Below are 72089 nucleotides of genomic sequence, written 5' to 3' on the forward strand. Positions count from 1 at the left end.
GAAAACGTAAAAAAGATTTGTGTTTGAGTGGCTTGCGACTGATTGTGTCCTCTTTAAGTGTGAAAATTCTTTGATATTGTCATCTTACATTTTGTTAAATAACTATTGCTTTTGAAAAACCTTTAGTGTGTGGTTTAGGAGTTAGTTAATAGTGTCTACATTTTTTTGAGTTTTATATTAAGTATTTATATATTATAAGAAATTGCAGTAGGGTCATTTTCGCTTAGTCACTGTTTTCAGGCCTTGAAATAAATCTTGACCAAGTGATGTTTCTTCTTAAAAAAGAAGGCAAGAGTGGAACATGAATAGGAGACAAGGTGGAACCCAAGGCTGGCACAGTCAATATGATGAATAGTGTTAATTTATTCCACTAAAAGAAAAAAATCCTCAATGAAGATATAACAGGTTGTACTCTTCTATGCTGAATGTAAAAACATTAAATGTAGTAAACAAAAGTTTCTAGCAATACAACAAGAGGAAGAGAAGTGCTGTTGTAGTAGGTGATGTTGACACACTCTGTTGGGACAAATCTAGTGGACAAAAATGAGTAAGTGTGTAGAGGGTTCAAACAATGTAACTTATTTGTGTCCCTAAAATGGAGAAGGTACAACTTTTCAAAATATACTTAGGACATTTCTACAATTTCATCACAAAGAATATCTTAGTAGATTCTGGCAATTAAAATTCCACCAGTGGACCACCAGTCCACGAGTTTTTGGTTGTGTTGTAGACCACTCAGTGCTTTTGACAGATCCCCATGATGATGGTTATTGTCATCATAAAATATTCACTGAGAGCCTGTGATGAGCACGTCCCCCTGCATCTGCCATAGACAGGAGGTCAGGAGATTCCATAGCCATGCATTAAAAAGGAAAAGAAGAGGGCTTCCCTGGTGACGCAGTGGTTGAGAGTCCGCCTGCCGATGTAGGGGACACGGGTTCGTGCCCCGGTCCGGGAGGATCCCACATGCCGCGGAGCGGCTGGGCCCATGAGCCATGGCCACTGAGCCTGCGCGTCTGGAGCCTGTGTTCCGCAATGGGAGAGGCCACAACAGTGAGAGGCCCACGTACCGCAAAAAAAAAAAAAAAAAAAAAAGAAGAGAAACTAGGCTTTGATCCATTGTGAATGACTCCCAAGCTCTGATTCTTCATCTAGATGGCAACTGTTGACCCCTCGGTCAATGATGGAATTAAAATCTAGTTAGTGTCCATGGAGCAAATAGATTCCATTTCCAACATGAGGACAGCGACCTTTTACTCATTCTCTCCCCTGCCTTGGATTTCAGACTTACAGACTTAAAAGGACTGCTGTCGTGGAATGAGAATAACTCACTCTAGAAGGGCTGTGTTTTGGTAAAAGCGATTTTTATTATGGAGCCTAAGGTGCTCTGGAAATATAAACTGTGTAACTCGGGAAGGCATGTCTCATTTTGAGAAGCATTGCAGGAGCACATGTTATCCTTTATAGAGTGATTATAAAATGATTTATAAAGTGATTCTTCACTGCACAAACTAACTCAAGGGACCTTAAATACTGAACACTCTTAGTGTGTTGCAAGCTAGATTAGGGTTCCACATGACTTTTCTGGAATGCATTTATTGCAGAAGGTACAGCCAATGTGCCCCTAGGAAGGAAAATCATTGAAGCTCTCCATGGCCATCTGGAGTGTAAAATGAAGAGACCATGTGTGGTCTGGACAGGAGTGATCTGTGCCTAAAACTAAGTCACCTGGTGCAAGGTGAGTAGATTGTTTTTAGTAAGTAGATAATTAAGAAAAAGCATGGGCATGTGCTCCAACATGCTGTGTGGGCTCCATTCTAACCACCGACTCAGCAGTGACTGTGTTTTTAAGGAGATGAACTCCCTGGTATCCTCATCCAGGTGAGTTGAAAGTGATCAAGAAGAAAAGCTCCCCAGGGTCCCTGAGGTTGCCAGAGCCCTGCTTGCTCTGTCCTGGGTCACCCTGCGTGTGAGGGAACGGAGTTGAGATCATATACTCTCTGTCTGAGAAGTGCACGCCTATTTACATACATACACAATCTCCTTGAGAGCTCCTTTGAATTCAGACACATCAGTTATTTGCAACTGCATGATTTCATTCCACACGGTGGTGATATTTTTTTCTCCAAATATGGACTCCTGAGGTGGTAATAAATAATGCAGTCTGGGCGTAGGAAATGGAGTATCCTTCCCCCAGGGTTATTCCAGGGAAGCAGGGACGGAAGCCGGCCTTGCTATTTCAGGAAAGCTGGTGGAGGTTGGATTGGAGGGCTGGTAGCTGGGCGGCAGCTGTCCTCAATCTTGTGGCTTTAACAGAGGGGAGCTGCCAGATTTACATTGTTCAAACACTTAACTAAATTAGCTATGAAAAGAAGGATGGGAGGAGCCCCGCTTAGTGGGGGAATTCAGGCCTTCTGGCTTCACACACTTTACGCACACACACTTTACACACCACACACACACACACGTGCGTGCGCGCGCGCGCACACACACACACACACACACACACTGATTTTCCCCAAGAGTCTTCCAGGGGGTACTGGAGAGAAATTGTGTGCCCCTTATAGCAAGATTAACATGACAAAAACAGTGAAAATGCCTGCTTTAGAAAGTTGTGCCTGGAGCATCTGGTCAGGGTTGCCGGGCTCTGGGCCTACACGCTGGGCTGAGAGTCTAAGTTAGACCCTGGATCAGCAGACTGAGGACTAGTCTAGGGCAGTGGATCCAAAAAATAAGGATGAGAACCCAGAGGCTTCAGTTCTGAGGACAGGAAACACTGGATGAAGGCAAGTGGTGTAGGTCTGGCTCTCTGAGTCCCTTTGAAATCATCTCTGCTCTACTGGATTTTCAGTTTAGCGATTGTTGGTTAGGGGACAGTTGCATCTAAGAATGTTAAATATTGGCTCTTTGTCAAGTTGGTGTTTTCGCTAGTGGATGGCCACAGTGCTCTGTCATTGAGTTTATCCTCTTTAACATTCGATCAGTGAGTTGAGTAACACCATGGAAGACATTTATCTAACATTCTAATAACTTAAAACATGAAAGCATATACAATGGAAAACAGAATCATGATTTGAAATAAATTTGAAAAATGGCAAATTGAGCCAAGACCAACAAGGTGAAGCTTCTTAGGAGTACACGGAAGATTCTAAAATTCGATTCCAGAAATCCATTTCATAAGCATAATATAGAAGAACTGTAGCTGGGCAGATGCAGCATCTAAGGAGACACTCTGTGACCTCACTTTAGCACATAGTGAGTCATGGGGAGCCAGGACTGTCCTGTGGCAAAGAAAGAAACAGCCCAGGCAGCGCTGGCAGACCCTGATCTGGCTCAGCTCCAAGAACCCTGAAGACCCATGGACAAGCCAGGAACTGACACCTTCTCACAGGAGGAATTTGTAAAGGAGCCTGGGTTATTCATCCTGGAAAAGACCTCTCTAAGACATGGTCTCCATCTCTGAAGACTCTCATGGAGGACTGGAAGCAACTGCTCAGACAGACCTGGGGGGCAGAAGTCACAGGAAGGAACACTTGGGCTTAAGATACAAAGATATTCTAATGACTCAAGGTCCAAAAAGCGGGTGCCTGCTTTGTAAAGCGAGTACTGAATATCTGAGCAGAGGAAAGAAGGCCTATGCCATCACTAAGACACCTCTGGCACCATGATTCTCTGGAGTCTATGTGGATATAGGCTAGTCCTCTTTAAGAAGCAAAATCCACTCCTTCCCCTGGATAATGACACGAAACACCTTTAATCAATGGGACTTCTCAAAGTGACCTTTGGGAGGCTTAACTGCATCTTCCCTAAGTGGAGATAAGGAGTTCACTCTATCAGCCCAGAGGAATCCTCCAGGCTGAGGAGGCCCAGCTGAGACTATGGCATGTTCTGGGCCTGGCCTGACCTTCCTGGGCCTCCAGGCCGAGGTTCCGCTCCTTGGGGAACCCACCGACTGAGCTGCTGTGCAGCGACTAAGGCTCATACACCAGAAGATTAGCCTCACTGTGTGTTCCTATCACTGGACTATGGCCAGACTGATGCTCTTCCTGTTCCCATTCTGGGGGATGGCAAGGGAGCTGGGGTTGGGGGAGCCTTTGATAAAGCTGCACAGGTCCCAGGAACCATCACAGAACCCTGGTCTGGAATTTTATTCCTAAATTGGTAGCAGAAGAGTTTCCAGATGGCCTCTGCTCTACTCAATCCAGGTCCCACTTCTGTCTGTGCTTGCTGGGTTGACCCTGGACAAGTTATTTGTCCTGTCAGATCTCAGTGTCCTCATCTGTAAAAAACAGTGGTTAACTTGGTGATTGTCGTGAGGTTTAAAAATATAAGCGTGTACGCCGTACACCATAGAACAGTCTACAGCCCACGTACCATGGGCACATTTTGAGGCCCCAGGTTATTAATTGTTGCTGTTCTCATTATTTTAGGTAATTGCATGCGCCTATTTTATTTTCTATGTTACCAGTTCTCTGAAGGTAGGACTTTAGGTCTTATAAATTTTTCTATAACTCGGAACTAGTTCCGAATTTGGCATATAACAGTTGCCAAGGAATATTTATTCCACAAATAAGTAGCTCATATTTTAATATAATGTAATGTTAATTAGAGAAAGACCATCAACAGAATGAAATAGGTAATTTGAGGTAATAATAAAAATAATGAGCAATTATTAATTGCTTCCTTTGGGCCGGACACTTTACATGCAGTCAAGTGCAGCACTGAATTCTCACAATAATTCTCAGAGGAAGAAACTACTAACTCCACTTTAAAGATGGAAATACTGAGGTTCAGAGTTTAGATGACTTGCCTAGAAGCCCATAGTCTGGACCTGATCCCCCAGGGGTGTCTCACACCACAGCCTGTGCTCTCCATCACCAGGTGACCAGACATTGGAGCTGATCCCATTTCATACACAGTAACTGTATGCAGTGGGACTGGCCCCACACCCCCCAAGCTGCTTCCAGATCTGATGGCAGCACCACATTTAGCCCTTACATGGAGCCCTGGAGAAGCCGTGCTCCTTAGCCCAGATTCTAATCAGTAACCTCACACTTTCTGTACACATCCTTGCTGAGTGTGACTGCATGGGGAGCATCTGTTCTGGAGATGGGCCACCCCCGACGGGCTCCTCTGCTTCCTGTCCTCTTAGGGGCACACAAACAGGGACAGACCTAGCTGCATGAGTCTTGACAATCATCATCATCATCGTTATCCCTTTGCTGTCAAGAATATTCTGAAAGTAAATGTGAAGGTCCTCCTCCCAAGTGAAACTCCTTGTACAGTTCTGGGGTGTCACTTCAATGCATGTACTATGCCTCATTTATTGTAACCTCTCCCAGAAATACATAAACTGAAAATTAGATTAACTGGGAAGACCTCTTAAATACCAGTTAATTTGGATGTGTTTGCTGGACTTGAGTTAACCTGACTAATTAAATATAGAGTTACATTTAAGTTACCCACTGAAGATGGGTGTTGTCCTCATAAATATCAACAGGTTCATTTACTTCTACTTGCTGTGAAGCCACAGAATTCAAAACCAGAACTGCTTGTGTGATTTGTTGCATATACTGCACTGCCATGATCTTATTGAATGTATTTTTTAATATCCTTTTTATATGTGTTCCATTTCAGTTAAGTGGTCTGGAAGGAACCAGGACCAAAAAAAAAAAAAAAGATGAAAACTTCTCCCCCAGAAAATGTGTTTACAAAATATTCTTCTTTGATGTTTCAGTAACGGAATAATTTTGCACGTAGAGCTCCCAATTTACATTTTCTTCTTTCTATTTTTACACAAAGCCTTTTTTTATCCCTTCAGAGCAACAGATAAACTGAGACATATTTGTTAAGGTGGTAGACAGATGAAAGGGATGAGCACGAAGTCTAGAGCAGGGGGTGGCAAACTTATTTATAAGAGGCTGTAACATTTTCAGTTTTGCAGACCATATGGAACTACTCAAGTCTGCCATTGCAGTGTGAGAGCAGCCATAGATGATACATCTAAATAAGTGTGTTGGGTCCCAACACAACTTTATTTACAAAAACAAGCAGCAAGCAGATCGGATCTTCCAGCATAGTTTGCCGACCCCTACTCTAGACAGTCAAACACCTCAGTTCAAGCCTTGTCTCCATCACCTATCGGTTCTGACTGTAGGCTGTGAACCTCAGTTTCCGCATCCGTAAATTGGGTATGCAGCACATATTTCAGAGAGTTAGAGGTTAGGTGAAATGTAGCACTTCTGAAGCACTAATTAAATGTGTGCCTCTAAAATAAAAAATGAGAGGATCATCCACACTGTCAATGAGGTCAGTGCAAGAATTTTTTTGTTGGATGTGAGGCTGAATTAGAAATAATTCCTGCCCTGTGGCTGTTCTTTGGTCTTTTGACTTCAGCTTACTTGAAAGAATTAAAGAAGAAATAATTGCATGGGATTTATTTATTGACTGCAAAAATAATGTTAAAAATATTTTCTTCTGTGTTGCTCAGTAAGGCCACAATGATGATCTGGCCAAAGCAAGTTCTCCGACAATCTTGCTTTACCCTGAAGGGTTTTTATGTTTTTACTTCATGGGTAATATCAATCACCTTATTTTCCCATTTTTCCATGGCCATCAGGAATCTCGAAATGAAACCTGTTGTTCAATTTTCAAAATCTAATAGTTCGAACTTTATAATAGTAATAAAACTAAAAATAAGAAAATTTTATTGAGCACATAATATATGGCAGTGTTCTAGGCACCGGGTTATGGTGAGCCTCGAGACTCACACGTTTCCAATCTCTTGGAGCTTTCCTCTTATTGGGGAGCTAAATAATAAACATGGTAGCACAAATATTAAATAATTTTCAGGGTGACAGAGTGGTGTGATGAAAATAAAGCATCCTGACATGGTAGAGAGTGATGGATGGAGGGGTGCATTTTAGAAGTGATTGAGGAAGTCTTCCAAGGAGCCGGGTGAAAGGCTGGCAGGGAGGAGCACGAGATCCTGTGTGGGGAACACAAGTAGCGGGTTGGGACCCAGCAAGAAGGGCAGAGGGGTTTGAGCAGAGCAGGCAGGAGACTGGAGCCGAGCAGAGGGTGCGCCAAGGCTTTCCCTGGTGGGTCGTTTCAGTGTTATAAGAAGCCACGGGGAAGCTTCCAGCCGGGGAGCCCAGAAGCCTGGATGTTCACCACACCCCACACCTGCCTCACCATTAAAATGGCATTTCTCCCCCTCCCTGCCATTCCTCTGAAGCTGCTGCACCTCTTGGAGTTACCAGTGCTCTTCTAGTAGCAAATTTAGTAGATGCCCCCATCAGTTTACTTAAAATATTACATACAATAGCATTCACTCTTTTTGGTGTCGAGTGCTAGGTGTGTTGAGTTCATGGGGTCCTGTAACCAGCCCCGCAGGCAAGCAGAGCTCCTGTTAATCCCTTATCTTACAATCCCAGAAGCATTGACACAATTGCCCATTTTCTCTCCTGATCTCTTCCTGCTGTGAACTCTTGGTGTCCTTTAGCCTTTTTCTTAAACACTGGGTTTCTCAGGGTTTCATCCTCAGTCCCTTTCTCCTCTCACTCTGTATTTTTTCCCTAGGGATGCCCACCCATCCCTGGCTCCAGCTGCCGGCCCTCCCCTTCTGGATGCCTGCAGGGACCATGGGAGCCCTCACTCCCTGGAGTCTGCTCAGATGACAATTCTTGGTACTTCTCCTGACTCCTACTTAAAATTGCCTCTGCTATCCCAGCTTCCCCAGCATTTCCTATCTCAGTTTCTCCTGTATGCCATTTCATAACCTTTATCACACCCTATCATACAATGTACTGATTCATTTCTTGTCTGTATTCCCACTAAGGATAAGCTCCAGGAGGGTAGGGGATTTTACCTGTGTTGTTAGATTTTCAGCATCTAAAACCATGCTTAGTATATAATAAGGGTTTAATAGTTTAATAACTATTTGTTGGGTGATGGAATAATATTGATGATCTGGTGCTTATTTGGACATCTTACTCTAATGCTCCCAGTTCCTCAAAGGCAACTGCTCAGCACTATTCTCAAGTCCAGCTTCCCCTTGGGGATGAGAAGGAGTTGAGTTCCATGGTATAGATGAGGGTTCTGAAGCCGGGGCCACTCTGGGGATAGGGATATCAGTGGGCGCCTTTGGTCTCTTGCCTCCGCTTGCCTGGGCCCACTTGTCTCAAATGTCTAAAAAGATCCAGTGTCTTCCAGAAAGGGGGCCCACCTATCTCAATGGTCCTGGACACAGGAGAAGTCCCCTTAACACATTATTTTCCCTAGGATGTCATGGGATATGACAGCTATCATGAGTAAAGATTAATAGTCAAGACCGCTGCACTCATGGTTAGAAGAATGCCTAACACACAGTAGTCATTCAATAAATATTTGTTGAATAAATGAATACATGCTTAGCAATTTTAGCTATTTCCAGTGTAAAACTAACTCATCCTTTACTGTGATCTGGTTAATCAGTTCCTTCCTCTGGGACTGAGAAGAACTGATAACGTGGTTCTAGTCATCCACTCTTCCTGTCGAGGGCTCTGGTTTCTCAGAGGGGCTCAGTATGGTTTCCATTTCCCTCTGAGTATAACTAGGACACTGAGGGGTAGACATGGCTGCTTTTAAATGATATTTAATTAAATTGAATGTAATTTATAAAATTTTCCCCAGCTTTTTTCAGGTATGATTGAAAAAAATTGTATATATTTAGGTTATTAATGTGATTTTTTTAAAGGTGGACAATGTGATGCTGTAATGTATATATACATTGTGAAATGATTACCACAGTCAAGTTAATGAACATGTCCATTACCTCACATAGTTACCATTTTTGGGGGGGGGGTAGTGAGAACACACTTAAGATTTACTCTCAGCAAATTTCAAGTATGCAAACGAAAATAGCACAAACTATACTTACACTCCTGAATGCCCATTGAGGTGCCTGGACCACTGACCAGAGCTCCATATGTAGAATGAAGCCAAGAGACCAAACTGACTCAGACAAGCATATCTGAAGGAAGAAGTCTTTACTTTTTTTTTCCCAATTCATTTTAATTGTGGTAAAATGTACATAACATAAAGTTCACTATATTCACTGTTTTTAAGTGTATAGTTCAGTGGCACTAAGTACGTTCACATTGTTCTACAACCATCAACATCAGCCATCTCCAGAACTTTTTCATCTTTCCAAACTAAAAATCTGTATCCATTAAACACTAACATCCCATTTCTCCCTTTCCCCAGCCCCTAGCAACCTCCATTCTACTTTATTACTCTATGAATTTGACTACTCTGTGTACCTCATATGAGTAGAATTATACAGTATTTGTCATTTTGTAATTGGCTTATTTCACTTGGCATAATGTTTTCAAGGTTCATCCAAATTGTAGCATGTATCAGAATTTTCTTCCTTTTTAAGGCTGAATCTGAATAATATTCCATTATTTGACATATATATATTGATATATATCACAGCCATATCTATATCTACATATATAAATATGTAGATAGATAGCTATTTGTGTCTTAAATCTATCTATATTGCTGGATCATGTGATAATTCTATTTTTAATTTTTTGAGGAACTGCCTATTTTCCACAGTGGTAATAACATTTTACATTCCTACCAACAGTGCACAAAGGGTTCCAATTTCTGCTCATCCCCACCAATACTTGTTGTTTTATTGTTTTTAAAATTAATTATTAAAAATTTTTTTTATTGGAGTATAGTTGATTCACACTGCTGTTAGTGTTTGCTGTACAGCAAAGTGAATCAGTTATACATGTACATATATCCACTGTTTTTTAGATTCTTTTCACATATAGGTCATTGCAGAGTATTGAGTAGAGTTCCCTGTGCTATACAGTAGGACCATATTAGTTATCTGTTTTATATATAGTAGTGCAACACTTGTTATTTTCTATTTTTTTTTTTTTGGTGGTGTCCAACCTAATGTTGTGAGGTGGTATCTTACTGTAGTTTTGATTTGCATTTATCTGATTATTAGTGATGTTGAGCATCTTTTCATGTTCTTGTTGACCATCTGTTGTATATCTTCTTTGGAGCAATGTCTATTCAAGTGTTTTCCCAATTTTTTAATCAGGTTGTTTTTGTTATTGTTGAGTTGTAAGAGTTCTTTATGTATTCTGCATATTGATTCCTTATCAGATATATGATTTGCGAATATTTTCTCCCATTCTGTGGGTAGCCTTTTTACTCAACTGACTGTTTTTTCACACACAAAATTTTTTTTATGAAGTCTAATTTTCCTGTTTTTTTTCTTTTGTTGACTGTGCTTTTAGTATCATATCCAAAAAATAATTGCCAAATCCAATATCGTGAAGCTTTGTCCTATGTGTTCTTCTAAGAGTTTTACAGCTGTAGGTATTACATGTAGATCATGGATCTACTGTGAGTTAATTTTTGTATATGGTGTTAGGTAAGGGTCCAGCTCCATTTTTTTTTTTTTTTGCATGTGGATATTCAGTTTTCCCAGGACTATTAGTTGAAAAGACTATCTTTTCCCCCATTGAATGATTGTGGCACCCTTGTCAAAAATCATTTGACTAGGGCTTCCCTGGTGGCGCAGTGGTTGAGAGTCAGCCTGCCGATGCAGAGGACACGGGTTTGTGCCCCAGTCTGGGAAGATCCCACATGCCGCGGAGCGGCTGGGCCCATGAGCCATGGCCACTGAGCCTGTGCGTCCGGAGCCTGTGCTCCGCAACGGGAGAGGCCACAACAATGAGAGGCCCGCGTACTGCAAAAAAAAAAAAAAAATTTGACTAAATATGTGAGGATTTATTTCCAGACTTTATGTTCTATTCTCTTGGTCTATATGTCTGTCCTTATACTAGTACCATACTGTTTTGATTACTGTAGCTGTGTAGTTAAGTTTTCAAATCAGGAAGTATAAGTCTTTGAGCTTTTTTCTTTTTCAGGATTATTGTGACTATTCAAGTTTTCTTGAGATTCCATATGAATTTTAGGATGAATTTTTCTACTTTTGAAGAAATGTCAGTGGAATTTTGATAGGGTTTATGTTGAATTTTTAGATTACTTTGGGTAGTATTGACATTTTGGCAATATTAATTCTTCCAAACAGTGAATATGGGATATCTTTACATTTACTTATGTCTTTAATTTCTTTCAGAAACGTTTTATAGTTTTCATTGTGCAAGTCTTTTGTCTCCTTGTTAATTCCTAAGTATTTTATTCTTTTTGATGCTATTATAAGTGGAATAAACATTTTCTTATTTTCCTTTTCAGATTGTTCATTTATAGTGTATAGAATTGCAACTAATTTTTGTGTGTTGGCTTTGTATCCTGCTACATTGCTGACTTAACTTAGAACTTATTAGTTCTAAGTTTTGTTGGGGAATCTTTAGGGTTTTCTACATATAAGATTATATAATCTGTGAAAAGAGATCATTTTACTGCTTCCTTTCCAATTTGGATGCATTTTACTTCTTTGTCTTGCCTAATCGCTTTGGCTGTGTCTTTATTTTTACACTTATGTCTTTATATGTTAGGCTTCCATAGCAGTCAAATAATTACTGATCCCCCCCACCCAGGGGAACCAAAAGGAAAGGAAAAACATATACACTTGTTTAAGTTGAAGTACAAATTATAACAACTATGTTGGCCAACAGGAAACTTCACCTAAATAAAATAGGATCCAGGATGGGACGGATCCTTGCCTTGGCTGGAGAGGATATACCATGTCAAGGAGAGCACACCCATGGAGAAGGGCAGTGATAATTTACCCACCTTTGAAAATAAAGCACAGTGCAGCAGGAAGCCAGGTGGGGTCCTGACCTTGTACTGACCTCAGGAGTCCCAGTATGGTTGGTGTTAGTTCAAGAACCTACAGTCACACTTAATACATTGTGCTTTTTTTCATTTAGTGTTTCCTAAGTCCCTTTGGGTCCCTATGGTGAGTGTGAAGGTACAGAGTATGGTAGGCATCCTCAGCTTTCCCACCCAAACCAGGTGGTCTATCATCACCTTTTTTCAAAGGAAAAAACCTTTGAAATCTTACGTTTGTTCCTGATAAAGATGGCAAATTATACAAATCAGTGGAAAATTTAGCAATCTGGTGGAAAATGGGTAATTCTGGACACTCCCCATTCAGCTCCATGCTTCCTTCTCCCACTATTAGTGGGAATGTAAAATGGTACAGCCACTTTGGAAAACAATTAGGCAGTTCTTACAAATAATTAAATATAGAGTAACTATATGACCCAGCAGTTCCACTCCTAGGTATATACTCAAGAGAAATGAAAACACATGTGCATACAAAAACTTGTATGCAAATATTTATAGCAGCATAATCATAATAGCCAAAAGCTGAAAACAAATCAAATGCCAATCAACTGATGAAACAATAAGCAAGAGGTGGTATATTTATACAATACAATATTGTTTGACTATAAAAAGGAGTGAAGTACTGATGCACACTACAACATGAATGAACCTTGAAAACATTATGGTAAATAAAAAGTAGTTAGTCACTAAAGACCATACATTATATGATTCCATTCATATGAAATGTCCAGAACAGGAAAATCTACATAGACAGAAGACAGTTTAGTTATTTCTCAGGGCTGGAGGTAAGGGAAGGGAATAACTGGGTGATAGCTAAAGGGTGTGTGGTTTCTTTCTGAGGTGATGAAAACATGAGCATGTGAAAATTGACTATTGTGGGGGCTGCACTTATCTGTGACTATACAAAAAACATATTTGTATACTTTAAATGATGAAATTATATGGTATGTAAATTGCATCTCAATAAATGTGTTCAAGGAAGTGAATTAAAGGATAACAATAGCATATAGGATGGGAGGAGAGAAATGGAAGTGTACTGTTTAGGTTCTTATAGAGTTACAGATGTATGCTACCAACCATGAAGAAACCACTAAAATAACAAATGAAAAAAGATGGTAGTAAGCTAACAAGGGAGATAAAATGCAATTACAAAATATTCAATTAATCCAAAAGAAAGCAGAAAAAGGTGGAATAAAGAACAGATGGAAAAAATAAAACACAAATGACAAGATGATAGATTTAAACCTAACCAAATCAATAGCCATATAAAATGTAAATGGGTTAAATACCTTAGTTAAAAAAGAAGACAGGGCTTCCCTGGTGGCGCAGTGGTTGAGAGTCTGCCTGCCGATGCAGGGGACATGGTTTCGTGCCCCGGTCCGGGAGGATCCCACATGCCGCGGAGCAGCTGGGCCCGTGAGCCATGGCCGCTGAGCCTGCGCATCCGGAGCTTGTGCTCCACAACGGGAGAGGCCACAACAGTGAGAGGCCCGTGAACAAGAAGACATTATCAGATTGTATAGCAAAGCAAGCTGACTGTATGCTGCCTAAATAAAACTCACTTTAAATATAGAGATATGAATAAATTAAACAATAATAATGGAAAAATATACTATTCTAACACTAATCGAAAGAAAGCTGGAGTAGCTATTTTCATGTAAGACTAAGTAGACCTCAGAGCAGTAAATAATACCAGATATAAAGAACGTAATTTCAAAATAAAAAGGGATAAATTTATCAAGAGAACATAACAATTCTAAATTTTTGTAAAAAGAGAACTTCAAAATATATGAAGAAAAACTGGGAGAATTTCAAGAAGAAATAAACAAATCAACAGTTATAATCAGAGATTTCAATACCCCTTTCTCAAAACCTGATAGACTATATAGACAGAAAATCAATAAGATTATAGAAAATTTAAACAACACTATCAACCAGTTTGAACTAATTGACATATTCCTCCCAACAATTACAGTATATATTCTCTTCAAGTGCATGCAGGACATTTACCAAGTTAGATCATATTTTGGCTATAAATTAAATGTCCATAAACTTAAAAGCATTCAAATTGTACAAAATATGTTCCTTGGCTACAAAATATTAAATTAGAAATCAATAATAAAGTCCTTAAACATTTGGAAACCATAGCACACTTCTAAATAAACCATGATCAAAAAAATTTAAAGTGAAATTATAAAGTATTTTTAACCAAATGAAAAAGAAAATGCTACCTAGCAAAATTTGTAGGAATCCACTAAAGCAGTACTCAGGAGGAAATTTATAGCACTATAGGTCAATTATGGAAAAGAAGATCTCAAATTAATGGCATCAGCATGTACCTTAAGAAATCAGAGAAGGAAGAACAAATTAAACCCAAATCAAGTAAAGGAAAAAATAAAGATCAGGGCAGAAATCAAGGAAATATAAAAGAGAAACAAAATAGAGAAAATTAATAAAATAAAAAGCTGGTTCTTTGAGAAAATTAATAAAATTCATAAACCTTTTTTAGACTTATTAGGAAAGAAGAAAAAGAACCAATTTACCAATATCAGGAATGAAGGAAGTGACATCACTACAGAGTCTACAGATATTGAAAATATAGTATAGAAATATTTTGAACAACTTAATGCAAATAAATCAATGACTTATATGAAATGGAGAAATTCCTTGAAAGACACAAACCACCAAAGCTCACTCAGATGGAAATAACCTGAATACAGTAAATCTATATCAAAGGAAAATAGTTTGTTATTAAAACCTTCCCACAAAGAAAACTCCACACCCACTTCACTGGTGATTCTTCCAAATATTTAAGAAGGAAATACTACTAATTCTGCTATATTATTCCAGAAAATTGAGGTGAGTATGGTACCTCTCAACTCATTCTATTAAGCCAACTTTATTCTGGTACCAAAACTTTCCTGGAAAAGAAGATTATAGGCCACTACCCCTTATAAACATATATGCAAAAGTTCTTAACAAAATTTTAGCAAGTTTAAGCCAATCATATATAAAATAGATCATGACCAAACGGATTTATCCCAGGAATGCAAGGTTGATTTAACATTTGAAAATCAATCAATGCAATTCATCATATTAACAAACTGAAATAGAAAAAAAAAATATAATCATCTCAATAAACACAGGAAAAGTATTTGACAAAATCCAAATCTATTCCTGATAAAAACTCTCAGAAAACTAGGAATAGAGAGGAACTTTCCTGATCCAATAAAGGGCATCTAGGGAAAAATCCGTACAGTTAACATTTATACATAATGCTGAAAGGCTGAATGTTTTCCTTTTACGATCCAAAACAAAGCAGGATGTCTGCCTTTACCACTTCTATTCAACATTGTATTGGAGGTTCTTGCCAGGGCAAATAGGCACAAAAATGAAATAAAAGTTATCCAGATTGGAAAGGAAGAATTAAAACTGTCTTTATTCACAGATGACATGATGGTCCACATAGAAAATCTAATGGATTCTACAAAACCTAATGAAAGACTTAAAGAATATAATTCAGCAAGAAGGAAGTCTTAAAATCAGAAAGAAGGTCTCCCAGTGAAATAGCACTCAGGAAGAAAAAAGTACACCTGTCAGCAATTTTTAAAATGACTAAAATTGGGGATTTAAAAAAAGGTGGAACTAAACACTAGACAATACAGTAAGTTGGCAGATTGGAGGAGGAGATATGCTGGACAAATATCATTCTAAAGTTCTTGTATTGTCTGGGAGGAAGTTAAAAATCTAACTTTATACTTTGTAAAGTCTAGTATGCACATTAAAATGTAATGGAAGCTCATAAAACTAATAGAAATAGAATGTGTAATTGTAACTATTAGAGAACAAGGGAGTAGGATGAATTAAGCATGGATAAATATACAGAAATGTAGGAAAGAAAAAATAAATAAAGAAAAAAATACAGTAACTTAAAAATAAAAAAGAATGATAAGTCTAAATATATCAATACTTACAATAAATTTAAGTTGATTAATCTTATAGTTAAAAACAACTTTGCTAAGTTAGATTAAAAAATTAAGCTATGTTCGTTCTTTTTGCAAGAGGTTCTACTAAACCTAAAACCTAAAATAAAAGTAAAAATTAGAAACTAAAGCAATATGAATGTTAGACTAAATATATTTTTTAAACCAAAAAGCACTAATAGGAACGGAAAGCATAATTACTCAATAAGGAAAAGGAAATATTAATCAGAAAGATAAAACAATGGGGAAATATGTATATATTTAAAAACATAATATCAAAGGGATAAAATAGAATTGATCAAAGTTTCCATAAAGATTGATAAACCTATAATAATAGTGGGAGATTTTCATACATGTCTGTCATAATTGATGAGTTAATTGAATAAACTTGGTATAATAGCTTTATAGAAATAACTTTACATGAAACAAAAAGAGAAATTAGTCATTATTTTCAAACACTTGTGAAATGTGTAAAGATTGAAATCTCAGCAAATACTAACAAATCGTTATCATATAGACCATATTTTCTGACCACAATGAAATAAAATTAGATATCAAAAGTTAAAAGGAAAAAAGAAAAAAATAAGGAAAGAACAACAACAAAACACAATAAACTAAAAAACACACCTTTATAAATTTTGTGGATCAAAAGAAGTCATCATGAATATTATCAAAGATTTAGAACTTCATAACAATGTAAGGATTGTATATCAAAAGCGGTGGAGTATAGCTGAAGCAGTATTTAAAGGGATAATGCTACTTTAAATGTGCTATATTGTCATTTCAAAAAGTTAACATAAAATTGAGTTTATCCCAAAGTGTGAAAGAATAATAAAAAGAGGAAGTTAATGAAGTAAATGAAGTAGTGTATTAAAATAAAACACATACAAAATAAAAAAAACAAAAGCTATTTTCTGAGAAGACACATTGTGGAATGGTACAGTTTTACCAGCAAGATTGATTAAGCAGCAAAGAAAGCACAGATTACCAACATTAGGAAGGATAGAGGGAGGAGGGATGTTGAAAGCTGAGGTTGGAACAGTGGCCAGGGGAAGGTGATGAGGTGTCACTGGGCTGGGCTGAGGCTGCAAGCTTGCCAGAGGACTGAGTGCTCTGAACCTGCTGCTAGTGCCCAGTGCCCCTGGATGCCCCCTCACCCCAACCTGGTTGGAAGAATAAGCTAACAGAAGCATGTTGGCACCAGGAAGAGGCCCCTTCCTCCTGCAGTGTTCCTCCAGCATCCTCTACTGATAAAGTCGAACACATGGGCGCCAGTAGCAGACAAGAAATGCTTACAGCTCGCTGAACAAGAAATAAAGAATGGATTTGCAGCTGAGACACATTAAACTGATAACTGGTACAGACAAGATCCAAGATGAAGAATCAACAGTTGGTGGCGTTTCCTGAGATGGGATCCTTGAGGAAAAGACATTTAGAACAAAGTAGATGAACAACATTTTGAAAAAGCTGAGTTTATTAACACACTTGAGAAATGCCCAGTGAAACGACCAGGAGGCAGCTAGCTTCTCAGGGGTCTGGTGCCTGGAGGGAGAGCCGGACTGGAGAGAGAGATAAGCAGGTCTCCAGTGATGGAGCCATGTGGCAGGGTGGAGGCACATGGAGAGTCAGTTAAGAGAGAACCCTGAGCAACTCTGACATCCAAGGTTCTGTAGAAGAGGCTAAGCAAATGCAGCCATGGTGGTCAGAGGAAAAGGGAGAGGAGAAGGTGTGGTGTCATAGGAGATGGGCAAGTTCAGTGAATGTTGTAACAGTGTCACATAAGAGAAAGACTGGAAAGAATCATTGGCTTTAGACTCGGAAGTCCTTCATGCCTAGTGACCAGAGAAGCTGCAGTGGGGGTGGAGGAACGGAGGCAGGGGTGGGGTCTGAGGAAGCATCTGGTCAGCCTGACTATCTGTGTGCCCAAATTTGCCTTTAAACACAGAAAGGATGAGAGTTATTCGAGAGATGTGGGCCTGAGACAAGGTTTTATTTTTACTGGAGAGAAGGAGCATTTTTATGTGGAGACTGCAAAGAGAGGGGCATGGAAGTTGCGTATTGTTATGTGTATGAGTGAAGGAGGGAAAAGAAGGAACCAACAAGGCGACTTGTCCCAGAGCTGGCAGTCAAGAAAGGTTTAGCATGCTCTTTCACCAGCTGCGAGGGCTGTCAATGTCCTTCGGATGTCCTCCAGAAATGAGCTGACGGATTCAGATGGGTTTAGTAAGGATGACAGAGGATAATTCTGTTGTTGAGCGTAGCACATGGAAGTGCATGGTGTGTGTGTGTGTGTGTGTGTGTGTGTGTGTGTGTGTAATAGCTGCCAGAGCTAAGGTTTCAAAGTCATTTGCAAAAGGAAAGGCGGTGGGAATCAGAGAATGAAAGGCTTAAGTGTTTACCATGACCTTCAGTTCTGACCTGTGATCAGTAAGAGGTATCATTAGTAACAGCCTGACTTTCTTTCTTCTTCTTCTTTTTTTTTTTTTTTTGCGGTATGCGGACCTCTCACTGTTGTGGCCTCTCCCGTTGTGGAGCACAGGCTCTGGACGCGCAGGCTCAGTGGCCATGGCTCACGGGCCCAGCCGCTCCGCGGCATGTGGCATCCTTCCAAACGGGGCATGAACCCATGTTCCCTGCATCGGCAGGCGGACTCTCAACCACTGAGCCACCAGGGAAGCCCTCTTTCTTCTTTCCATCTGTGATGATTTCCCAAATCAGCTTTCAATAGGTCGCAGTGAATTTTAGCACTGGCCACTCAGTGCTAATCCTCACTCTCAGATCTCCAGAATGCCACACTTCTGGAAGCAGCCTCGTTGTGTTCCCAGTTCTCTTTGGCTAACGGGTTTATTTGTTTTGCATGTCTAGTTTTGTCAGCTTATCTTTCACTTTTTCCACGTGTTAATGTTTTCTTTCTCTATCACTCTTTCTTGTGACCAAGCCTAGTTCTCTATCAGGTAGGGAGGTGTAGGAAGGTGGTGTTTCCCATGGCTGCTGGAACATTGGGAGGGTTGTGGTACCTCCCTCCATTGGGGTCTTACATCCCCCCTGCAGTGTGGGGAACCTGGACAGTGGCTTCCCTACATGCAGGGATCTCTCAAGGGGAGGCAGTAAAGGAAGTGTAATGATATTCCACTTACAAAGTGCTCTGCACACCTCCCTTTAAAGATGCTGCATGATCAGAAGCATTAGTAGTTCAGAATTAACAAGGCACTAGGGACTCCACTTAAACTATAGTTGGTATTTTGTATTACAATGTACAAAAATTGCCCTCAGGGCCGACTTGGGTCTTGTCCCTTGTGTTTTATTTTGTACAGACGTTTGAGGGCCTGAGTAGGGCAGGTTGCCAAGGAATGGTCTTTCTGTGAGGCAGACCACACCATTGGGCTTCCAGGTGTCTGGGTAAGATTGCCCTGCAATTGGTCAGCCTGGGCCACCATTGCAGAAATCTTCCTAATGTTTTGTTTCCAGAACAGACCACAAGCAGATTGCCGCTAGGAGCACAAAACCTGTCTGCCTGCCCCTCGTGGCCTCAGGACACTGATCTGTCACTTACCGTATGCACTTCCTAATATGCTTCCCCCACTTGTTCAACAGTGTTCCATGACACTGTCTTCCTTCAGTCTTGAGTATTTAGCCAAGCCTTGTATTTTGTATTCCCCTGGTAATGTTTGGGGGAATCTGGCAATGCTAATTGAAGCACACACTCCATTTAATTAACTGAGCTCTTAGATAGTGCCAGGGACTTTCCTAGGAGCTGCAGAGAAAAGATGGGAAATAGATGTCCATAGTTCAATGGAGGAGACGGTTCCCAAGGCATTGCAATGAGTGTCCTAAGAGAGGCGTGGTGCAAAGTGCCATGGGAATGTAGATGAAACTTTGCTTCCTTCAGTTTTACCCTCCCCTATCTTCTGTCATCACATCTCCCATCAGAAATTGAGCAGTCAATTCTGGAGTCAACAAGATAGAACTGTGGAATGAAAGGACAGTCAGAGAAGGCTGTCTGGGCCTGGAAGGATGATAAGGAGTTCATCAGGTAGGAAAAAAAAAAAAAAAAAAGGGAAAATGCATTGCAGAGGGATAAACTGGGCAAAGATACAGGGGCAGGACTAGGCACTGAATATGCAGAGAAGAGTAAGTATCCCATGTGACAGGGCAAATGGATGGATGGAGTGAGGAGAGCCCACAGGAATTAACACTACAGGGAGTGTTTGCTGCCCAGTTTGGAGCTCCTGCCCTATCAGTGGGAGCCATGGAAGGATTCTGAGCAGGGGAGTGACTGATGGAAGATGTGATAACAGAAGATTGGGGAGGGTAAAACTGAAGGAAGCAAAGTTCAGCTGCTGTGCTCCTGGCTTACCTGTCAGGGGGCCATGGTCACCATGGAGTCCTCGCCCACCTTCCGTGAGGCCCAGTGTTTCTGAAAGCTCTTCTAGTCCAAATCTCTTTTGGGAGGACACTCAGTATCTGAGAAGAATCTGATGGGCTCAGCCGCTGTGCAGAGATCCTGCCATTCAGGGATGCTGTGCCTCTCAGCACAAAGGTGGGAGCAGTGCCTCTTGGCAGGGAGTGTCCTGGACTGAACACAAGGATGTGTGGGAAACCTGAGGGCCAAGGAGTCTGGCCATGCCTTCTTATCATCTCCAGGTGGGCATGTGATTCAAGGAGAAACATCTTCCTTCTCATGGAAAGAAATAGAGCTATTACTTGTAAGACAGGAGCTGATTCCAAAGCTACTTGGAAACACTGATTTCATCAGATTTTCTTACACTGTTTGCTTCAGACTCTTAGATCCAACTTAAATCAGCAGTGGCAAAATAGTCTCTCTCGGTTCAATGGCCCAGAGCTTGTATAATCAATACAAAGCCAGGTAACGAATGACCCATTCCTGCCAAGTGGTGTATTTCTTCCTGGGATCCCTTCAGACTGAAACATCCTACTCTCTTCCGTACATGGGACTTCTAAGCAAACTGTCAGAATAAAACTGAAACGCTGGTGGCCTAAAGCTGATCCTCAGACACCAGACGACTCCACAGTGTATCAGAGGCTAATTCTCGGTAATGTAGTGTTAGTGGCAGTTATGTTGGTTGTTCTACATTTTCGAAAATTCGTACTCTGTGGGAAGTCTATCTGGCAACCGCGTACCAACAAGAATATTAGTCATCTGAAGTGTTACCCAACAGATGTGATGTTCCCCTGATGGTGGGAGGTGTCCCCTCGATTCCTCCTCTCGTGTCCCAGTGCCACTGTAGATGGGGGTAGGGATGAGGGAGTAACTGTTCTCTCATTGTACTAGGAGCGAACATGCCCTGAGCTCCATTCTTAGTGAAAGCAAATTACCTCTCTATTTTTCCTGCCAACATAGGAAATCACAGACTTAAGACATAAATTAAAGGAAAGATAAACACGAGTGTCACCTCATAGCAGGAGTGGCCACAGCCTCACCAATCCACGCCCTGCCAGTCCCGGTGCTCCTGCGGAGGCCTGGGTAGGTGTGGGGTGGGGTTGTTACTTGGTGGGAGATGCTGGGCAGGGGATGAAGGGCTGTGCTTCCCCCTGAGCTGTCCTGCCCACTCCCCAACTCCAAGGATAATCGGAAATTTGCTTTGTCAAGATGTGAACAGGAATCTTTTCCTATAGGAAAAGAGTATTTTTCTCTTTTTTCCCAAGTCACCATGGTACCTGATGAGACACCAATCACTTGCACGCACCCCTTACTGGCAGGGGGTGTCATAAAAGCATTCAGAGAGTCCTGGACCTGAAAGCACTCATGGTCTAGGAAGATGCCTGTGGGCAGCAGCAGTCTGGCTGGAGGTCGGGCCCAGGATGCTCAGCCTCAGCAGATGGGCTGGCTGGTAAGACGTGAGCCAGAGGGACAAAGTTGGGTCTCGACAACTGCCTGTACGTTCCTGAAATCTCCTTGTCAGTCGAATGTCTGGTGTGGGGAGGGGGATGTGTGTCGCCACATCTGCCAGAGTAAATGCCCTTTGGGGGAGGGCTCACATGGCATTCTCTAGCCCTCTCTGTCCAGAGGGGCATGTCCTTCAACCAAGCACAGAGGGCGGGCCACACAACTCATCACAGACCCGAAAATGCCTTTGGACCCCAGACCCTTCTCAGACTTGTGATCCTGCCACATTATGAAGTGAACATGACTTCTGCTGTGGTTTAATCCCATTTCCTTTGTCCTCAGCGAGGACAGAGCATGGCTGATCATCTCCCAGAGAAATCGTGCTCATCACTAGCCATGTCAGGCCTTAATCTGAAAAGTGCCTTTGCAGAAATGGTTCTGAACAAATTGCCCATACTGTTCACAGCCACATGCATTTACTTCTCCATTTGTCTCAGCATCTTGGCTCCTTTCTTTGAGATAAGCCCCAGGAACCCAGAGAGACACATAAATAATCTGGCTGTTTTATTACCCTGGTTCTCATAATAGGCTACATTGTGTGACCCGACCATATCTTTTTCAGGAAATTTATGTTGTGGCAATAATAATTCCTTCTAACAGAAACAACCCGTAACAGGGTGGCTTTATTAAGAGAGTATTTATGGCTAACTAAGCTGCCATGAGCACTCTTTTCACTCTTGGGCTGCCAAGGAACAGATGCGCATGGGGAGACAGTGGGGGCATATCAGGAAGTAGATGGATTTGAAGGCAGGAGACTGGGGGTCTGCTCATGGCATTTTCACCCACCGCATCGTAACTGAGGGCAAGACTCTTCCCTGCTCTGGATCACACTTTTGTTAACTGGGAAGTGAGGGGATTGAATTGGACGACCTTCATGCTCTGTGATTTGTGAATCTGAGGGTTGAGAAGAAGCTGGGTATTTATACAGGGATATGATAAGAATGAAGGATCACAGTCCAGTTAGCCCCCCACTCTTGATGTACTTTTGAGACTTCAGCCCACCACTTACCAGTCGTAAAGGTGACAGATGGTTTAACCTAGTCCAGCAGCCAAATCCTAACGTAAAAATAGACAACCTGAAAAATCAGGCCCATTTTGTGTGTGTGTGAGCTTCCAGAGTCTGCCCCTGACCCCACTGAGAACACCATCAGGTAAAAGCACACAAAGTGACCTAACTAGAGGCCATCTGTTAGCAAGAAAGTGCCCATCATTCATCACCTCCCTTAAGTGTGTTTGCTTCCACACTGGGGAGACTAACAACAGTCTTCCTGCTCAGGAATCCTTTCTGTCTCCTAGTCTCAAAGCCCTAGACAAATACAGTTGGGAAGAAATTATTCTCACAGTCAGAAGTGACACATCCTTCCTGAAAAACTTTTTAGCACTTAGAAGCACATTTCCACCCTCCCCCTTGCTAAGATGCTGGATAAATCCTGACCCCGGGGAAATCAACTTCAGCTGACCTAACCGTCTCTACTCCAGGCATTTACCTGGAGAATTAACTAGCCCTTATTTTCTCAGCAAGTCTCCCATGTCCAGGAATGGTGTGACCCCCCCCCCACCCGAGAAGTGCCTGAATGTTCACACTATCCCATCAGTTATGAGCAGTCAGGATTAAGTGTGTGGCTCTTTCAATCAAATACACAAATGGTGTAAAGGTCTGACTGTCTCTGGTCCACGAGTGCTTCATCACCGTCACCTCAGAGGTGCAGTCGATGTGTCAGACAAGGACAGGTTGCTCTAGATAATAACAGAATTATTTAAAACATGGTCCTGGTCCTGAAAGGATTTGCTGCTTGAGAAACTTACTTTTAGAGGGAAAAATATTAACAGAATTACTAATTGCTGTCAGGTCTAGGAGGTGCTCCTTGACTGTTCAGAGAATAAGGACGGGGAAGTCTGCACTGCAGTGTTGGTGGTAAGACACTGGTTCCTACTGTGTGATCTCGCTCAAATCCCTAAACTTCTCTCCACTCCCAAGTTCCCAATGGGAAAACAGCAAATTCCCTTACCCCGATATTCAAGGAGCAGAAAACCATTGGAAAAAATTGTACTTAGCCCCACCAGCTACCAGAAGTCCAACTGCTAATTTCAACTGGATGATCAGCTAGCCTTTGGCTATCAAGACAAAACCCTCTGTTGATGACAGGGCCATAAATAAACCCCCAAAGTGTTTCTTAGAGTTTTCTTTTCTTTTTTTCTTTCTTTTTGGGTGTGCCACACAGCATGCAACCAGGCATCGAACCCGTGCCCCCTGCAGTGGAAGCACGGAGTCCTAACCATGGGACCACCAGGGAATTCCCTCTCATAGTTTTCTAATAACACATTGAGGAGTAGAGTAAGAAGTACTTTTTAATAAGAGTCTGTTGATACTTGAGAGGTTAATAAATGCTCAGTAAATCCAAGGCAAAATCCCTCAGTATGAAATAAAAGCATGTAACTGGATGACTGGAGCCTATACATAGCCATTGGGTGCTTAAAGGTCTTATATGTTTCAATCTGGTCCCTGTTAACAAATGATAATAATAACAAAGACACTATTAAATAGTTATCAGTTATCAAACCATAGCATTTATCAAGTATTGTGCTAAACACTTTAGACATGGGACCTAATTTAATACTTCCAACAATTCTATGAAATAGACAATCATTTCTCTAGAGAGGTTCAGAGAAATTGTCCCTTACTTAAGAGAAAATAGTGGCAAGCATAGAAATCGAGATTTGAACCCACCTAACCTGGCACCACATCTGTGCTGCTTTGTGCTCTGTATCCAGTCCTGCTGCCCCAGGGCGAGTGATGCTCTATACAGCCAGATTTCCTAAAAAACAAGAGAACTAACACTTTATATTTTCAGTTCAAATCTCTTTAAAAGTTAATACACATCTCCACACCTTTATTTTTAAATAGCTTTATTGAGATATAAACCACATACCAATTCACCCATTTAAAGTATACATTTAATGATTTAGTATATTCACAGTTATGCAACCATCATCACAATCTAATTTTAGAACATTTATGCCATTCCCAAAATAATTCTATCCATTAGCAGTCACTCCCAATCCTCCCTAACCCCCAGTTACTCTACACCATTACTCTAACTTTCTGTTTCCATAAATTTTCCTCTTCTGAACAATATACGTAAATGAATCATAGTTTATGTGGTCTTTTGTGACCGGTTTCTTTCACTTAGCATAATTTTTTCAAGTTTCATTTATTTTGTAGCATCTATCAGGAATCCAATCCTGTCTTGCTAAATGATATTCCATTGTATTTTATTTATCCATTCAACAGTTGATGGATATTGGAGTTGTTTCCACATTTTGCCTATTATGAATAATGCTGTAATGAACAGTCATGTATAAATTTTTGTGTGGACGTATGCTTTCATTTCTCTTGGGTGTGAACCTAGGAGTAGCATTGCTGGATCGTATGGTAACTTTATGTTTAACTGTTTGAGGAACTGCCAAAATGTTTTTTCAAAGAAGCTGTATCACTTTACATCCCACCAACATAGGAGAGTTCCAGTTTCTCTACTTCCTTGTCAACACTGTTATTGACTGTCTTTGATTATAGCTATTCAGGGTGTAAAGTGGTATCTCATTATGGTTTTGATTTGCATTTTCTTAGTGATTAAATGTGTTGAGCAATTTTTTCATGTGCTTATTCGCCATTTGTACATCTTCATTGGAGAAATGTCTCTTCAGATCCTTTTACCATTTTTAATTGGTTTATTTGTCTTCTATTATTGTTTTGTAAAAGGCTGTTTTACATTCTGGATATAAGTCCCTTATCAAATATATGATTGAAAACATTTTCTCTCATTCTAGGGTTTGTCTTTTCATGTTTTGGGTCATGTCTATTGAAGCACAGAGGTTTTTAATGTTGATGAAGTCCAATTTATCTATTTTATCTTTTGTTGCTTTTGTTGTCATATCTAAGATAACATTGCCTAACCCAATGTCATTAAGATTTACTCCTAAGTTTTGTTCTAAAAGTTTTATAGTTTTAGCTCTTACACTTAAGTTTATGACGATTTTGAGTTAATTTTTTATATGTTGTGAAGTAGGGTCCTAGTTTCATTCTTCTGCATTGGATATCCAGTTGTCCAAGCATCATGTTTGAAAAGACTTTTCCTTCTCTCATTGAATTGCCTTGATGCTTTTGTTGAAAATCAGTTGCTCACAAATGTAAGGGTCTATTTCTGGACTCTTAAGTTCTATTCCATTGATCTATTTGTCTATCCTTACAACTGTAACATACTGACTTGAATTCTGTGGCTTTGTAGTAAGCCTTAAATCAGGAAGTGTGCGTCCTCCAACTTTGTTTTTACTTTTCATGATTATATTGGCTTTTCTGGGTCACTTGTATTTCCATATAGATTTTAGAATCAGCTTGTCAATTTCTGCAAAAAAAGCCAGCTGGTATTTTCATAGAGATTACCTTAGAATTTTATATACACAAGATATGTAATCAGCAAATGGAGATAGTTTCACTACTTCCATTGCAATCTGAGCACCTTTTATTTCTTTTTCTTGCCTAATGGCTTTGGCAGGGATCCAGTGTAATGTTGAAGAGAAGTGGTGAGGGTACATATCCCTGTCTTATTTCTTGAACTTTAGGGAAAAGCATTCAGTTCCTCACTATTAACTATGATGTTAGTTGTGGGTTTAGTGGGTTTAGTTGTGTGTAGTTTTGATTTATGCAATTGTTTTTTAAATATACTAAGAAAGAAAGAAGAAAATATGCAGTGTACTCTGTTTTATTATTATCTGCATAATTACCTTTACTGATCCTCTTTGTTTTATTGTGTGTATTGAATTAACGTCTGGTGTCACTTGTTTCTGGCCTGAGAAATTCCTTTAGTATTTTTTGCAAAGCAGGCTCTTTAACAATTAACACTTAGTTGTTTTTTTTTAACTTATTTGGGATTTTCTTATTTAGCTTTCATTTTTTAAAGTTCTTCTAGTTATAAGGTTCTTGGGTGGTTGACTTTTTACTTTCAGTACTTTGAATCCAGCTGCTTTCTGGCCTCCACTATTTCTGTTAACCTTCTTGGGGTTCCCTTGCATGTGATGGATCATTTTTATTGTGCTGTGTTCAAGATTTTCTCTTTGTTTTGCCTTTTGAGTAGTTCAGAGAAGTCTATTTCCCTGCAGTGTACAGCCTGTGATGTCTCTTTTCTGAGTGTGAAGGCTTGGGAATATGCACTCTCCCTTATCACCAGAGATGTCTGTGGTTTATTTGTGTACTCTTTGAATCTGTCTTTCCCTGATCTGCCTCTTAAGCTTCTGGCTCCTTTGCTTTTGTTGGTTTCTCACCTAAATGTTAGCCTCTACTAGTTGCTAGCTGTTTGCTCTATTGTTTTTGACAATAGCTTGATATAAATTGCTCCATAGTCTGATAAATTAAAGTCATGGAGGAGGGTGTTCCCAGTCTTTGGATCTTACTCTGACTGCAGGAGGGCTCTTTTTAGCTGTCTCTTTCCCTAGTTGTTTCTGTTAAATTTCTAGCTGGTGTAGCATGCTGCTTGCTACTACTAGCATAGTAAAACCACCAGGCTTTTCCAGTTCACCACCCAGATCTCCACTGCTTTTAAAGTGTCCTTAGTCATGATCTTCCCAAACTATGTTATAAATAAAGTCAGTCCCTTTAAGGGGGTACGAGGGCCTCACTCTTCTTAAAACTTGCTTCTCTCCCTAGGAAGAACCTCTATGCCACTAAACCAGAGGTTGGATTGGGGACAGTGGCCCTCTTCTCCTGGTGACACCCCTCCCTATGAGTGAGAGGTCTTCTCCTCTTGCTTCTCCTGGTACTGAGCCTCAATCCTACAAGCTATCTGGGGCAGGGGTGATCAAGCCCAGTATTCTTGGCCTTATGAATGAAGGCTTATTGGGGGAAGGGAACCCCAGTCCTCTTGGGCGTGTCTGCCTGGATTAGAACTCCTATAGCATGGAGCTGGTGAGGGGATGAGATTTGCTGAGAACTTCCCCATGCTGGGATGAAATCACAACCCTAGATTGGGATCTTGAGGGAGAGGGAGACCCTTGTCCTTGGCCATGCCCACCTAGGCTAGAGTTTCCATGACACTGGGCTGTGGGTGAGGATGGGAGATTGGTTGTGGTTCAAATGCTACGGACTCTCACTGTTAGTATTGAAATTTAATAGATTTTATTGAATGAATCTTTTCCCATATTATGCCATTAGGACAGTCCCCAGAGACTTTAAATAATTGTGTTATATAACTTCCTGCATCTAAATGGATTTTTTGCTGGAGAGAGGATCTGCTGAGTTCATTATGACACCATTTTGCATGTCCTCTGTCTCCACACCTTTTAAACACTGGAGGTGGATCATAATCTACCATCTTCTTGATCTTTCAAAAACAATTATAACACAATTCTACTATTGAATGTTATAGAAGACATTTTTCTCCTGCATAATATGGTCTCAGAACTTTTTAGCCTGAATTTTGTAGTTTTAAAATTTCTTCCCTTAACTTTGACCAGTCAGCTGTTAATTTTTTTTTATTTTGGCAGCCTATGTGCCCATAGTTACTCTCTTTCATGCCTTCTAATTTTCAGATTCAAAGCTGACTGGAAGCTTGTCAAACCTATGGGTAATTACAGTAAAACATTCTGCCTGGGGGCCTAGAGAAATCTCTAATGAACCAAGTGTCTATACTCCAAATCATGTCATTTCACAAAGACTATCCAGAGCCTTTGATAAGTCTGTTAATTTCCTGCTGTTGATGACCTTCGAGACAGGGGGAGCTATTGGGAAGCTCAGAGGTGCTACGGGAGAGACCTCACAAATTGTTGCCAGCTTCTGCAGAGATGATTGGGCTAAACAGTCAAGAGGTGTGTGTAGAAACACAGTGGCACTAGAAAGGGCTACTATTTTAGGATAGAAAAGAAACACCTTGCCTCAAAGGCTCACAGGGTCTGATAGCCAGTCTTGAGGTAAGGCAAGAAGATGGTGGGAAGTTCTGCCCAACACAAAGGGGCCTGGCACTGGCTTTGCTGCTAGTCTAGCCCAGGGCAAGAATGCCCTCATTCTGGTAATCCAGCTAAGGCATTTTCACTGCATTTGAATATTGCCATGGAAGACTGCTATTCCTCAGAGCATCTATACCCTGGGGAGATATTCTGTCTTTCCTGGTGTCCTTGTTAGAGATTTGCATGAACTGGCTGGATCATTCCCTGGCTGGACCCTACTATTAATGACAAGCTTTCCTTGATGCTCACGGCCAGCTGTTCAAGTGCATGAAGTTCTCTCGTACTTGGAAGGTCTTGTTTGCTGGATCTCATCTGCTTTGTGTGTTTCACCAACTTGCTGTGACTGTCTCCTGTGGTCTTACCTGTATCACTTCCTATAGCTGGTCTGTTGGTCAGTGAACGTCTAACCTCCATTGGGAGGTATATTTGAAATTCTGGCCTCTCTCAGCGTACTAGTCCAACATGCAACCCAGCTGTAGTTAATGGAGGCCTGACAGAAACAGTCACGGTGCTTCTCTCGCTTGGGTATACAACAGAATCACCTGGAGGAATCTTTAATACACAGATTGCAAAGCTCCACACCCAGAGTTTCTGATTCAGTTAGTCTGAGTTGGGGACAAAAATCTGCACATCTAACAACTTGCTAAGTGATAATGGTGTTGCTGGTCCAGGGACCACACTTTGCGAACCACTGATCTAGAAGGTGACATCCCCCAAATTGTTCTAGCTGTCAACCCTGGGGAGATCACCAAAGCTGATTTTTAAATTTTTTTCCTGCAGTTTAAAATTCCTGTTTCTGTTTTTCGTAATTAAAAATAATAAAAAGCAACAGAAAATAGTACAGATACCTACTTCTCCAAATGCATGTCCTCAAATTCTCCCCTCAGCCTATTTTCTCTGGCCCATTGGACCTCTTTCTCTTCCTTCCTTATTCTTCCCTCAGGGCCTTTGCAGAAACAATTCTCTCTGCCTGGAGAAGACCTCCCAAAATGCCCCTGTTGTTCAGATCAAAGGTTAAAGTTCCCCTCATCAGAAAGAACTCTCCTAATTCATGCCACTCTCTATCACCCGAGATTTCATTTTATCTTTTTGTAGTACCTCTTATGACTAGAAATTATCTTGTCCTTTAATTTGTTTATGTTTTCTCTTTCCTGACCCCTTCCTCCACCTCCCCTTCCCCACCACAGTCACTAGAACAAAAGATTCATGAGTCGTCTTTATTCATGCAGAATCCCAGGGGCTTGGAACAATGTCTGTTGTATAGCATGTGTTCAACAAATATTTGTTGATGGACTAAACAATGATAGGAACAAAAATATTATTTTAAAAAAATGGGTCATACCCCTAGCATGTTCTTAGCTGTGACAGTGGTGTGTACATTAATTAAGCTAGAACAGATCTCCAGGGAGAGACTGCATCTGAGGGGACATGGAGGGGAGCAGGGGCATGGCAGAGAAGGAGCTGGGGGCAGGTGGAGAGAAAAGGTGAACAGAGTTCTGCCTCAAAGGACAGGGCAGTTTAAGCAGGGCTGGCTCACCTTGTCAAACAGAGCAGGCTCAAGCATTGACAGGGCAGAACATTCTATGTACTTGTAGGTGACTGTATTAGTTTCCTAGGACTGCTGTAACAAAGTCCCACAATATGGTGGCTTGAGACAATAAAAAATGGATTCTTTCACAGTTCTGGAGGCCAGAAGCCAGAAATCAAGGTGTTTATACGGCCATGCTCTCTCCAAAGTCTTTAGCAGAAGATCTTTCCTTGCTTCTTCGAGCTTCTGGTAGCCCCAGGTATTCCTTGGCCTGTGGAGCGTAACCCCAGTCTCTGCCTCTATAGTCACTTGGCATTCTCTCCCTGTCTGTGTCTGTCTTTTTTTGCTCTTCTTATTAGTTAACTAATCATTGGATTAGAGCCCACCCTAATGACCTCATCTTAATTTGATACATCTGCAAAGATCCTATTTCGAAATAAGGTCTGGAAGTAGGACTTCAGTATATCTTTTTGGAGAACATAATTCAACCCATAACAGTGGCCTTGGTAGAGCAATTTCCATGAGGTGTCCTTCATCTGTGATGATGAGACATCAGTGACAATGAGTTACATCAAAAGACTATTTTACTCCACAGTTCCTGAAGGAAGAGTGACCCACTGAAGCCCCCAGGAAATGTGCCTCAGTCCAGGATCCCTCCAAATGGAGAGTACCCTCACCCCAGGCCTCCCCAAAGGAGAAATGCCTCACTCCAGGATCCTTCAAATGACAATACTTCTATTGATATACCCCCAAACATATGATCTTGGCCCACTTAGGGCCCATTTGGGGATAGAATGGGAGGCCTGCCACATTCCAATTTCAGCTGTGTCAATAAGGCGAGCTTGACCTGTGTCTTTGCTGGGGTTTAGACCCCTCCAGAGGAGGCGTTAGCCTTCAGTGCTGGATGATGTAGGGTGTCTTGGACAAAGTCCATTATATGTAGGTGTGTGCTGGGCACTTCCCTAACAGCAATGTATAATAACCCCTTTACACGGAGGAGGGAATAGAGGCTCAAAGAGGTCATGTGACTTACCAGTGGTCACATGACTCATGAGTAGTAAAGCCAGGTCTTTTGGTGCTATTTAAGTGCTCTTTGCATTGCTCTATGCTGATTCTGTTTTATTGGGATGCATTTACCATCAGTGAACCAGTTATCCATGCCTAGACCCTTAAGACTGGAGGGTCCAGTCTTAAGATTGGAGGATGAAGGGAATCCCTGGAATCTGGAAATTGAACCCAGGGGTAAGGGCTCTCTGTATCTCGGAGGACCATTCTTTTATCTGTTCGTTGTTCTTTAATGTTGGTTAAGTACATACAAAGTGCATATGAAGCATGACAAGGAAGCTATTCCCAAGGAGCTTGTAGTCTCACAGGCAGCACTGCGAGTAGAGGAATTCTGCGGGCAGCCACCTAGCCCAGACTGCAGGGGTCTTCCTTGAAGATACCACCATTGAGCCAAGTGCAGGATTCTAGGTCAGGCACATCATGTGGAAAATCCTGGAGGAGGCACGAGAATGGTCTCCTTGGGCTTGAGCCGTAGGAAACAGGGAGTCCTAGAGATAAGCCTGGTGGTAATCAGAGGTGTGGCCATGAAGAGCCTTGATGCCACGTGAAGGAATTTGATGCTCTTTGTTAAAGTTCTTAGAGAGTTTGGAGTCATCCAGGGAGAAAGAAAGATAGTTTTCAGATTTCCAAATGCCCCCACATTGTGCAAGACAGAATCCTACTCACTGTGTCTGCATTCCTGGGCCCTGGCATTGCTCAAGGCCACCTTGGGCCTCCCACTCTGACTGGAAATGAAGCAGCAGCTGCGCTTAGACTGAGACCTCCCAGATTTGGAGTCAGACTTTATCGGAGCCATGATCTCTGTAGGATGTTGGCTTTTTTTCTAAGCTTGTGATTAGAGACATTCCAGGCCGGGCAGGGCAGGGGAGGAGCCTTGTTACCTTAGCACCCCTGTGATCAGGGGATGCTTTCTGAGCCCCTGGATTTGTGCCCTTCCACATAGCCATGAACAAAGGCAATAATGGCCTTGGGACTTGTATGGCAAGAAAGCCAAGTCTACAAGGCAGGCTAGGACTTAACATGACCCTTAATTTGGGCATCTATTCTGTTGTTCTTTCAAGCATTAAATATTTATCAAGCATCTACAGTGTGCACAGCCACCTTCTTACTACAAGGATATGGAGGTGGGGAAAGGATATTCCCTGGCCCCAAGGTGTCCACAGTGCAATGAAGCAGATACCCAGAAAACATTCCCACTCTGTAGGTGTTACAATAGAGGTCGGTGTAAATCCAGATCTGAGAGCTCAGAGCAGAGAGTCATTAACCTAGATGCAGAGACCTTGGTCCATGGATGAAGACACATACCCCAGAAGGTTTTGGTTCCAGTTCTGTCTGAAGTTGATTGACTTTAAGCTCTCGCAAGATCCTGCCATGAGAAAAATCCTTCTCCCAGCTCCCTAAAAGACTATTTCAGACCTTTTCCAGATCCTTAGCTTTAGTACTGCCCCCTCACTCTTAGCTGATGACCGAGGAGACAGAACCAGCCAGTAAACACTGTTGCTCCCCCTCGCCATCCTTAACCACCTCAGCCTTGGGATCCTAAGGTTCTAAGTACCGTCTCCAAGCTGATGACTCTCAGAAGCATATCCCTAGCCCCGACTCTCTCATGAACTCTAGCTCTGTCTCCTTACATACCCCAAAGGGACTTTAAGCTCAGCGTGTCTCAAACTCCATATTCATCTGTAGCCTCTCACACCAAAGAAACATACTCATCTTTCTGAATTCTGTAATTTTGTTAATGGTGGGGTGCCTACCCAGCTCCCTGATCCAGAATTCTAGAGGTTGCTCTTGAATCCCCCCCTGTGATCTTTCGGGTGTAGGAGGTGTCTGTGGATATCTCTCCTTTCTCTCTCCTCCTCACTTCCAATGTTACTGTCACATCATCTCTCACCTGAATTGCTGCCATAGCTTGGCTGTGACTCCTTTCCTATAATCTGCCCTTTGCTAGTTCACCCACCACACCGTCTTAAGGGTGAGTTTTCCACAAGTACAAAATTTATTGTAAAATCCACCATGGTATCCCATTAACTCACAAAGCAGACAAGATCCTTCAGAATTTGTTTCCGCATCACATCTCTTTCCCCATCACATCTGTCTACCTTAGGTGTCGGCAATCCGGAATTGTCCTTGCTGCAGGCACTACTGATAGCCTATCCTGCGCCTATTCCCCTCCCCGCTCTCCTCATAGAACCACATCTGATCACCACCCTCCCCAGCCCCTTCAAGGAGAGCTGCTTGCCTTCAAACCTCTTTACATATGATGTCCCCCTGCTCCATAAGTGGGCCAGAGAGGACAGACAGATTGAAGAGAAGGTGAGTTCGGGGAGGAGTTTTACTTCCTCTCTGTTTTGCTGGGTGTGAATAACAAAGCCCTCGGCTGTATTGTCACTGGTCGCTATCTTGACACTACTAGAGGGACAGCCCCGGGATGAAATTGACAGTGAGGACAGAAAAACACAGTGAAGGCACGTGGGTCCTTAGTGGAAGCATGAAGCTGCTAAGTGGCACCTCATCTGGAGGCCTCCCTGGACTCTAGTCTTTTGAATTTAGCAAGGGTTTTCTCTTACTCATAGCCCAAATCCGATAGATGCTAATTCAAGCCTCCAAGTCTGTGTTCGCTGCCTAGATGTAGGGTGAACATATGTCCCAAATGGCCCAGGACAGAACTGGTTTATGTCCATCAGTCAAGCATGATTATTAACAACAGCCCCTTTCAGTCCAAGATTCCTGTGTCTGGAAAATAAAGTACCGATTCACTCTACTGGAATTACTCTGCATGGACAGTCTTTGCCTGGAGAATTCCTGCTCAGACGTTTAGAGCCTGTTTATGCATCATCTCAATGAGGAGGCTTATTCAGCTTCCCTCTTTACTCCCCTGCTTGCCTGAAGGGAATCCCTCTGCCCCTTTGTAATAAACCCTATCTTGTGGACATATCTGGTACTGCATATATTAGACTGTACTGGAATTCTTTATTTTTATTTCTATCCAACTGTGACCTTAAGGGCAGGTACCACATGTGCTCAATAAGTGAGTGTTAAAGACACAAATGCATTGTTCAAGGTACGTTATTTTCATGCAGTAGATAAGAACATCTGAGCCACAAAGTGGCCTCATAGTTATTTTGGGTGACAGAGCTTGACAAAGCCTCAGTCTTCTCATCCCAGGGCACAGACACTCAGTGACCAGCAGAGAGCAGTCCCCATGAGGCATCTCCTCTCCCACTGAGTCCTCCTGAAGAACAGCACGGTGCTCTGGCCTGGGGAGCAGCAGGATGACACTGAGAATGTTCCTAAGGGCTCCCAGCTGCTCTGAGAGCAGCTCATCCAGCTGATCTGGGTGGGGACCACTCCCTGTTCCCAGAAGTCAAGGGGCATCGCAATGGACAGAGCCCCTGGGTCCCCATTTCCCATCTTAAAATGGAACTGAGCCCCATTTATATTTCCTCTGGTTCTGTCTGTCCCTGTGCAGAGGGGCTGCCATGAATAGTTTCTCTGTTGGAAAGATCAGAGTAAAAGGAGCCAGAGGAGCTGTCTTCATCCTGCTTCTCTGGACAGTCAGCTCAGTGTGAGGAAGGTGCTGTGAAGCCGTGCCCTGTGTTTCCACCTCTGCTGTCCTGGAAACCTTAGCTTATTAGGAATTCCCATCATCCTAGAATTTTGAGGGGGTCAGGGAACTCAGAAAAGAAATTTACTCCTTAACGAATATCACTGGGTACGACAAGGAGAGTCTTGCCTGACTAGACTAGCAAGGGAGCTTCAGGAAACAGCCTACAGTCAGGAGTGAAGGTAAAATCAAAGAAATTGGGAAAGAGCAAACGAAGATGCCCCAACATTCTCCTAAAGGCAGCAATACCAATGAGGGTGGCATAGCCACAGCCACTGAGAAGCATGAGTGTGGTCCATGGCCAGGCAGCTCAGCATCCAAGGGTGGCATCCTGCCCTGCCTGTTCTGTCCATGGCTCCCTATGCGACTCTGAAAGCCCAGAAATGCAGGCATAAAGGTTTTACAGAGAGTTGTAATAGACACTCGTCAGAAAAAATTCCTAACAGTAACATGGCATTCAGGACACTTTTCCACCCTTATCTCTGCACCCCATCCTTCTATCTCTGGGATACAGGTACTCACAGTGCCTCAGCATCACCAAGAGCCCACACAGTTCTCAACCTATGTGTCTTGAATGCACATGCATTCAACTCTGCCTAGAATGTTTCTCTGCCTTTGCTATCCAGCAAAACTGTAAACAAACTTGAAAACCCGGTGAAAACAACTTCTCCTAATAAATCTTTTATGAGCTTCCAAGACCAAAGAAATTGGGGTCTTTATTTATTTTTTGCTCCTAAAACTTCAGTCATACCTTGGCTTCAGACATCAGGGTACCAGAGTAACTATTTGTGTGTGTGCGTGTATGTCCCATTTAGCATCTGAGATCCCTTAGGGAGGAGGCATTGTCTTGCCCAGGCTTCCAGGATACTCTCCATTCTAGAGTCGATGCTCTGAAACATTGGATGAGTGGACTGCGTGCCTGTGAGTGCTGTGAGGAGACTGCCATTTTCAGGAAGATAAACTTTAAAACTATGAGAAATTGTTCTTTTCTCCTTCTGGTTTGGCAAATAACAGTTATTCTCTAATGGAAAGCTTTAATTGGAACCTTGACTCTGTATTTGGAGGTAATGGGCCTTACTAAAAGTGGATTAGAGCAGTTCTCTCTCTAAATGTTAACATATTACAGGGCCTACAAAGGTTACTTAGCTTGGCAAGAAAACGCACATTGAAGATCAAAATAACAATTTCCTGGATTCCTGTCCTGTGCAGGCTTCTTAACTTGTCACAGTATCCTTGGGCCTTGAGTAAACAGCTGTGACTTATTCAGTAACTGCTCTAAATGGACAGAAATCCCAAGCTCTATGCAGTTCTCTTGCAAGGAGAATGAAGGAAGAAATGGGACAGAGTAGACATGAAGGAATGATTACTGATAGCAGCCAACTTTTAGAGCCAGCCTCTCTTCTAAATATTTCACCCAGGCCATTTTGTTTTTGTTTTTTTGTGGTACACAGGCCTCTCACTGTTGTGGCCTCTCCCGTTGCGGAGCACAGGCTCCGGATGCGCAGGCTCAGCGGCCATGGCTCACGGGCCCAGTCGCTCCGCGGCATGTGGGATCTTCCCGGACCGGGGCACGAACCCGTGTCCCCTGCATCGGCAGGTGGACTCTCAATCACTGCGCCACCAGGGAAGCCCACACCCAGGCCATTTTTATAGCCCCTCTGGGCAAGGTTCTGCCATGATTCCCACCTGGAAGATGACTTACCTGAGATGCAGAGTGCTTGGGTCTATTTCTCTAGATTGTATAACGAGACCCTAGCTGATTGCATTTGTTTTTGGAGCTCGAGTTCCTAACTAGTCTGCTAGGCTTTCTGCTTAATTATTTTCCTGTTGACGTGCAGGTTCAGAAAGGTCAGCTGAGGCATGCAGACAGAGGCATGCTCTGACAGTTCAGATCTCCTGTTCTTCACTCCAGGGCAGGGGCCAGTGGCCTTGGGTGCAACAAAACTGGGCTCCGGCATAGTCCTGGAATGGGGTCTGAATCTAGCTCTGTGAGGGGGAGGGTGCCTTTGGGCATGTTGGTCGAGACCTTGAGCCATCGGTTTCCTCATCTGTAAAATGGGTTATTTTGAGATGCTTCATGTGCAGAGCTCAGCATGGTGTCTGGGCACGTGAAGAGATGGAAAGAAGGGGGAGGAGGAGAGCAGAAGGCAGAGGTGGGGATAGAAGTCTGCTAGGGCAGGGGGCAGACTCTGTCTTCTTAAAATTACTCCCATTTCTGTGGTGATAAGAATGTCCTCTAAATAAAAAAAGATTTCCAGAAAGGCCCTCAGGAATTTGGGAGGAAATAGGAATCTATTTGTTCCCTTGTGCCTTTCTCCTCTTGGTCCTGGTACCCAACTGCAACTTCTCTTTTACCTCCTCTCTTCCCTGCCCAGCCTTGCCCATCCCCTGGGTTCTGGACTGGCCACCTAGCAGCAAGGACTGGCCTTTGGGTCTAGCATGGTCCCCAGACTGGACCCAGGCACTCAGCTTTGCACAAACACAGCAGCCTCACCTGCGGCCTGGCTGAGCAATATCCCCCAGGCCATGTCCGTCGTGGGGCAGAGCTAACTGGAGCCACTCACCTGAGAACATCCTGCTGCCTATAGGAGATGAGGGCCAACAGGTGAGGGTCTGCCCTCATTGAGGTGGGCCAGCGAAGCTGGGTCCATCTTCTAGCAAAATCACTAAGGATGTTTCCTATGAGAGGGGATTAGGTGCTAGTTCGCTAAGCCATCACATTGACCGTAAAAACCAGGTGGAGAAATTTCTGGATTTTAGGAAGAAGTCTCATTGTTAATGACACTCCATCAATGGGCTGGCTCTAGTGGTAGGCATGGTCCTTTGGTTTAGCTATCCGTAGCTCTGTCACTTTCTCGGCTTGAGCCAAGGTGACTGAATTCTTCACATAACCATAACACTCATTCATCATGTGTGTTTATAGTAACTGACACACTTCAAAGTCATTGACAAAAAGCAGCCTGCCGATGGCCAAGAGTCTCATTGGTCATGCAGTGGGAAAGGACCTTGGCCAAGCCTTGAGATCTGGGTAATATGTGACTTATCTCAGGAACGCCTGACTTTGAAAAATATACATAGAGTGACCCGCAGTAGACCCTTAAAACTCTATTTGCTGGCCTTATGCATTCTCTGCCTCATTAAAAATGTTGGTTGTTTAAAATTGCTGAGGGATAATTAAACAGGCCTGCAGTTGATTTATGGGAGACAAACAGAGCTATGAATGCACAGAAATATTGCGAGGGAGATAATTTATGATGATAAAGCTAAATACTGTTGGGAGAAGCCTAACTCAAGGTTGACTATAAGAAGTGATATATCTCGAGAGCCCTCCAAATCCATGGAGGCCAGAAACGTCCAGATGAGTATCTTTTTTTTTTTTTTTTTTTTTTGCGGTACACGGGCCTCTTACTGTTGTGGCCTCTCCCGTTGCGGAGCACAGGCTCCGGATGCGCAGGCTCAGTGGCCATGGCTCACGGGCCCAGCCGCTCCGTGGCATGTGGGATCTTCCCGGACCGAGGCACGAACCCATGTCCCCTGCATCAGCAGGCGGACTCTCAACCACTGCGCCACCAGGGAAGCCCCAGATGAGTATCATATTTTGACATCCTAGCCTGTGTTTTGAAGTTAATAGCTTTTAAATCCTATCTCAAGACCTGAAAAACAGAATGAAATGAATGACTGCACTCATATACCTACTTGCACCCCTGTGCACAACATGTAACCACAGAGGCTAAACTATGTTTGGAATATGATGTGGAGTCAAAGGGAAAGGTTGTGACAATGGATCTGATGAGTGGTCTTCCTTCTTTAACATCCAGCGTTTCCTAGTAGTGTGGTTAATACTCACCATCAGGCCCTTTTCACAACAGGTTATAAATTGGAGGGTGTGGGTGCAGCTCAAGCAAGTCTCGGCCTTCAGTCTGGGAGTTCTTTGGGGTGGGTGGGGAATTTCCTTTCTCTCTCTTCTTGGTGAAGTTCATGGTAAGAGAACAACAGAGAATGCACTGAGGCAGACTTCTGCGGGTGATAACTGTCTTGGATGTCAGAGGACATCTGAGACTTTCAAGTACTTGAGTTTCCCAGCCTGGCCAAGCTCACTGCTGGTCTGGGAGCAGCCTCGGTCTGCACGTGGACCTTCTGATGAGACCCCTACACCTCTGTGGCTCCTAGCCATGTGGCAGCTTCCAACAGCTGCACTGGGCTATAGGCTTGGTCCTGCTCTCTCTGTCTTGTAACTCTGGTCCCTCAGTGGTCAGTCAATCAGGGACACCTGCTTTTACCCATTTTGAAGGGCTGACCTCCTCTGCCTCAGATGACAGCTCCTTACATCTTGAGAGCTGGTCCCAGGGAGGCCAGTGTGGGTCAGGTCTCACCTGGACATATCAGTGCATTTACCCATCACTAGCTTCTGGCCACCTTCCCTCTCTTCAGCTCTGCCCTGAGCATATTTCAATCCCTAACATCTCCGACTCAGTAGCCCACCCCAGAACCACTCATAGGGTTCAGTACCTGATCTGGGATCCCAGCTCAGGTGTGCTCTAGTCCAAGGCCCAGTTCCACTTCCTCTGCCTGTGTTGTCTCAGATATGCACCTCGAGTATCTCATAACTTCCAAGGGAAAAAGAAAGTTGAACTCTTGGAATGGCCACAGGTCAAAATAGTGTTCATTAAATATTTTTCCTACATGGGTCCTTTATTGAAGGTGCTTCTAACAGTATCAGAGCCAGCATAAGAAGATGGCCTGATCCAACCTTCTTTCTTGTTTCATCTCTACCTTCCCTTCTGTACACTCACCAAGTGCAAAATCCCACCCTTCTCTGAATCTACCCATGTTCTGTTTCTGTGTCTTTTTGAAAGTCACTGTCTTCATCGGGAATGACCTTCCTGTTAAGCACATGTCCTACTTAATTAAAATGTCAGCTCCAGCAGTAAGTTCTCTCTGTTTCTTTCTGTCAGAAACCACCTCAGAATCTGAGTAACTTCTCTCTGCTCCGAACCCAAAACTCTCCACAAATCACCAGTAAAGACCTCTTTGTTCTAACAAAGGAAACATTTTGCCAACCTGGTTTGAGTTACTGTGTGAACTTGGAAATACTTAAAATGCTTAAAATACTCTTTAATGCAGAATTTATGTTGATTTAAACGGTGCTTGTCTTCAATATGTCTGAATTGGAAAATTTATTTTATGGAAAAATCAAAATCAGTGACTGTATTTTGCTCTCCTTCAAATAAACCCAAATCTTAAAAAATAGCAAATGGTTACTTTATTCCATTTAAATGTCCCCGAGTCTTAAAAATGCAACCGTATACTTGAGGTTTTAATGCTCCTGTAATATTTATCAGTAATTTTAACCTAAGCCCATTAAAAAAGTAGAACTTGCTGTTTAGATTGGAAATGAAAGCACCTCCTGTTCTGGGAATCAGCAAGGCAAATCCCTGTCCCCCTTCCGTGGTGTCTTGAGCTTTTACAACCTGAACCAGGAAAAGTTGGTTTCCTTTTTGCATAAGTAGGGAAGTTGTACTGCTGTATGTGTGACCCTGAGGTCGGCCTCTGCCTTGCACTCTAATCTGGTAAAAATGTCATCTTTCTCTTTATATAAGTTAAAGTATGTGGATCATCAGCGACAGCACCGCTCTAAGCTAGAATGTGAAGTGGAGTTAGTATTATCAGTGAATAAAATCAAGGTGTCCATCTGGGGAATCTGACCCTCTGAGAATTTCAGGAGCAGGAGAGCCAGCAAAGCTAAGGCTCTGAGTTGAGGGTCAGTGATCACCACATGGTCTCAGCTGAACCTGGAGATGGACAAGTGTTGGGCATGTGTGTGTGGGAGGGTGCCATGGGGGATGGGGTGGCATTTGTGGGTACTAAGATTTAAAAAAGAAAACAAACCACGTTGTCATCTGAAAGAAGATAAATGAAAATTGTTGAAACAACAGGCCTCCGGAGACTAATTACTTGCCTGCTATAATTCAGGGACTTCACCAGTGACTTACATTGACTCAACATGTCAAATGTCAGTTCTGTTATGAAATAAAATACATGTTCTCTTAATGTAAACAATCCAGAAGTGTTCTCAAATGTCCCAAGTCGTTAGTCACCCTGGACACATTCAGTGCACTACGACTCGTCTGCATGGCTCTAGGCCCAGAGGTCACTTGTAGAGAAAGGAAGTGTAGAGGAATTAAATGGTGCAGCCGCGTAGTTGAATTCCAGGTATCACCTTGTTTACCTGGGGGCTGAGGAGCCTTCAAACAGCTGCTCATGGAAACTCGGCCTTTAACAGCATACGGTGTTGCACATTCAGAACACAAGAGTGATCTCAAATACAAGTCCCTCAAACTTACCTATCTGCGTTCTGCTTTGGTTTCACGTAGGTTGTCGCAGGAGCCTGGAGGGAGGCTCCTGGATAGCTGGTACCTTGGTAGGGTTTGAATCAGCAGTGAGGGGTGGTGATAAAGAGCATAGGCTTCCCGTCACACTCCCTGCCTTCCCGGCCCTGCCCCACACCCTGCAAGCTGCCTTGGCTTCTCACGGGGTATTGTGTAGATCAAACACAATGTGTAGTTAAAGCAGACTGAGGAGTTGGTGCACAGAGAGCACACAGTAAGCGCCAGCTCTGTTTAAGTAGGCTTTCGGGGACAAACACGCCCTGGTGCATCTTCTTATAATTATAAAATGTATCTCTTTTTTCTTATGAATTTTTTTGTTTTCAAGTCTATTTTGTCTGATATCAATATAGTCACTACGGTTTTCTTATAGTTGCTATTGGTATGGTATATCTTTTCAATTCTTCTATCTTCAGTCCATTTGTGCCTTTGGATCTAAAGTATGTCTCTTACAGACATATAATTGCATCTTGTTTTATTTGTATCCGGTCTGACAGTCTTGGCCCTTTGATTGGATCATTTAATCATTCACATTTAATATTATTGATATAGTTGGATTTGTATCTGCCATTTTACGTTTTTGTTTTCTATATGTTTCATGTCTTTTTTTGTTCCAGGCATAGCATAGCATTTTAAAAGGGCATATTATAAACTGTGGATTTGGGTTTTAGTTGCAATATTTAATGGCAAAATATTGTTTTGCTTTCTTTCCTTTGTGTGTGACTCTCCCTCAAGGTCTTCCTTATGAGGAACACTAAAAATCTCTTCTCTACCTTGCAAATCCTGGTGAGCTACTCTGGGAAGGAGGTGCAGGGGGAGATAGGGGGTGTCCCAGGGCTCTGATAGGGGGGCTGAGATGTGATTAGGGAAATGCCCCATACCACCTCAGTCTCCACTCTCCCTGCTCTGCATCCCTTTAGAGATAATTCAAGTCACTTCAAGCACGTTAAGAGGCTGGTACCTAAAATGCAAAGGAACTCTCTGGACCTGGCCATCACTGCCCACAAGGACCAAAAGGGAAGCTCTCTGCAGCTCACAATCAGGCTAAAGCACCTTCCTCCACAGCTCCCAACACCCAGGCACCAGCCAAGGCTTTCCTATCACCCAAATGGGCTTCAGTCCACTCCCTGGAAACCATAGGCTTGTTACATAGCAGGATAACATGATCACAGGAAAGCCAGTTTGGCAAAGTGGAAAGCATCTTTATGATATTATCAGGTGAAAAAAGCAAAGGACAAAATTATGCCTTGCTGAGACCACCAGGTACAACTAAGGATGCATGTGGACAGGACCACGGGGGAACACAGGCTTGATAAGAGTTTTTTGTCATAGTCTAATGTCAGTGCGCCTGATACTTTTCTTTTGTTAGATGTCCCTTATTATTGCTATTGTTTTTTTTTTATTTAAGGGGGTATAAGAAGCAATAAAAAATGAAAAATTAAGGAAGGACTGATGGAAAGGAGGAGGGAGAGAGGAAGGAAAGACATAGTGAGGGAGCGAACACAAAGAGAGGGAAGTTCAACCTTATCTGGGCTACAGGCAAAAGATAATCCCCTCAAGTTTTAAGCCAGCTACAGCTGATGAATAATGAAAGGAGATCTGAGCCTCATTTATGTTTTAATATTTACTTAGTGTAGTAAAAAATTGGGGAAAAATAAAGTAAAGTATCAAGGGGAGTTCAAGACCTAAAATGGACCATCTGAAACATGATCTTAAAAAAAGATACTGTGATTCCAGTCCAAAGACTTTAATTTCACACAAGGGAGTAGGAAACTTCATGGCCTGGAAAACCTTTTTTACGTCTGGTTATTTGCCCTGGGGGAGGTAGCAGGAGGCTCATCTCCGCATTCCCAGTCCTCTCTGAGCTCTGCAGTTGAGGCTGCTTCTGCCCACTCCCGGCTCCCGTCCTGGGCTGCTGCCAGAGTCTCTCCATAGAACCTATCCACTGGGCCAGCTGCATCTGAGCCCCACATCCAGGATCCCACCTTATTTCCAAAACTACCTCAGATGCCACCACCTCCAATGGACGCTTCCTAACTCCTGGACCCTATTTCAAAAGGGCACTTGAATCCCTTACAGCTGTGTTCCCAGAGTCCCTGGACTCTGTCTTCCTAGGAGAAATGATCATTTCTTAGGTTGCGTCACGGGTACCTGTTGGATGGATTTGTGTTATGTCACCTTAGCTAAGCTGGAACATTGTTCCCCAGAATTCTTGTTCTGAATTGTGTCAAGAGAGCATGGACTACACTCTGTGTGAGCTGTGGCTCTCCACAGCAGATGAATAGCCTGCCTGCCTAGAGGTCAGTGCAGTGCAGGCCATCGTTGCTGACTGGCCAGTATGGTGTAGCTGCTGGCGGAACTCTCTGGGCCTGCTGCGCCTCTGCTCCAGCCTCTCCCACTAGAGGTCAAAGCACTTCCAAGTGGTTCTTGTTGGGCCAGTGTACCACGAGGGGGTCCCACTAGGCTCTGCTTCCTGCACTTCTTGTCTGCCATCCCTCCCCAGCCACCTGCCTGCAGGCTCCGGCAGGCATCATTTCCAGAAGCAGCAGCCTCCCATGGACTGCATCCGGCCAAATCCCTGCAGTAATGCCTAGGACATAGCCCTGGCGGTTCTGCTTGCAGTAGAACCCTGACTGAGGCCCACCTGTGTGTTGCCTATCCCCGTTCAGGCTGGTCCAGGGATCAGGCCTGATTCTTCTTCACAAGTCCAGGCATGCAGTAGATGCCCACAGAACACAAGGTGTTTTGGGGGCTTCATTATCTTCAAGCTGACATACCACTGCAGGTCCCCTGTGGCATTAGTCTGAGCACAGCGAGGCCTGGCTTCATCCCACAGCCGGGAGAGGCTCCATTTCTGGGATTCCTCTTGCTGTGGGACTACTTCTCAGGGCAGCTGCTTGGGGACAGGATTCACTCTGATGGTCTTCCTCCGACCAGATGGCCTGGTGATGGGTGTGCTCCCCTGGGGACAGGGTAGGTGCTCCCGGCACAGCTGTGGCTCTGCAGACTGGCTGTGCTGCTTCCTCCCAGGAAAGGATGTGGCCTCTTTGCTCCCTTTTGGCACAGATGTCTTTGCCTCTTTGGTCTTTCTAACCCGGCCCCAGGTTCTTCCACAGGAGGAAAGACTGTGGCTACTGCCCAGGTTGGTGGGCCCTAATAATTATGTCCCTATGATACTCTCGGCCCCTTCTGACATATGTCACCTACCTCTGGCTCAGTGCGGCCATCACACTTCCCCATCTGAGTGTTTTCCCCACCCAGTGCATCTCTCTGTCTAGGACCAGGACAACTTGTGGGGTGTCCAGTTAAGAAGGGCAAGTCATCCCTCCCACCGGTCTTCTCTGAGTTGAAAATTCTCGGCAAAAGTCACTACTTTGAATTTAAGAATAATTTCCAAATGCCGACAGGAGCAAGCCATTCACGTCTGTTGATGGCCTCCACTTGCAGGATCCGAGGACAGAGCAGGAACCTCTGAGGTCGCAGATTTGAGGCCCCGCTCATAGCCTTGCTCCTTGGCAAGCTGGTCAAGTGGTGGCTCCGCCTCACGCCTCTCACCCCAGAGTCCCATCTGTGAGGAATGATCAGGCCAGGAGCCTATGCTGCACTAAGTGTTTCAGCAAGCTGACCTCCAGGTTTCCTTCTCTCTCATTGTTCCATGAAGTTCTCTGATATGCACATCGCCATGGTTACAGTCGTAGGCCCGTGGAGCGTTACCCCTCCAAGTAACCAGAGACACTCCACTTCCCAGCAGGTTCCTGTTATTTTCTGAAGGGCACTGGATGTCAGGGAAGAGAAGGGGCCTGGGCATGTGTGGGGTGATCTGCTGACTGGTGCTGTACATCCAGGTTCAGTGCTTTCAGGGCTAGGCTTGTGTTATGGGCTGAATTTTGTCTCCCCAAAATTCATATGTTAAGGTCCTAATCCCCTGGTACCTCAAAATGTGACTATATTGGAAATAGGGCTTTTAAAGAGGCAATTAAGATAAAACAAGGCCATTCGGCTGGGGTGGGCCTTAAGACTGGTGTCCTTATAAGAGGAGGAGATAAGGACAGAGACACGCAGGGGAAACCATGTGAGGACAAAGGGAGAAAACGGTCGTCCACAAGCAAAGGGGAGAGAATCTTGGAAGAAACTAAACCTATCAACACATTGATCTCAGACTTCTAGCCTTCAGAATTGTGAGAAAATAAATTTCTGTTGTTTAAGCCACCCAGTGTGAGGTATTTTGTAATGGCAGCCCAGGCAAAAGAGTACAAGTGGTGACTTAATTCCCCTTGGTTTCCTCTAGTGGCCTCCACATGTGACTTTGGTGTATTTCATGTTCACTCAGTGAGGATTCATTCAGCAGAGCGACCCTGAACCCAGATGGCTAGCTTCCCTTTTCACATCCTGTGTTTTCCCCAGTGTTCCAGCCTGTTCATTTCAGGACTTGGAGACCATGCCTGTACTCCACCTTCCGAGGCCTCTGTGTGGCCCCTTGTCTGCACTGGCTGCCTTGTTTCAGCAGGAACAATTTGGGGGCATTTCCTTCTGGAGGACACAGAGGAGTAGGGACAGGAGTGCGAGGTGTTGGGCCCTGGGGCCAGGCCTGCAGATCCTGCTCCCGTGAGGTCGCTTTTCTGCCCCTTGGTGCTCATGCATTCTGTGCCTGTGGCTTCTCCTCTGCGACCTCCTCCCTCCCAGCCTCTGCTTCAGAGGCTGAGAAATCCCAAAGGCACAGGCATGGAGAGGAGACAGACAGAGGGCCAGGTCACAGATCTGAGGACACCTGTGCCTTGAACATGGATTTCCCTTTGTCTTACCCTTCTTAATTCCTAGAGACAGCAAATTGTACTTGCCAGCCTTAAATATTTTGGCCAGGGGATGTGAAAAAAACCACGTTGGCTTGCTTTCCATTTAGTCACATACTGTATGGTCAGTGGAACAGCAGGACAGTTTGTCTGCATGTAAAGGAAAAGTATCTCTAGTCACCAAAGCTGCCCATTGGTTAGAAGGTTATAGTAAGAGTTATACCTTCACTGTATGATGGTTTACAGTTTCCTGACCACTTTTACGAGCATTTTTGTTTTAAAACATTTATTGTCTCTGGTTTATAAATACAAAATTAAGATCAGGGGAGATCATATTCTCCTAACTGTGCTGATTTCTAGCCCAGTACAGATGTCCCCTCGGCCATCTCTTGCCTCTGCCACAGCTGGCTTCCCAGTTCCTCTGTGATGCTGGCCCAGCACATCAGGCCCATGTGTAACTTAGCTCAGTGCATCATTTTCCACAGGGACGGCGGGGAAGAAGGCTTCCCCAAATTGGTGAGATCGAGAGAGTTTCTTTTCAGGGAAGCTTTTTTCTGACCTTGCTGGCTTACCCAGTTCCAGGATCTGAGTCTGTGATGAACCTACCCCGTCCTCCACCATCTGCGCCTGAGCCAATTCTGACTGGTACAGAGAATATCAGCATCTGTCTTTCCCAGTGTGGGCCAGAAAATGCCACTGTTTCTCCAATTTCAGGCCACACTAAGTGGACAGTAGAGAGAAGCAGACATTTTTGAGAATTATGGCACCTTCTTCCACCGGCATTGTTGAAAAATGGTTGGCCTTTCTTTCTGAGAAGGTTTGGTGGCTTCTGTGTCAAATTCTAGCACGGCCCAGAGTCCAGTCATGCTCTGCTACCTGCAGGACCCCAGGTTCCCAAATAGCCCTTTGTGTATATCGTCCACCTACCTCAGTACGTGAGGTGCTGCAGGCTTTTCCCTGTCCCATTCTGCACTGGTTTAATGTAGAATTGGGCTGTACCTTGTTTTCCTTCCTGTCTTCTGCTGGAGAATTTGCAGCTGTCCTGTCCTGGACCCCAGCCAGTGCTGGACTCAGCACCTCAAGCCCTCCACCTAGGGTCCCACACCTGTAGTAGGCAGAATTCTGAGAAGGCCTCAAGATTTCCACCCCCTGGTGTATCTATCCCAAATAATCCCCTCCCTTTGAGTGGGGGAAGGACTGTTAATGTGATGGATTTATGTCCTGTGATTAGGTTTCGAAGGTGAAGGTCAGTTTGCAGATGAAGATCCCTAATGTTGATTTTGAATAATTAAAAAGGAAATCACATGAGCCCTTGAAAGGGACTGGGCCCTTCCTGAAGAGAGAGTCCAAGCATGATAGAGATCTTCCTGCTGGCCTTGAGGATGTAAGCTGCCACGTTGTGAGAGGGCCTATGGGGGGGCCCCAGTAGGGAGCTAAGTGTGACCTTTAGTTGCCGAGAGCAACCTCTAGCTGACAACCTCTAGCTAGCATGAAAGCTGGGACCACAGTCTTACAGTTGCAAGGAGCTGAATTTGGCCAACAACCATATGAGGTTGGGAGTGGACCCTGAGCTCCAGAAGGGAATGTTCCCCAGCCAATACCTTGAGAGAGACCCTGCCCAGACTTCTGACCTACAGAAACTGTGAGATAATAAACACGTTGTTTCATGCTGCTAAATTAGTGGTAATTTGTTACACAGCAAGAGAACACTTAATGCAGTGCCCCTACTTCTATCCCCCCAACTGTGTGGCTCAGGGTGCTATCACAACTTTCAGGGTTTCCTAATAGCTGCTACTGCCTGACTTCGTGATTGGCCTGCATCCTGGAATCACATTTTTCAGACATGATCTGAGCCCGTGGTATGGATAATAACTCCTGGGCTCGGGACTATAGCTCATCCTCCCCAGGGTCAGCCTGCTGGCCCCATCCACCTGAATGCAAGGGAGAAATGAGAAGGTTTGGTCTTTCTCCAATGGGCTCTACTCCACAAAGCTATGTTCCTTGTTCCCATCAGACCATTTCCAGGAACTTACGGGAGCCACAAAACCCAGCCGCTTGAAATTAGGAACAATCTCCCAAGCTTTCCCCAACAAAGGTCAAGAAAATGTCACCATTTCTCCAAGCCCAGACCACAGTAACTCGAGATTAGAAAGGAATGAACATTTTTTAGAATTATAGTGGCTTCTCCCATCTGCAGGCTTTAGAAATTGCCAACCATCATTTCTAAGGAGTCTTGGTGATGTATTTGTGAAATTCTTAGGGGGGATTGCAATGAGAAGGGAAATCTCACCAGTCTCAAAGCTGCTCATCAGCTTATTTAAAAATTTGCTATATATTTAGCAAACACTTAGGGCAAACCACAGGAAAAATACAGGAGAGAATTCATTCCCTGTCAAAACCAGTTGAAAATATAAAGCCCCAAAATGCATCAGTGAATATGGGAAATGGGGTAAGACACCCCCACCCCCACCTGCTTGATCTCTGATTAGCAAGCAAAATCATTTTCTTAAGAATTTTTATTTTGATGTAATTATAGACTCATAGGAAGTTGCAAAATGGTACAGAGTCCCATGCCCCTTTACCCAGCTTTCCCTGATGGTGAATTTTATATAACTATAACATAAAATCAAAAGTGAAATTGACACTGGTGCATGTTGTGGATTGAATTGAGTCCTACCCCCTGCAGAAAATATATGGTAGAGTCCTAATCCCCCAGTACCTCTGAATGTGAACTTCTTTGGAAATAGGGTTGTTGCAGATGTACTTAGTTAAGATGAAGTCAAATTGGAGTAGGTTGGGCTCCTAATCCAATATGATTGGTGCCCTTACAAGAAGATGGCCACATGAAGGTAGACACAGGGAGAATTCCATGAAACAGCAAGGGCAGAGATTTGAGTTCTGCAGCTGCCCACCAACTAATGCCAAGGATGGCCAGCAAACTGCGAGAAAGAAGCTAGGAAGAGGCAAGGAAGGCTCTCCCCTATAGGTTTTAGAGGGAGCATGGTTCCACTGACATCTTGATTTCAGACTTCTAGCCTCCAGAACTGGAGACAATAAATTTCTATTGTGTTAAGCCACCAATTTGTGGCACTTTGTTTCGGCAGCCCTAGGAAACTAATACAGCACAATACTAGACTAAACGACTGACTATAGTACTATTGTATCCTGGAGGTTTGGGGTGTTGTATTGAGAATTTCTGGATCCAATTTTGTCTTCTTTTTCTAGAAGGCTGTCATTCTGGTTATGTGTAGGTCATAGGTCCAGATCAGGGTAAATGTTCAGCTCCCCATCAGCCATACCCATATGAGGATGAGGGTGGGTGGGAGATGGGTGATGCTAGCAGTGCCTCATTGCGGATGAGTTTGGGGTGGAAGTCTAGCTCCCTAGTCAGCCTTGCGGACACTGTGGTGGGGTTGGCGAATGAGGATGTTTTCCATTGCTATTTGGCTAAAGTAGAACAGTTATTGTCAAAAAACCTCTCTGTTCTGTCAAGTTGTCATTTTCCCATTCCCATAACCATGGGCATTAAGCTTTGCTTGGGGCTTCTTTGCCTGTACCTGTTGGTAGCTCCAGGTGGCAGGCTTCTCCAGTTCCCTGGCTAAAGTGTAAAGAAAACCCAGGGGCCTCACTGCTGTGTTGTTCTTCAAATCCCAAGGTCTCTAGGAAGGTGCCTTAAGCTTTCCACCTTTCAGAGTCTTCCTATGTTTGATTTATTTTATTGTTGTAAAATATGCATAACATAAAATTTACCATTTTAAGTGTATAGTTCTGTGGAATTAAGTATATTCACATTGATATGCAACTGTCACCATCATCCAAATTCGGATCTTTCTGTCTTCTCAAACTAAAACTCTGGTTTCAAGGTTAATCTGTGCTGTAGCATGTGTCAGAATTTCTTTCCTTTTTAAAGCTGAATAATATTCCATTGTATGTATGTACCACATTTTGTTTTTCCATTCACCTGTTGATGGACAACTGGGTTGCTTCCACCTTTGGGCTATTGTGTATGATGCTGCTATGAACATGGGTGTACAAGTATCTATTTGAGACCTTGCTTTCAATTCTTTTGGTTATATGCCAAGAAGTAGAATTGCTGGATCATAGGTAATTCTATGTTTAATTTTTTATGATTGACTTTTTATGTTATGTCCAGCATTTTTTATTTTTAAGAAGGAGGACTTGGGAGGAAATGAGAGTACGCCACCTTGGCTGGGACTGTCAAGCTAGTCAATTTGAAAAATCTTTTTCTTAGCGTTAACAAATAAACTGCATTACAGCATAACTGGCAAAGGTCTCTTGAAGTTTATGTCCAGATCATGAATGCGCCTTCCTTTGGAATCCTTACCTACTTCTGACACCCAGGGAGTTTTCCTGAAGAATAATTGTGTTCCAGGCCCTCTGGTCAATCATGGAGCATGAATCCAGGGAGGTGAATTATTTTTTACTTCTTTCTTTTTCTTTATTGGAACTTTAACATGTAAGTAACACGTAGATATTGCAATATAGGTTATAATAATCCTTTTCATTTTCCAAGAAACTTTCATTTTATAATCTTACTAATCCCTATAGTATCACTCTGAAGGAAGCAATCAAGACCAAGATTATTTAACTTCATTTTATAGACAAGGAAATGGACTCAGAAATAGATTTGCGATGAGAATTCTCAAACTTCTGATACTTAAGTCACTGCTCTTGCTTAACCGCTCATGTCATTTGATTGAATTAATGATAGCAGGACCACTTCAGCATTTTAGATAATCAACCCCGCCTTTATCAATAGAGAATGTCCTGTTAATAGGGTTGTAACTTGTTTCTGAGTCTGGGAACTGCAGGAAAAGAGTAAGGATAGAAGGAGTATGTTTGTGGATTGAGAACATCTGGTTTGCATTTGGCATTGGAAGGGATAATAACTCTGTTACGCAGGCCTGTAGTTTCTCTTTCAGATTTATCATCCAGTCTACCCTGGAGCAGGACATTAGCATTAGTACAAACGGAGGGACCTTTCTTCTGAATACTCAGGGTCACTGACAGTGGAGGGCTGTGTGTGCGGATCATGATGGAGCAGCTCACATCAGGCTAGGGCTAACAAAGACAAAGTCAGCAGGAGGTCAGGAGAAGAGATCGCTGGGCACGTTTGCTGATAGATATACCTGAGTCTCAGAGTCGTATGCCTGGGCCTGGGATGTCTGGTGGGCTGCTTAGCAGTTGATCCCATAAAACTCTCCCAGTGGAAGGTCAGATGAAGACTCAGAGCCCCATGTCACGGAACATGATAAAGTTTGACTAAGAGTCCTGAATACCGAGCATGCTGCTCACACGGAGCCTAAGTGTCTCTGTGGTCCGACAGCCTCTCTCTGGGAAGCCTCCTTGCCTCCCTGGATTAGAAATGCAAGTTCCTGTGGAAGGTGCCCCAATCATAAAGCCGACTCCACGTGTAGTTTTTACACACTAACGTCAATGGTCTCACCCATGCTATTAAGAACTACACTAAACAGATGGGGCAGAGTGCCAAGTCTTAGCTTCAGGCAGGCAAGTAAGAAGACAGGGTTACTGTGCAAGGATTTTTCTTAGCTACCCTCTCTCCCTTTTAAAAACCATTCAAATACTCTGTTCCCACTGCTAGACATGCAGTAGGTTTGTCTGCAACATGAGCTATTCTATGATTTTCTATCCCCTAATTTTTTTTAATGCAGTTTAATAATTTAGTTCTTTTTTATTAATTTTTATTGGAGTATAGTTGCTTTACAATGTTGTGTTAGTTTCTTGCTGTACAGCAAAGTGAATCAGTCATACATATACATATATCTACTCTTTTTTAGATTTCCTTCCCATTTAGGTCACCACAGAGCATTGAGTAGAGTTCCCTGTGCTATACAGTAGATTCTCATTAGTTATCTATTTTATACATAATAGTGTATATATGTCAGTCCCAATCTCCCAATTCATCCCACCTCCCCTTACCCCTTTCATAACCATAAGGCTGTTCTCTACATTTGTGACTCTATTTCTGCTTTGCAAATAAGTTCATCTCTACCATTTTTCTGGATTCCACATATAAGTGATATTATACGATATTTATTTTTTTCTTTCTGACATACTTCACTCTGAATGTTAGTCTCTAGGTCCATCCTAATAATTTAATTCTATCTTTGATGACCTCTTTAGTTGGCCAAGTTTGGATTGATGTATTTGGCTTCTCTCTACTTCTCTTGTAATAGGAAAGCAAAAGGAATAGACATTTAGATTTCTCCTACAACCTCTACACTTAGATTATCAATAAAATCTCAGGAAATTATGTTCTGCCTTTGAATGAAAAAAATGCCCTCTTCTAGTTCTTCCATCTGTCCTATTTTAGCCTCTAAAATACCTCAATAGCACATCTGCCAGAAGCCCCTGCTGGACACGCTTGCCCTGGGAACAATGGAGTTGGCCACCAGCATTACAGATTTTGGGCATTGGTGTCTAGCTTTGGGCCTGGGAGGGACACACAGACATTGGGTGGAAGGACCAGCTTGTTCCTATGACGAGGCTCTGGGAGCTCCACCTCCCCACACTCAACTCTCCAGTCACAACAGATCCTACCATCTCCCCCTCCCCCTTTCTCACACTGCTCCCCAAGGCTAAAGTTTATGAATATTCTGCAGAGAGGATTCTCTAAAGCCCTCACTCAGAGCCATGTTTTTGACTTTTGTATATGTTTAACAAGTTTAGCAGATAGAGCAGAGGAAAGATATTTATGGAAATGTATTTTGTTTCTTTACAAAATTTATCCAAAGTGATTAAAAACTTTTTTAAAAAGTACCAGGAATAATAACTTTGGTAGGCTGGATAATGGCCCCCAAAGATGTTCATATCCTAGTTCTAGGAAGCTGAGAATATGTTATATTTCACTGCAAGGAGAGATTAAGGCAACAGATGGAATTAATATTGCTAGCCAGCTGAACTTGAGTTGGGGAGATTCCTTGCATTATCCTGTGGGCCCAATGTAATCACAAGGGTCCTTAAAGTGGAGGAGGGAAGGAGAAGAGTCAGTGTCAGAGATGTGCAGGGTGAGGTCTGGACTGGCCTTTGCTGGCTTGGAAGATGGAGTAAGGGGCTGTGCACCAAGGAAGGTGGGCAGCCTCCAAAAGCTGGAAAAGGCAAGGAAATGGATTCTTGTCTAGAACCTCCAGGAGGAACCAGCCCTGCCAGCACCTTGACTTCGGTCCAATAAAACTGATTTCAGACTTCTGCCTTCCAGAACTGTAAGATAACAAATTTGTGTTGCCACTAACCCTGTGCCAATTTGTTATAGCAGCAACAGGAAACAAATACAGTAACATAGCCAAAAGCCTAATTTCCCAAGCTTTTAGACATGTGAGGCTATTTCTCATATGTCTAAAATGTAAATTATGTAGGAATACCAGAACTCAGGGTCACCTGTGTGTGTGGCGGTGGGGATGGGGCGCTGCAGATGGCTGCCATCCAGCCTTTTCTCCCTGCATGTGCTTGCTCCTCCCATCAAGGGCTGGAGTACGTTGCCTTTCCTCTCTAACACCAGATGGGACAGAATCGGCCTCAGCAGAATTGCCTGTTTCCAGCTAGGCCTGAAGAGGCCTAGTCATGCCCCCTTTTGCCCTCCTGGAAGCAACTGGTCTGTAAGAAGTCTAAATACTTGGCTGGAGAGTGAGACCTGGTGAATCCCTGGGCATTTAGCTGCCCCAGCGGGAGTATCTGGTGTGAATGAAGCCACTGTGACCCTCCAGCCCCAGTCGTGCACAGCAGCACCATGTGGAGCATCAACAGCCATCTCCACTGACCATAGTACAGACTTGTGAGCAAATAATGCCAACAGCGTGGGCCAGATCATTTATTGAGTTTCTCCTATCTGCCAAGTACTAGATGAAACCTGTGTTCCTTGGTAACAGGGCAGAATTGGTGCCTGTCCCGTGTGCCTTCCAGGCTCCTAAAACAAAGCACAATGAACTAGCAAACAATCAAACATGGGTTTACCGTAAAAGGGGAAACTAAAAACCAGAGAGCCCAAGTCACCTTCTGAAGGCCACACAACTAAGTATGAATGAGGACTCATGCTCAGGGTTGGGGAACCAAGCTTGCTGGGCCAGGTTGGTTCCTGCTGCAAAGCACTTGTTTTACCCTACAGTTATCTCACATAAGCACCAAATGCCATCCTGTAGTTCTGCTTGACCAAATGTTCACATTTTCCACATACTATATTTTTTGTGTTCTTTAAGGATCTAAATTTTCTTGGTTAGCCTCACATAAAACTCTATTACAGAAATAAGACACAAAATTTGATTAGGTTTCAATGAATGGAAAACTATGAAGTCCAAATAAATGCAGAAATCATTGGACCTGGGACTAAAGGACAAAATGCTCCCAGCTGTAGCTGTACCCTTTCCACCTTCTTTAAGAGAATTTCCAACACAGAAAGAGGCTGATAAAGCAGAAATGTCAGTTAAAAAATGCTTTCACTTCTGGGAATTGTTCTGATTAAAACATATAATTCATCTATGCTTAATTATGATGTATAAAGCACTTTCTGAAATGCCTTCTATTTTTTGGAGTCCCCACCTGCCTGCTGGGATCACTGTCTACTGGCTGCTCCTTGGCCCTCTGGAGCTGTACCCCTGCACCCAGCCAAGACATCCACCCCTCAGGGGGCTGGACTCTCTGAGGCTGGCCCTGTCTGGGCTGCTGACAGGGTAACACCCATCAGCATGGTAAGGCCCGGCTTCCTCCATGGACTCCTCTACCCTGATGGACACCTGGTCCAGGTCCCAGCCTTCCAGACCTGGCATATCTAGATGCCTCCTTGCACACAGCTTAGCAGCAAAAACAAGCCAGGTGTGCACAATTCTCTGCTGCAGCCATAACATGATGGCATCACGAATACTAATATATATATATATATATACACACACACACACACACACACACACACACACATATATATATGTATATGTATATATATGCCAAATTAGAAACCATTTATTAAAGACTCATATAAGATGGTACTTCAAAACTATCTTCCCTCTCCTGAGAAAGATATTCCATATGGTGTGAAGAATAAAAGTAAAGTAATGGAAATAATCTAGAGGGAGAGAGATGAATATTTATCAGATTCCAGGATGAACATGGGCTTTGTAATTGTAATGCTTTAGGGAAAATTAATTCACCAGAAGCCCCCCTGGGAAGAACATGGTAATTATTTGGAAAAGATGCCAGATAAGCACCTAGAGGAAGGAGAGAGCAATACTTAGGGAAGGTGAGGGCATTGCAAAACTGCCTTCTGGAGAGCTGGGGACCTCACTAGCTAAGAGCTGACCTCATGCTCGGCTGAGTACTGGTAGTAGTTGGTTTAGGGACGAATATTGTCCTGGCACAGTGGAGCAGAGGAAGTTGAGGTTTTGGGGGTGTTAGGGGAGATTTCCTGGGGGGATTGGTTTGAATTTTGTACAAATGAAAAATCTCTGAAGCAACAAAAAGAAAAAAATGTACCACAAGCAGATAAAAGTAAATAACAAGAGAGATTGGTTCAGTATGGCGGAGTAGAAGGATGTGTGCTCATTCCCTCTTGCGAGAGCACTGGAATCACAACTAACTGCTGAACAGTCATGGAAAGGAAGACAATGGAACTCACCAAAAAAGATACCTCACATCCAAAGACAAAGGAGAAGCTGCAATGAGACGTAGGAGGGTCACAATTACAATACAATCAAATCTCATAATGGCTGGGTGGGTGACTCACAAACTGGAGAACACTTATACCACAGGGTTCCACCCATTGGAGTGAAGGTTTTGAGCTCCATGTCAGGCTTCCCAACCTGGGGCTCCGGCAACGGGAGGAGGAATTCCTAGAGAATCAGACTTTGAAGGCTAGCAGGATTTGATTGCAGGACTTCGACAGGACTGGGGGAAACAGAGACTCCACTCTTGGAGGGCACACACAAAGTAGTGTGTGCATCGGGACCCAGGGGAAGGAGCAGTGACCCCATAGGAGACTGAACCAGACCTACGTGCTACTATTGGAGGGTCTCCTGCAGAGGTGGGGTGTGGCTGTGGCTCACCGTGGGGACAAGGACACAGGCATCAGAAGTTCTGGGAAGTACTTCTTGGCATGAGCCCTCCCAGAGTCCTCCATTAGACCCACCAAAGAGCACAGTAAGCTCTGGTGCTGGGTCACCTCAGGCCAAATAACCAACAGGGAGGAAACCCAGCCCCACCCATTGGCAGACAAGCTGATTAAAGTTTTACTGAGCTCTGCCCAGTAGAGCAACACCCAGCTCTACCCGCCACCAGTCCCTTCCATCAGGAAGCTTGCACAAGCCTCTTAGATAGCCTCATCTGCCAGAGGGCAGACAGCAGAAGCAAGAGCTACAATTCTGCAGCCTGTGGAAGGAAAACCACATTCACAGAAAGATAGACAAAATGAAAAGGCAGACGACTATGTACCAGATGAAGGAACAAGATAAAATCTCAGAAAAACAACTAAATGCAATGGAGATAGGCAACCTTCCAGAAAAAGAATTCAGAATAATGATACTGAAGATGATCCAGGACCTCAGAAAACGAATAGAGGCAAAGATCGAGAAGATGCAAGAAATGTTTAACAAAGACCTAGAAGAATTAAAGAACAAACACCTAGAAGAATTAAAGAACAAACAAACAGAGATGAACACTACAATAACTGAAAAGAAAAATACACTGGAAGGAATCAATAGCAGAATAACTGAGGCAGAAGAATGGATAAATGACCTGGAAGACAGAATGGTGGAATTCACTGGCATGGAACAGAATAAAGAAAAAAGAATGAAAAGAAATGAAGACAGCCTAAGAGACCTCTGGGACAACATTAAACATAGCAACATTCACATTATAGGGGTCCCAGAGGAGAAGAGAGAGAGAAAGGACACAAGAAAATACTTGAAGAGATTATAGTCGAAAACTTCCCTAACATGGGAAACGAAATAGCCACCCAAGTCCAGGAAGCACAGAGAGTCCCATACAGGATAAACCCAAGGAGAAACATGCCAAGACACATAGTAATCAAATTGGCAAAAATAAAGACAAAGAAAAATTATTGAAAGCAGCAAGGGAAAAATGACAAATAACAAACAAGGGGACTCCCATAAGGTTAATAGCTGATTTCTCAGTAGAAACTCTATAAGCCAGAAGGGTGTGGCATGATATATTTAAAGTGATGAAAGGGGAGAAACTACAACCAAGATTACTGTACCCAGCAAGGATCTCATTCAGATTTGATGGAGAAATCAAAAGCTTTACAGACAAGCAAAAGCTAAGAGAATTCAGCACCACCAAACCAGCTCTACAGCAAATGCTAAAGGAACTTCTCTAAGTGGGAAACACAAGAGAAGAAAAGGACTTACAAAAACAAACCCAAAACAATTAAGAAAATGGTAACAGGAACATACATATCAATAATTACCTTAAATGTGAATGGATTAAATGCTCCAACCAAAAGACACAGGCTCACTGAATGGATACAAAAACAAGACCCTGGGCTTCCCTGGTGGCACAGTGGTTGAGAGTCTGCCTGCCAATGCAGGGGACACGGGTTCGTGCCCCGGTACAGGAAGATCCCACATGCCGCGGAGCGGCTGGGCCCGTGAGCCATGTCCGCTGAGCCTGAGTGTGCGGAGCCTGAGCTACGCAATGGGAGAGGCCACAACAGTGAGAGGCCCGCGTACCACAAAAAAAAACCCCAAACAAAAAAACAGCAAGACCCATATATATGCTGTCTACAAGAGACCCACTTCAGACCTGGGGACACATACAGACTGAAAGTGAGGGGATGGAAAAAGATATTCCATGCAAATGGAAATCAAAAGAAAGCTGGAGTAGCAATACTCATATTAGATAAAATAAACTTTAAAATAAAAAATATTACAAGAGACAAGGCAGGACACCACCTAATGATCAAGGGATCGATCCAAGAAGAAGATGTAACAATTATAAATATATATGCACCCAACATAGGAACACCTCAGTACATAAGGCAACTGCTAACAGCTATAAAAGAGGAAATTGACAGTAACACAATAGTAGTGGGGGACTTTAACACCTCACTGACACCAATGGACAGATCATCCAGAAAGAAAATTAATAAGGAAACATAAGCTTTAAATGACACAATAGACCAGATAGATTTAATTGATATTTAAAGGACATTCCATCCAAAAACAGCAGATTACACTTTCTTCTCAAGTGCACACGGAACATTCTCCAGGATAGATCACATCTTGGGTCACAAATCAAGCCTCAGTAACTTTAAGAAAATTGAAATCATATCAGGCACCTTTTCCAACCAGAACACTATGAGATTAGTAATCAATTACAGGGAAAAAAATGTAAAACGAACAAACACACGGAGGCTAAACAATACATTACTAAATAACCCAGAGATCACTGAAGAAATCTAAGAGGAAATCAAATGACAATGAAAACACGACGATCCAAAACCTATGGGATGCAGCAAAAGCAGTCCAAAGAGGGAAGTTTATAGCAATACAAGCCTACTTCAAGAAACAGGAAACATCTCAAATAAACAATCTAACCTTACACCTAAAGGAACTAGAGAAAGAAGAATAAGAAAAACACCAAAGTTATTAGAAGGAATGAAATCATAAAGATCAAAGCAGAAATAAATGAAATAGAAACAAAGCAATAGCAAAGATCAATAAACCTAAAAGCTGGTTCTTTGAGAAGATAAACCAAATTGAGAAACCTTTAGCCAGACTCATCAAGAAAAAGAGAGAGAAGACTCAAATCAATAAAATTAGAAATGAAAAAGGAGAAGTTACAACAGACACCCCAGAAATACAAAGCATCCTAGGAGACTACTATAAGCAACTCGATACCAATAAAATGGACAACCTCGAAGAAATGGACAAATTCTTAGAAAGGTATAACCTTCCAAGACTGAACCAGGAAGAAATGGAAAATATGAACACCAATCACAAGTAATGAAATTGAAACTGTGATTACAAATCTTCCAACAAACAAAAGTCCAGGACCAGATGGCTTCACAGGTGAATTCTATCAAACATTTAGAGAAGAGCTAACACCCATCCTTCTCAAACTCTTCCAGAAAATTGCAGAGGAAGGAACACTCCCAAACTCATTCTATGAGGCCACCATCACCCTGATACCAAAACCAGGAAAAGATACCACAAAAAAGGAAAATTACAGACCAATATCACTGGTGAATACAGATGCAAAAATCCTCAACAAAATACTAGCAAACAGAATCCAACAACACATTTAAAGGATCATATACCATGGTCAAGTGGGATTTATCCCAGGGGTGCAAGGATTCTTCAATATATGCAAATCAATCAATGTGATACACCATATTAACAAACTGAAGAATGAAAACCATATGATAATCTCAATAGATGCAGAAAAAGCTTTTGATGAAATTCAACACCGTTTATGATAAAAACTTTCCAGAAAGTGGACATAGAGGGAACCTACCTCACATTAATAAAGGCCATATACGACAAACCCACAGCAAACATCATTCTCAATGGTGAAAACCTGAAAGCATTTCATCTAAGATCAGGAAGAAGACAAGGATGTCGACTCGCACCACTAGTATTCAACATGGTTTTGGAAGTCCTAGCCACAGCAATCAGAGAAGAAAAAGAAATAAAAGGAATACAGATTGGAAAAGGAGAAGTAAAAGTGTCACTGTTTGCAGATGACATGATACTATACATAGAGAATCCTAAAGATGCCACCGGAAAACTATTAGAGCTAATCAATGAATTTAGTAAAGTTGCAGGATACAAAATTAATACACCGAAATCTCTTGCATTCCTATACACTAATGATGAAAAATCTGAAAGAGAAATTAAGGAAACACTGCCATTTACCACTGCAACAAAAAGAATAAAATACCTAGGAATAAACCTACCTAGGGAGACAAAAGACCTGTACGCAGAAAACTATAAGACACTGATGAAAGAAATTAAATATGATACCAACAGATGGAGAGATATGCCATGTTCTTGGATTGGAAGAGTCAACATTGTGAAAATGAATATACTACCCAAAGCAATCTACAAATTCAATGCAATCCCTATCAGTTTACCGATGGCATTTTTTACAGAACTAGAAGAAAAAATCTTAAAATTTGTATGGAGACACAAAAGACCCCGAATAGCCAAAGTGGTCTTGAGGGAAAAAAACGAGCTGGAGGAATCAGACTCCCTGCCTTCAGAGTATACTACAAAGCTACAGTAATCAAGACAATATGATACTGGCACAAAACCAGAAATATAGATCAATGGAACAGGATAGAAAGCCCAGAGATAAACCCACACACCTATGGTCAACTAATCTATGACAAAGGAGGCAAGGATATACAATGGAGAAAAGACAGTCTCTTCAATAAGTGGTGCCGTGAAATCTGGACAGCTACTTTTAAAAGAATGAAATTAGAACGCTCCCAAACACCATACACAAAGATAAACTCAAAATGGATTAAAGACCTAAATTTAAGACAGGATACTTTAAAACTCTTAGAGGAAAACCTAGGAAGAACACTCTTTGACATAAATCACAGCAAGATGTTTTTTGGTCCACCTCCTAGAGTAATGGAAATAAAACCAAAAATAAACAAATGGAACCTAATGAAACTTCAAAGCTTTTGCACAGCAAAGGGAACTACAAACAAGACAAAAAGACAACCCCCAGAATGGGAGAAAATATTTGGAAATGAAACAACAGACAAAGAATTAATCTCCAAAATATATAAACAGCTCATGCAGCTCAATATTAAAAAAACAAACAACCTGATCCAAAAGTAGGCAGAAGACCTAAATAGACATTTCTCCAAAGAAGACATACAGATGGCCAAGAAGCACATGAAAAGCTGCTCAACATCACTAATTATTAGAGAAATGCAGATCAAAACTACAATGAGGTATCACCTCACACCAGTTAGAATGGACATCATCAGAAAATCTACAAACAACAAATGCTGGAGAGGGTGTGGAGAAAAGGGAACCCTTCTGCACTGTTAGTATGAATGTAAATTGATGCAGCCACTATGGAGAACAGTATGGAGGTTCCTTAAAGAACTAAAAATAGAATTACCATATGACCCAGCAATCCCACTACTGGGCATATATCCAGAGAAAACCATAATTCAAAAAGACACATGCACCCCAATGTTCATTGCAGCACTATTTACAATAGCCAGGTCATGGAAGCAACCTAAATGCCCATTGACATGGAGCCCAAGGTCAAGTTAGGTAATTGAGGCTTATATGCCATCTGAGAGAAGAAGGGGATTGGGGTTTGGGACTTAAAAGAGAAGGAAGGCAATTCACAGGAAGATGAAAAAGATTAAATGTTTGGTAAACAAATGTTTGGTAAACAAATGTTTGCTGGACCTGGCAGAGACAATGGGACACAGAGAGGAATTTTAACAGACTTTGCTAGGTTCCTCCTTGTCTCCACACCTAGTTCATACTATGGTTATCTTTGGTGATAGCTCCCTCCCTGGAACAGGTCCTCTATCTACATTCTTTTAGGCAGTTAGGGGGAAGGTCAGAAGTTCTTCCTGAGTGTTTTGGGCCTTGATTGTTTTCAGCTCTAAATCATCCATATGCCAAAGAGACACATTTTGGGGTGGCAAATTCTACTCCCCTAGACCTCCAACTCTTTTTTTTTTCCATATGCAGGTTAGGATCCCCCCCCTTTTTTTTTTACGTCTTTATTGGAGTATAATTGCTTTACAATGGAGTGTTACTTTCTGCTTTATAACAAAGTGAATCAGCTATACGTATACATGTATCCCCATATCTCCTCCCTCCTGTGTCTCCCTCCCACCCTCCCTATCCCACCCCTCTAGGGGGTCACAAAGCACCAAGCTGATCTCCCTGTGTAGACCTCCAACTCTTACCCACTGGTCTTGGTTTTGCTTTGGGGAATCACATGAAATGACGCTGCCCCCTGTCCTGCATGGCACGGGTAACAGTGATGGTGAACATCTACAGTGGCCGTCACTCTGGCCTGGGTTGGGGTTGGGGGAGTCCTAAGTTGGGAAAATGAGAAGCGCAGAGAAGAGCCCACATTTGAGGTGAGCAGAGGTGGGGAAGGAACAGCTAGTTTGGGGGATGATGTGAAGGGCTTTGTGCTTATGATTGGATCTAAAGTTTGTGATGAAGAATGTCCCAGGTGGACAAGAGCTTTGGATATCATCATGAGGGCTTTATTCTTGAACAATACAACATTACTCCAGGACTTTTTTCAGGAGGATGCCTTTGGAGACAATGCAAAGGGCAGAAAACAAGGAGTGATTGGAAGTTTCAAGTGAGGAGTGGTGAGTGATGCTGAAAGTCTGAGTCAGGCAGGAGGCTTGGGAAGTTGGGCCCAACCCACGGCCCTGGGCTGGCTCAGGTGTGTGAGGGTGATACCCACACCACTCTCCTGCCCGGACCTCCCTCCTCAGTCCCAGACCCAAATCCTCCATTGCAGCTTCTTCACTTGGACGGCTCGCAACTACATTGTTATTGACTGAATTGTGTCCCCCTCAAAATTTATATCTTGGAGCCCAGCCCCCAATGTGACTATATTTAAAGATAGGGACTATAAAGAGGTAATTAAGATTAATTGAGGTCTAAGGACAGGGCCCTGATCCAATACGATTAGTGTCCTTATAAGAAGGGACACCAGAGAGCTTTCTCTCTCCCTCCACCCCTTTGTCTTATGGAAATACAGTGAGAAAGTGGCCATCTACAAGCCAGGAAGAAACGCTCTCACCAGAAACTGAATCTCCCAGCACCTTGATCTTAGATTACTGGCCTCCAGAAACTGTGAGAAATGAATTTCTGTTGTTTAAGCCACCCAGTCTGGTATTATGTTATGGCAGCCCGAGCAGACTAAGATAAACCTCAAAAGCAGCATCTTCCAAAGAGAACTCATGATTTCTCCCAGAACCTACCTTCCTCTATGTTCCATCTCACTGAATAGCATCACACACCTCCTTTCCAAGCTGGGAGGCCCCTGACTTTTCCCTCTCCTGTGTTCCTTACACCTAATTAGTCATCAGAATGTTTTGCTTTCATTCCTTTAAATTCTCTTGAATCTACTTATCTGACTCTCTGGCCACAGGCTTGGTGTTACATGCCCTAATCTCCAGCATGGATGATTTCAGCAGCTTTCTAGGAGACTTTCCTGCCTCTAGTTCTGCCCTTTGTCCCTCATTCTCACTCTATACAGTGGGCATCTTTCTAAATCCTTCTAATAAAGCTCATTTGACCAAGGTACTTCACAGTACACATGCACCTGGGGTCCCTACTGCCCACAACAGGAAGCTGAGCTTTTTTTCTGCATAAACCCTTCATTTTGATCTCACCTGGTGTCCTCTTAGCTCTCACTTGTCGTTCTCCCTGTGCCTTCCTGCCCTCCCTCCCCCTGCCAGTGGCCCTGAACCTGCTGGGCTCTCTGCCTGTGTATTTCAGCTTCAGCAATGCACTTCCTTCTCCCTGGAGTGTCCTTTCCTCTCCCTCCTCCTATCTAACTCCCCAACTCACCCTTTAGCTCAGCTGAGCTGGATCCTTTAGGAAACAGCTCCTCATCTCCCCAGAGCTCACTGTCCAAGGCAAGTAGCCTCTAGTGCCATGTGGCTGCCGAGCACTCGAATTGTGGCCAGTGTCAATGGAAACTGAATTCCTAAGCTGAGACACAGCATAATTTTTATATTGATTCCATGCTGAAATGATAATCTTTTGAGTATATTTATTTAAATAAAATATATTATTAAAATTAATTTAATATTTAAAAAATTTTAAAATGTAGCCACATGAAAATTCAAGATTACATATGTGGCTCACATTATATTTCTATTGGACAGCTCTGCCCTAGACAGGTGAGCTGTCCCTCCTATGTGCTCCCAAAGGGCCATGTCCTATTCCTGGTATAGCACACATCAAACTGCACTCTAATCATTGATTCTTTGACTATCTTCTCCAACAAGGTCTGTTTCTTGAAGAGGTGTACTGGGTCTTGATCAGTAGAATATTCCCTACACCTAATGACAGAAATTTGCACATAGAAGATGCTCAAAAAGATTGATGAGAGGAGAGAAGGAGCTAGGGAAGAAGAGAGGGGACCAGGAAGGAGGGAGGGAAGAGGGCAGGAGGTGGGGGTAAGAAGAAAGGAGGGAGGGAGGAGGGAAGACAGGAGGAAGAAACATAGATCCTAGCACATGGAATGATGCAGCTCTGCAGATCCAGGAGGCTCTGAGAGGGCAGCAAAGGGGGGCCTTCCCCAAGCTAGGAGGTTGCAAATGTCTTCCTGGCTTGGATCTAGAGAAGGAAGCTGGTGGGGACAATGACTCGGCTATCACTGGTGCTAGAATAGCCTTCTTGGCAGACATGATTTTCTAATGCAAAGAAGAGCTAAATGGTGTTAGATGTTCATTCATACGCATCGTCAGAGGGCTGGAAAAGAAATGCTTTACCTCCTAACATAATGCAAAAAATAATCTTCTAGACCCTATTATTTCAGAGGAAAGTAACTTCTCCGTCATCTTTTGGTCCATATGATGAAAGCATAATGGATTGTAGGATTTATCTACCTGGCAGGCCTTTTTACATATCTTGGCCCATGAGCCATAAATCAACCTGGGGCTGCTTAAGTACAGTAAGTCCAGTCTGTAGGAAGTGGTGATCAGATGCAATCTTTCCCTGCAGTCCTACCAGGGAGGAAGCTCACCGTGCTGACAGCTCTTGCCCTGGACAGGGCATTCCATGTGGTGTAGTGGAATTCACACCCGGAATATGCAGATAAGGTGAACTGAGTGAGTTAAAGCAATCTATGCAGTGAGTAAAACATCAAATAAAACTGTTGCTACTATTCTCTTTAACATAGTAGAATCAGTCCTTTTATAATTGATACAAAATTCGTGTTCTAAGATGAGAGGACAAGATATATTTCAAACGTACCTATGTTGAATAACAGTTTTTATTCCTCTTCCACTATTTACAAATTGTTTAATTCTAACACATGGGATCCAGTTATCATTGCTTAGGAAACTCTTTTCTTATGGATTAAGGAAATAAATAGAATATGTAGTTTTTTCAGATGGAGTTGAGTCAAGGGTCCAAGTACCATTCTACAGATATTCCTCAATTTGCAATGGGGTTACATCCTGATAAACGCATTGTGAATTGAAAATATCATGAAGTCAAAAAGCATTTAACGCACCTAACCTACCAAACATCATGGCTTAGCCTAGCTTACCTTAAACGTGCTCAGAATACTCACATTAGCCTGCAGTTAGGCAAAATCATCTAACACAAAGCCTATTTTATAATAAAGTGTTGAATATCTAATGTAATTTATTGAATACTGTACTGAAAGTGAAAAAACAGAACGGTTGTCTGGGTACAGAATGGCTGTAAATGTACGAGTTGTTTACCCTCGTGATCGAAAAATCCTAAGTCAAATCATGGTAGGTTGGAGACCGTATATAGGTATTTTGAAGAATAAGTGTTAATAGTCGGTTATTAGAGGCTTAGGCAAATGTCAGAAGCCTAAGGTGTGAAGGACCGGGGCTGCCTTCTGAAAATCCTGAAGGGCAGAGGTCTCCATGGTCTCAACCATCTGCAAGGAAGGTTGGGAAGGTAGGCAATCTAATCAAGAAAGAGTTACACTCTCAAAGGATGGAGACATAAGACTCTTGGGGAACCATGGTTAGATTAGCCTGGCTGAATCTTCAGATAGGAAGGGGAAGCATGAATAGATGAGAGTATCGACATAAGCTGAAGCCAGATTATTAAAAGTCTTAGGGTTGACCCTGTGGATTTTAGATTTGTATCCTAAAGGCAATGGGGCTAAGGAAAAATAAGGCACAGTCTCTGTACTCAAGGAGCCCAGAGTCTAATTGGGAGACAGAGTGGTAATTTAAATATGTTATGATAAATGCCAGCAGAACTACTGCATCTTACATTTTAGAGGGTTCCATCACTTTTCAGTCTATGTAATTACATGCCCTGTTGTTGTGTAGTTCACAGCCTGTGCAGCTGTCCATCATGGCTCTGGTTGCCAAGACAGTGGTAAGCACTGACTGCTATGTGCATACATTGAAAGGAAGATCTAATTTAGCATGAACTGAACAGAAAAAAATTTCCAGAAGAGGGGACATCTAATCTAAGACTTGAAGTATAAATGGGAGTTAGCAATTTGAAAGAAAAAGGAGCCAGGAGAAAAGGGCTTTCAAGGCAAGAGTTTCAGCACGTGCAAAGGCCTGGACACATAAGTGCATAATGTGTGTAGTCTGACTGGAGTCTAAAGAGCATGAAGGCAGAGGGCTGGTGGGGATATGCGTGGGTAGGCATATGCACTTAGATATGGAGGTCCAGAGCTCAGAAAAGAGGTGTGGGCAGGAAACACAGATGGAGTTGTCATCATCCTACAGGATGGGGTCCTGGGGAGGGATGAGTTGTAAATGTGGGAAAGGGATGAAGGATGGAACCCTGACACATGAACGTGAGAGGAAAGGGTTGGGTAGGCTGAGAGTCCTCTACATGCAAGAGAAGGAAGTGGTGTCCAGCATTGACTTACTTCAAAGTGCCGTTTGAAATTAGCCACTAAGATGCAATTGATGCCTTTTGAGAACATTTTTGGGGATATTTTGAAGTGAGATGGGCAACTGCAGTGAGTTAAGAAGTGAGAGAGGTGAGGAACTTGACTGTTCTTTCAGAAGCCAGACAGTGAAGGGAGTAAAAACAGATACTAGATAAAGGTGATAGAGAGAAGACTGAGGACGTTTTTTTTTTCTTTTTAAAGTGAGTGATTTGAACACATTTATATGCTTCTGGGAATGCCCCACCAGAAAGATGTTGAGAATACAGGAATGTGAAGGGAAATCTATGAACAAAGCTCTTAAGCAGGTACCTTGAGGGTGGGGAAGTGGGGGGGGGGGGTGCTGTCTGTCCTGGTGTATATCCAGAAACAAATAGAAGAGTTTGTGTTCAAAAGAGGGAATGATAGAGTGATAACTTATTTCTCTAACTAAGTTCTGGGTTGGAGGAGGGAAGAGCAGGAGCTGAGGAAGTTGTTGCCCTGTGTCCATCAGGTTCCCTGGGAAACAGACCCTGAGATGGAGGTTTGCAAGCAGAAGATTTATGTGCTTTCAGGAACAACACTTTAAATGGTAAAAAAGGTAGGAAAAGAGGAAGAAATTGAGCTGTGATGCAGCTGCACAACAAAAACCTCAGACAGTCCTACAGGGAGCTCTTGTGCTGGGATGACCCTTTGGAGTTGTCCTGCTTTGAGGCAAAGGGGCTGAGCTTTTCTGTCCTTATGTCAACTAGTCGCTGGATTCAGGTAGAGGCACTCTTTGTGGATGAGAGAAATTCGGAGAGAGGGATTCATTTGAGAGCCATCAGCTGCCAATACCCCTAGAAGCTGGAGCAATGAGTAGTTTAGCCCTGAAAGGGAAGTCTAGATTGCAGACCACAGCCTCCACTACACCTTTTGTTTTTTCAGTGAACTAGGTGGTCGCACGAGTCATGAGGGAAGAGGGGGGTCTAGGGGACTCTTTAAAGAGAGTTGTGAAGGTTAGAACTAGTTTTGTTTTGAATAAGAAAACATCCTAAGGATCAAAAGAAGGACTGTGGAGGGTGTTATAGAAGCAAACTTGAAGACCAAGAATTTCATTGACCTCAGTCTTCAAGGTTGTGTGAGTTCAGCAGCATTGCTCAGCATCTCAGGTGTACTTGTAAAGAAAAGTATACGCCTGGACTCATTTAAAGTCGGGTGAAGCAGAAACTTGGAGGTTAAGACAGTTGAGTATATTTGCAAAAGAGCTTTAAGAGATGAATTATCAGACCCAACTGAAACCAAGAGGGGGATGGTAGTTAGTAGAATCATGATACATTCTCAAACTGTTAGGATCCTTAGGTTTGGTCCAGATCCTTAGGTTTGGTTCTCTTCTCTCTCTTCACTTTTCCTAGGTGATTTTTAAATGCCATTTATTTCAATTTATTTTCTCATTAAATTTGACCTCCAAATTTATATCATGTGGTTGAAGAACACTGTCCAATAATTCTTCTTGTACAGGCGTTCTGGTAGCAAAATCTCTCATTGTTTAACTAAAATGTATTTATTCTACTTACATTCTTAAAAGACATTTTTGCTAGATATAGAATTCTAGGCTGGTAATTATTTTCTCTCAGCGTATTGAAGAAATCATTCCATATTGTCTACCTGCCTTTAGTCTCATGGTTACTCCTTTTGAACTAATCTTTCTTATTTCTCTTCTTACTTTAAAAATCTTTGGTTTCTATATTTGGTACCTTCCAAATCTGCCATACCACTTTTTTTTTTTTAAACAACAAAAACCAAAATCCCCACCTTCTTAGAGTTTATTAGAATGGGGGAAGAGCCAATAAAAAACACAAGGTGGGGAGGGTAAACATACTAGATCCACACCACTTTTTATAATTTCTTGTTCTCTCCTGAAATTTTCAAGCTTGTCCTTTTCTCTTTGGCTTTTGGAATTAATGTCTGAGGAGGGGCAATGCCAGTTGAAGGCACCCCCACCTGGACTACAAGAGTGGGTAGCTGATTGAGAATGGTATTGGAGGGCATTAGACTTGGGGATTGATGTGTAACCCACAGTAACACTGAGGTAAGAGAAGATGACGGTAAGGACAGTTGATAGGGGCGAGGAAATGAAAGAAAGGAAGGCAATGATGTAGATGTAGTCTTCAATCGATGATGGAGTGTGAAGGGAAGGAGAAAGGGGTGATGGCAGCCAGTGAGTGACATACGCTACAAAGAAGAAGGAATGGGCATGGCGAACAGAGAGAATGCTGATCTCTCATCAGTCCCTGTACTCAGTAGGGGTATCTCTCTGTCCACTTGAGAAGATCATGGTGGAAGTGGGCTCCTAGGTGCAGTGTCAGGCAGGAGAGCCTATGTCTTCTGCAAAAAGCCAAGGACACAGCTGAGAGTGTCCATCATGAAAAGGATGCCCAAGACACAGTGGCAAAGATAGGGAAGAAAGAATGTGGTAGGGAGTTGCAGTGGTGAGGAGAGGCAGAGCATGGTCGGATGACATTTGTCCAGTAGGGAGCAAGGGAGGAGGCCTATATCACAGATGGGACCAAGGGCAACAAGAATGTGAGGTGTTGGGATTATTGGCTTTGAGACTCCAAAGCTATGTGGTTCTGGTTGGCTGTGAAACCAATTAAAGCTGAACCCTGATCAAGTGGGCTACGGATTCCTGGGCTCCAAATGCACTGACCCCATGCTGGAAGCTGTAGCAGTCCCAGGTGAGGCAGAGAGAAGATGCACTCCTTCCAGAATAAAAACACAGCCACAGCAGACCCAGAGGTCTTCTGGAGATGAGATGTGACTCTGGGAATGTCTTTCCTTGTGTGGGAAACAACTCAGAAGGACTCAGGCTATTAATGAGTTGGCAAACTCAGCTTCTGCAATAAAAGAGAATGTTAGATCCATGTCGGAGTGTGGTTGTGAATAAAAATTGAGATAATATATAATAATATATATGAATGCAATTTAAAGAATATATTATAAAATATCACCTTCTAATTTAAAAAGCATACTTTATAAATCGACTGATAATTTTCCTATTAATTTGAGGAGAAAGAGACTTAGAAATATTGAATTCTTTCTATAATTTTAAAATTAGCTAGAGTTTTTTGAGAAAATATCTACACAGGTGGTTGGAAATTTAAGTAAATACAAAGAGAATAAGATAAATCCTCTGTTCCCTCAGAGCTCTTATCGTCTAGGGTTTAATTCCTTAAAGCAGCTACTCTTGGAATTTTCTTATACATCATTTCAAAAATGTTTTAAACATATAAAACTACATATACGTATCTTTTTATGCAGTTGGGAGCACTCTATAGAGTATTTCACATTTGGTCTTCATTTTCCAATCAATCTTGGTATATTTCATGTTAGGATATATAGATCTAATTTATTCTTCATGGATGTGCTGTATTTCATTGTAGGAATATACTGTGATTTATCTAAGACCTGTTGATGGACTGGTTGTTTCTAGTCTTTGTATGGCTGCCAAAGTCAGCATCGATATCATTTTACTTAGGCCTTGTAAAATCCCATCTCACAGCATGTGAGCAATTTTATTTTATTTAGATAATGATGTATTGACCTCAAATGAGATCAGCTGGGTTTCTATATATTATCCTAATTGTGTATTATCAAGATTTTGTTAAGTGAACAATGGGAAAAACAACATCTTTATTTGCAGTTATTTAGTTATGGGGGATGTTTAGCCTCTTTTTAATTATTTATGTGCAAGTTGCGTTTCTTTTAATGTCAATAGCTCATTTATGTTTTTTTTCCTCATTTTCCTACTGTGTTTTGGTTCTGTTTGTTGATTGGTAGAGTTTTTATATATTAAGAATTGTTTCCCCTCTTTATGCCTTTTGATTTTGATTATGATGTTCTTGTTGTCAAATTTAGCAATAATTTTTAGGGGGGGCTCTTTTTCTGTTTCTTGCTTTAAAAACCTTTTCCAACAAAAGATATGTCTAATTCACCTATTTTTTCTAATATATTGACATTTACCTTTTAAAAACATTTGAGTCTTTGATTCCTAGGATGTATTTGAATGTAGGGGGGTGAGGTAAAAACTGAGCTTTGATTCTCTCATGATTTTAGGCAGTTGTCCCCTTTTCACTTAGTTAATAATCTGTTTTTGTCCAATGATTTAAATTCTATATAATATGTTCTAATCCTGTATGTATTTAACTCTGGACTCTCTTTACGATTACCAATTTTTATATTCCTTTTTCTAGAGGAAAACTTTAAATTACCACAACTTTAGAGTATGTTTTAATATCTAATAGGCCTTGACCTCATTACTACTTTTTTCCCCCAGAATTTTCCTAACTATACACGCATAATAATATTTCCAGATGAACTTTAGAAACAGGTGGCATAGTTTCAGAAAATGTTAATGGGGGGGATGAAAGCTGACATTTTTATGACACTCAAGGTCAGAGTATCACTTCCATGTAGTTAGGTCTTTTATATTCCTCAGAAATTTAAGGTGTTCCTCATACAGCTCCTTTACATTTTTTGGTTAGTTTACTCCCAGACATTTTTGTTGCAGTTGTTTTACCACTCTAAACAGGATGTTTTTAATAATTTTATTTTCTCAAAACTTGCTATTTATGTTTAGGAAATGCTCTTTGATGTTTTGTGATCTGCCATTTTACTGAAGCATTTTTACTAAATTCCCTTAATGTTTTTAATGGTTTTATTGTATTTTATTTGAATTATTTTCTTGGGTGAAATTTCTGTATAAAGTCCTGAGCAGTATTTATTCATTGTATCATTATTAGCAGCAGCAGCAGCAGCAGCAGCAGTAATAGCAGTGGTAGAGCAGTAATAACAGTGTTACATCTGGAATCTAAATTGTGATAAAGGCCCAGAGCTAACCAATTCCAGGATGATCTGCAAGTTTACTCAGATAAAGGCTCTTTTATTGAACGAGTTCATCAGTACATCTAGGTCAAGAAGAGCTGAGCCCTGGGCCTAATGCCTTTTATCATGGTTTTGGGTGATGTGTCTATTCCTTGGCAATTGTACTTGGAGTCCGTAACAATGCCTCTTTCCTTAGCAATGACCCAGAATCAGCACAGTTGGATGAGGCTTAATCCTAAAACCCTGGATTTTTCCAGCAGTCAGAGTTCAAAGAATGGTGCTTCACCCCAGTTAGCATGGAACAGGCCTAGTCACCCTGGGAAAACTTGAAGTCTTCTGTGGACTTGGGGTGGCATGATCTTGCCATGTTATAGTGAAACCCAGGGTCAGGTCAGATATGTCCAGGCTCCTCTACTGCTGAGCTCTTTGACCAGCGGGTTCTTAGCATCCTGGCTACACTTCAGTACTTGAGGGGCTGAGGTCCTAGGTAGATACCCCATCTTCTCAGTCCTGACTTCTCATCTTACAGACAACTGAGG

The sequence above is a fragment of the Delphinus delphis genome, chromosome 16 (assembly GCF_949987515.2).
Source record: "Delphinus delphis chromosome 16, mDelDel1.2, whole genome shotgun sequence".
Taxonomy (NCBI): Eukaryota; Metazoa; Chordata; class Mammalia; order Artiodactyla; family Delphinidae; genus Delphinus; species Delphinus delphis.